The sequence below is a fragment of the Magnolia sinica genome, chromosome 6 (genome assembly GCF_029962835.1).
Source record: "Magnolia sinica isolate HGM2019 chromosome 6, MsV1, whole genome shotgun sequence".
In the NCBI taxonomy this organism is placed as follows: domain Eukaryota; kingdom Viridiplantae; phylum Streptophyta; class Magnoliopsida; order Magnoliales; family Magnoliaceae; genus Magnolia; species Magnolia sinica.
This window is the reverse complement of record NC_080578.1, coordinates 1,169,793-1,235,528: the sequence shown is the minus strand read 5'-3', so window position 1 is coordinate 1,235,528 and position 65,736 is coordinate 1,169,793. Positions and strand designations below refer to the sequence as shown.

Sequence of the window (65,736 nt, the reverse complement as noted above, 5' to 3'; positions counted from 1 at the left end):
GTATATCACCATTCGTACGTTATGGACTGTTTCATGCCCATATGGGATATGGGCGTATATAGTCAGTACTTTTATCACCCTCGCCGATTGGCTGGTGTACCACACACCACCGACCTGCTGGTGTGTTGGCGTAGCCAGGTTCAGTGGGTCCCATCATGAGGCGTGTGTTATATCCAAACCTTACTGATCAATCTGCGAGCTTGTCTTAAGGCTTAAGTCAAAAAATAAGACAGATTTAAAGATCATGTGGACCACACTGCAAAAAGCAGTGAGGAATTGAATGTCTACCATTGAAACCCTTTCAAGGGTCACCTAGGTTTTGGATTAATTTGATATTTGTTTTTCCTCTACATAGAGGCTTGTGTGACTTTATCAACAGATTAAATGGAAAATAAACATTATAGTAGGCCCTATGAATGTTTTAAGGGTGAGAATTATTGTCCCTCTCTTGTTGGTGGGAGGTTTACGTAGTGTTTGATATGGCTCATTTTTGAACTCATGGTCCAAAATGATATTGCCAAATGGTTGAACAGTGCCAGTATAATAAATACATCATCATGATGCCCATGTAACTTTGATGTCCTTTGAATCATTCACACAACTTAGAGCTCTTAGGAGCATTAGCGCTCATCTTCCACAATACATACCCACACCAGCCAGGTCGGTAGTGTATGGTACACCAGTCACTTCGCTTTCATCATGGTGTCCCAGTGACATGACATGAATTCAATTCATCAATTTTGCAAGCACATATTACCATGGGAATCCAAAAATAAGGTAGATCCAAAATTCAAATGACCCCTACCTTAACAAATAACGGGGATTGAACACCACCCCTTACTAAGGCTTTTTTTTGAGGCAGTAGAGTTTTGGACATGGACAATATTTATGTTTGCCCTTCATTCCTACTAGAATCATCTCATAGATAGATTTATTGGGCATATAAACATTTTTCTTTCCATAGAATTCTCACAATAATATTTAATCCAACCTGCGACATCAATATATTTTAGTGACAATTTGCTACTAAAGTAATTTAAAAATGTCACATTTACCATTTTACCATCAATAAACCAAACATGAGACTTAGTGGTCAATTGTGACTGTTGTTAAATGGTGGGTAAGTGCCTTTTTTTATTGAAAGTATTTATTGTAAATATGATATTTTTGAGAATTAATTACTTAACATTGAAATAACGCTGGAATGTACATGTTTTATTCATGCCATGCATATACTTTGCCAAATCATTTTAGGACATAAATCTAAAAATGAGATGAATCTAAAGCTCAAGTAAACCGCACCATAGGAAGCAGTAGGAATAATCATGCCCACAATTGACTCTTATGTAGGGCTCACTATGATGTTTATTTGAGATCCAATGTGTTCATGAGGCTGCATGGACATAGATGGAAAAAAAAATTGATACAAAACACCTATAGCCACCAAGAAGTTTTGGTTAGTAGGCGTTCAATCCCCATTATTTTTATGTGGTGTGGTCCACATGAGCTCTGAACGTGCCTCATTTATGGGTTCATGCCCTAAAATGGATGCTTTTATCGCAAATTGGCATTTTTTAGGGCCAATATGTGGCCCACTTATTGGACCATTTTTAATGATCTTTAGGTCCTATTTGCAGCCGTCAAACTGTCTTTCCAATGAATTGGGACCATTTTAATCTGAGCTTTCCGCATTTGATGGTAGGCCTTGCAGTCAAAGGATTTGAAGTTGTTTTCTGCAATAACTCCACAGTAATTATAGTGTTGCGATTGTAAAAAAGTGAAGGCAAAAAAATCACTCTTATTCAAAATCTGCACTCCTTTTGACCAAATGCCCGTTATTTATTAATATTGCCATCCTATCCATCTTTCCTGAGAAAGTCCCTCATCTAACCTTCAATGTGCATTCAAATAGGAAAATCTTCCACCACTGATTTTACCTCCAATTCTTCTTCAATTTACCATCAGTCTTCTAATCCAATGGATCTTCTTAAGCCTCATATGATTAACCTTAACCTTTTAAAATCCCCAGAAGCTTCGCGAAATTACCCATCTATCATTAGGGAATTCTGTAAATACCCTTCCGTTCTCAGATAAAAGGACGCTGCTTTTTGTGAATTTTCAAATACTCCTGCATTTTCTCAAAGAGCTTCTTCCTATCTCAACAAGTACTTGCCATGAGCACGCCTCAGTCTTTCCAATGCACAGGCAAGCATTGGTCACATGGCCAAGCTAGGAAATTGTACTGTAGTTGAGTTTTCAAGCTTAACCGAAGCTAATGAGCACGAATCAGTGTTTCAGCTTTGAGAAATGTCTCTTGTAACTTCACTACAGCAAGTCTATGTAAAGGTCCGTTTAGATATCACCCTGTAAGTAACTTTTTTAACTGATGTAAATTAATGAGGTTTTTTTATATTTTTTTTATTTTTTAAAGCTTAAGTTAATTTAATAAGAAGCCGTTGTAAAAGTAACTCATGTGATGAAAGTAACTCATAGTAAGTTATTCCTTTTGCTTTTCAACTTTTAAATATGGACGGTCCACATCAAAGTAGGCCCCATATCATGAATGACCCACATTAAAAGTAGGCCCCTAATGATGAATAACCCACATTCAAAGGGGGCCCCACCTGATGGACTACCCGCAGTAAAGGTGGAGCCCACACATCAAACAGTGCTCCATGTGATGGGCGGCGAATATCAAAGGTGGCTCCACATGATGGAAGATAACATTGATGGTGAGCCCTACATAATGGATAGTCCACACCAAAGGTCAGCCCCTGATGATAAATGGCCCACATCGAAGGTGGGCCCTGTATGAAGGACGGCATGCATCGAAGGTGGGGCCCACAACATGAACGGCCAAAATCAAAGATGGGCTCCACATGATGGGTGATGGACATTGAAGGTGGGCCCCACATGATAGACAATTTATTTTGATGATGAGCCCGATGGATGACCCACATTAAGGTGGGCCCCTACAATGGACGATCCGTGTCAAAGGTGCCAATAATGAAAGACCCGCATCCAAGGTGGGACATTAGTGATAGATGCTACACATCAAAGTTGGGCTCCACGTCATAGGTGATGAATATTAAAATTGGGCTCCAAATGACGAACAATAACATTGATGGTGGGCACCACGTGATAGATGAGCTGTGTTAAGGTAGACCCCACATGATGACAATTCACATTAAAGGTCAGCCTCTAATGATAAATGACCCACATCTAAGGTGGACCTGGTTAATGCACAACCCACTTCAAAGTTGATCCTTGCCTAATGGATAGTCCACATTAAAAGGGGACTCCAAAATTGATAGGCTACAACCAAGCTAGCCCCGCATAATGGATAGCCCACCTTCAAAGTAGGCTAGCATGGTAGATGGTTTACATTGAATATACACTCGACGTGATGAAAGATTCACACCAAATATAATAAACGGTCAATATCAAAGGTTGGGCTTATACTATGGCCGGTGAATATTAAAGGTGGACCGAAAAAGCTGAGGAATAAATAATTATGATACGTTTGGATATATATATGTGTGTGTGTGTGTGTGTGTGTGTGTGTGTGTGGCTGTGGCTGATAAATATGTCATTTGTCGGAATAAGTAAAAACTAAGAAAAGGGAGTTAAAGTACATGTAACTCAAATAAAGATTCTTTGATTTGAAGAAGCCAAGGATGAAAATGTCATTTAACCACTTTTGTATTGCATTAGGTGAAGGGTTGGATGTCAACCATACTTTGCATAAAAACCATTTGACGATCCTAGCCGTCCAGTCAATAGACTTTTCCCCATTGAACATCCATCAATCCGTTTTTGGCCCACAAGATGGACACTCTAAATCCATCCACCATATACCATGTGAAGGTTAGCAGGTTGAGGTTAACCAAGGATACGTTCATCGCAATGGAAGAGAGAAGTTGCTTTCATTTTAAAAAAGGAAAACGCAACATGGACGTGCATGGAAGGAAGATATTAAGTTGTCAATTCCTGGGAGATAGTTTCCTAATAATTATCAGGATCCGTTGATCAAGGGCTCTGAGTATAAGGTAGTGCCGTAGTTAGAAGCAAGGAATATCAGATGCACTGTAGAACATGCTTCTAGTTGGCTCTTTCCAGCCGTTCATCTGAAAGAGAATGAACAGAGGCTTGTCCCAAATGCTGCCATCGCTATCATCTGATCCTTGTGATTTTTGGGTCATGCTCCATCCATGATTGGGTTAGAGATTTGGATGGTCTTGATTATCGTGCATGAATGCCACGTGTAATGTGGAGAAGGCATTTCTAAACGGTGGTGAACTCTCCAACCCATGCTTCTACCCTGCTTCTATGGCGTAACGGGGCACATGGGAGAAGTGGGTGACGTATCATTTGGGGCCGTCCACATCTGCCGTGGGAGACAAGTGTTCAAACTAACATAGATTGGATGATCCCAGCCATCCGATCCGTGGCATTATGAATTTAATGGACATAAAACCAGGGTAGTTATTTAATTATTCTGCAGAGTATGACCCTTGATAACCAGACACCAAGTATTGTAGGTGTGGTGTCCATGCCCTACCATAAGAGCAGCGTGGAACCCACAGTGGCTTAATTACAGTCCTAAAGAGATTCTTCATTTGATGATTGACTATTAATGAGCCACGTAAATTTTGGATCAAGCTCATGTTTGTTTTTTCCCAGTGACCTTATTAATAGATTGGATGGAAAATAAACACTATGAAAACATTAATATCATTCCTAACAAGTTTTCGATGGTGGGATGTTCAATCATCGCTGTTTCGCATAGTAGGGTCCACCTGATAATTGAATCTGCTTAATTTTTGGGTTAATGCCCTAGGATAAGCTGGAAAAATGGATGAACGGCATGGATACAAAATATATACATCAATGTGGGCCCCACGGTGAGGGCTGCACCGTCTTGGGTGAGGTCGGGGTCTCACCTAATCTGTTCGCAGTTAAGAGTAGCGGTCCTTATTGAACAAATAAATATCAAAACGAATGGACGGTCGAAGTTGTCCAACCACTAAGACGTTTGGCTTACATCCCATCCAAACAATATCTCACCGGATCAACGGTCCCCGATGACCACATATTTTCGACGCGCAACTTTAAGGATGGAACTGTACAGAACTTTTTATGCATCGCGCTGCATGAAGGCATTTCTCTACGTGATAATATCACAACCCGCCTTTCTCCATGTGATAATATCACAGCTTTTGTTGGGGAGGTGATTGCTTGTGACCACTGTACGGGTTCCACAGAGATGTCAGTGACAAAGCCACTCGATCTATCTGTTTTGAAGGACCACGATCAGGAAGAAGGGATCTAAAACTCAGGTGGTCCACGCTAACAAAACAGTGGAAACAGTTATATCCACCAGTGAAACCTTCCTAGAGCTGACTATAATGTTTATATGCCATCCAAACCGTTTATAAAATTATTATCACTCAGAAAAAAACTGTAGGAACAAATATCATCCCGATACAATACTTATGTCACCGCGAGGCATTCAATCCCAGCCCTTTCGTGTGTTATGGTCCGCATAGTTTTGGATCCGTCTAATTTTTAGAATCCTATACATTTGTTGGTGGAAAATAAATATTTCAACTTTAACCATTTTTACAGCCACTTTTTCTTTGTCATGTGGCCCACTTTAATTTTGGATCGCCTCACTTTTGGGCTGCGTAAACTTTAGCCGTCCGCTCCTTTCGTCTTTATACGCAATCATGAAAATGAACTATTTACAGTAGTTTGAAATGAAACCGTGGATGTGGACTGCAGCGGTGGTGTTTTGGTGTCACTAAAGGCTTGTTTGAGAGTGTGGATTTGGAACCCCCTAGATTTAGGACCACTAGGATTAGAAACCCCATGGATCTATAATCCATCGAGCGTGTTTAGCACACTAAATTGTGAATCAACTTGAATTGTGAATCAACTTTAATCCAAAAGTACATATCCATGCTATATTGATAGGGGTTTGAATTTAATTACTAAATCAACTTTAATATATTTAATTAGTGAGATATGTAATTTTTGTCATAATGGTTGTGATAAGCCCGCTAAAATAAGTCTCAGATGGGCCACTAGCACAAGATCATGTCTAAGTGACTAATTAACGAATTTTAATTGTTGATTTACATGGATAATGTTTGGATGTTGCTGGACAATGTTTGGACAGTGCTGATTTACACGGACCATGTTTGGATGATGCTGATCATCATTAGTGGGTCATGTGCCTAATAGAATGATAGTGTATATTGAGACACATATTACACCTGCAACTATTGAAATGATTTTAAGTGTAATCCAAGCTCTCGCTGTGGATTATGAACCGGGATTGGAAACCCCTGTATTTGAAACCCGTTGTTACCTATGCTGCCAAACAACCGGGGGATTTGAAACCCCCCAAATCCCCTCCAATCCTTGTGCCAAATGACCCCTAAGTTTTATAATATATATTATATCCAAACCATTTGTTTTTTTGGTAAAATCTTTTTAGGGCTTGAGCTGAGACATAAGATATATCCAGAGTTCAAGTGGACCACGCCATATAAAGCATATTTAACATTGAAAACTTGGAGTTATTAAAATTTTGGATCAATCTGTAACTAATATTTTCCTTTTATCTAGGTTTGTGTAATTTTATAAACAAATTAGATAGCAAATAAATATCATAGTCGGCCCTATAAAGATTTTAATGGTGAAAATAGTTGTCTCCAATTCTTTATATGGTGTGGCCCACTTGAGGTTTTGATTTGTCTAATTTTTTAGATCAAATCTTAAAGCCATGTCTTGGGATGGATGGATGGCTGGTTTAGATATAAACATATGCATCATGATGAGATCTACAAAACCTTATTACATCATCACACCACTTAGATGAGTTCAGTGTGTGGCACCCCCACCCAATTCAGGTTTAGATGGTAACAAATTGCATGGTGTGACACACACCACCCACTTATGGTGGATCGACATCACCAAATTCTGTGGGCTTACCATGATTTCATTTTCCAAGATCATTTTAAGCCATGGGTTAAACAATGATCGAATATCAAGTGGACAACATATACCATTGAAAACTTATTATGACTCATATGAGTTTTATTTCAATCTGATATTTGTTTTTGCCCTCTATCTCCAATAGTGTGGTCCACTTAAAGCTTTGAATCTTTCTCATTTTTAAAAAAAAATTTTTGTGCTCATTATTTAAAATAATCTATTTTGGGTGTACATCGAGTCAAATTGAGTTGAGCTGGCCTCTACTTGACCACTGGATGACCTTTGCTCGAACTTGGCTCGGCTCGGTCCTCGAGCCTAATTGGCCAGCTCGGCTCGATTCAGTCAACAGCTCAAGTCGAGTTCGAGCCAAGATCGAGCCGAGTTCGCCATTAAGGCATTTCCACAAACACCTCCACCATACCTTCAAAACCTATCTATATGTGAAACATAAGTAATGGTTTTACAAGTATTATATCAAACACCTTCTAAGTAACATAAAAACCGATTAAAAAAAAAATATTTGTTTCATGTACATACCTTCATTGCCACCAGCCACACTTCATAGAGTCATTTTATCAAACACTTGGTCAATAACATCAATAACAAAGTAAGTAAATTATTGAACTGTTTTGATTTAAGCTGGATTCAATCCATGAGGCTTGCTTGAATTCGGCTCGAGCTCACAAAATCAGCTTGACTCGGCTCAAGCTCAGCTTCGATGGTCAAATCAAGCTTTTTCGAATTGAGTCGAGCGAGCTAACCGAGCTAGCTCGGTTCGTATACACCCCTGCACAGAATGTAAGGATATTGAAGATGCCTACGGAACTTGGTGACGTGACATCAAAGTTACGTTACCACAGTATCCTAGTTGCTCACGTGACATCAAAGTTAGATGACATCAGTGTTGTCCACGTGGCAACTGCACATTCCTCAGCCGCTCCACCCAATCTCACACGTCGTTATAACGTGAGTTTCTTCCGTACTCTCTCGTCTTCAAACTCTCGCAGTCATGGCGGGGTCTATAATGACCATTTTGCCCTTAGCAAGAGTACCTTTTCGCCCTTCCCTAACCCCAGCGACCCTTTCTCTACCCTTAAAACCCTCTCCCTTCCTATCTCCTCCTCCTACGAAAATCCCCTTTCTGCAAAACCCCAAATCCCTAAATATCCATTTCTCTCCCTGCCCTCGTCTTCTCCAACACCGATTTAACTCAGAAAGTCATGGTCTCGAGTCGGACGCTCCTTACCCTACTTACCAGGTAATGCCGATCTTATCGGCCATCGTTTCAATGTCGAAAGAGAACAAAACTAACATTTTTTTTTTTTTGCCAATACAGGGATTGGAGAAGGGCATTTCTGGAAATAAGGATTTCGATGAATGGGATTCCCTGACTGCCAGATTCGCCGGGGCAGCGAACGTGCCGTTTCTGCTACTGCAGCTCCCTCAGATCGTCCTCAACGCTCGGAATCTCCTGGCGGGAAACAAATCCGCGCTCTTTGCCGTCCCATGGCTCGTGCGTAATTTCAATTCCTTTCTTCTCTTCTCTGGGCGTGAATTTGGAATCCAAGGATTTCCATTCCAAATCCAAAAGACCTCACTTTTCACGTCTGGCAGCCTCTTTTTTGCCTGGATTTGAGCAATACTGATTTCAAGCTACTTTTGCTTCTACTCTTCCAAAAACGAAACATAAAAAAAGGAAGCAACTTTTGCTTCCTTTCTAAAAGCTGGGTTGCACAATCCGATGATTTCAAATCCAACTTAACTACTAAATCTTTTGAACCGTTCCCTTTGGTGTGGCCCGCCTGACTTTTGAAATGGAGTGATTTTTAAATTGTCCATGCATCCTGGTCAGAGGCATCTTTTGAATGGATTGGATTGCGTATGAAAAGAAGGTGGGCCCAATAGGTTATCTGGAAGACTTTTAATGATGGGCGTCCAAATTGTTTCCTCTGGTGTGGACCTCCTGAGTTTTTGATCAGCCTGACTGTATTAGATGTCATTTTCAGGTCACAGTGGGCCCCGGATTTTATTTTATTTTTTTGAATCCACAGATCCAGTTGGCCAAACACAAATTCTGAATTCTACGGGATTGAAAATCCAGGTTGGAAAACACAACTGACAGAATCCAAATGTCAAGGATTTCAAATCCTTGATTTGAATTCTAAACTAAGAATCCAAATTCAAGCTGGCTGTAGGCTGCATTTGGATGCACAAGTGAATTGAATTGTAAACATTCAGTTTAGGAATCATGAAAATAAATGCCGCTTTGCCGGTATTAGTTGTAAGGTAGTATCCTGCAATTTTCAGGTCCAGCTCAAAAGAAAATTGATAGTGATTTGGAGCCCAGATCCTCAACATGAATGCTAGGGAACAAAATTACAAATTTGTTGTTTCCACTTTATCAGATTGATAATCACAAATCAATTTGATGGTGCATCCAAATGCGCGCTCCTCTGAACTCATGAGCTTTGTCGTTACCATAGAGCATATACATCAAATATGTGTAAGGTTGTTGAGCCGATAGTTCTGATGGGCCATAGGTGGAAAATTGTAGTGATTGGACAACTCTGGCCAGTGGCCATTCATTTGCTGCGAGTTTTGCCCATTGAATATGGACCATTGCTCTCTCTCTCTCTCTCTCCCCCCCCCCCCATGGAACTGGTTGTACTAACATCCCCTCTCCTTTAACATCTTCTGATTGCTGGGAACACAGGGTATGCTGACTGGTTTGCTAGGGAATCTTTCACTGCTTTCATACTTCGCAAAGAAGAAGGAAACGGAAGCTGTTCTAGTTCAGACTCTGGGAGTTGTTTCCACTTATGTTGTTATAGCACAGCTTGCTATGGCAGAATCCATGCCTCTGCCTCACTTCACAGTGACCACAGTCGTTGTGGCATTTGGTCTCATTCTGAATTTTCTGAACTACTTTAATTTGCTTCACGCCGGGATCTGGCTGTTTTGGGAAGATTTTATTACGATTGGAGGCCTTGCTGTTCTTCCACAGGTGAAAATCACAATGAAATGGTGTTCATTTTTTCATCTGTAAGCTTTTTTTTTTTCCTTTCTTTCTTTCTTTTTAAATTTTTTATTTAATCCATTGCAGGTTATGTGGTCAACCTTTGTTCCCTTTGTTCCAAACAGCATTTTGCCTGGGGCAACTGCTTTCATGGTGGCAGTTGTGGCTGTTATTATGGTAAGTTTGATATTCATTTCAAATTTTTTTCTGATGATGTTTAGTTGAGTTGGCAATTTTCCACATTGCCTATGAGGTTTGCATTATGTGGAATTCTAGGATCCTCAATCCATGATAGGTGCAGTGTACTTGGGTTTTCAGTTCTGAGAAGTGGGGTGCATGATTTGGCGATCCAGATCATCAGCATCTTGGGCCCCACAGTGGATGCATGCCTGAAAGATCTCCTCAATAGGACAATACAAACCTTTCAATTTGTGGCCTGCAAATACTACTGAGACCAACACAGCAATTGTCCACTTTTGACTGATAAAAGGCCCAAGATTGGTGGGTAGGAGATCAGGATTCTCAAATCCATAAGATTACTGGGGCGCATTTCATCGACAGTGGTGCCCGACAACCCAATTGTCTTGGTACTAAACCATGGGCCCACCTGCTTAAATATCCTTGGATGGATGATCCTATAATTCCTTTTGCAGTCTTTGGAAGAACAGTATATTGTATGTTTTTGACAAGATGATAGAAAGTTGAATAAGTCTCGGGAGGATTCTCCAGGAGAATCCTAGAGTCTATGAGCTCAAACAACGCATTTGATTATGCATCTTCTATGATGGGGACATGAGAGACATGGATGGTTTCAGTTCTAAGTTTTTCGGATGACCTGCCCTTCTCGTTGGAGGTTATTGGGTAAAAATGCAATTATTGATGCCACAGGGAGAAGTTATAAATGCTTTATGATAAGATCTTGCAGAATATCATATGGAGAGTTTGTTTCTCATACGTCATCATCATCATGATCTAAGGCTTATCCCAATTTATTGGGTTCGGTTACACAAATCCTATTGTGCCATTCCACTATATTCAGGGCCAGATAGTTAGTTAGACCATAGGTCATCAAGTCTTTTATTACTACCTCTATCCATGTCTTTTTGGGCCTTCTCCTTGCCCTTTTAGAGCCTTCTACTTGTACCCACTCACTCCCTAGTGCGCTTCTTGGTCTTTGTTGCACATGACGAAACCATCTATTCCCTCATCTTATTACTTACGGTACCACTCCTAAGTTCCCTCAAATGCATTTATTTTTTATTCTATCCTTCCTCACCTTTCCACTCACCCATCCCTCAAATGCATTCATTGTCCTATGAACACGTTGTTCTTTGACTGCCCAACATTCGTCCCATAAAGCATGGCTGGTCTTATAACAATCCTAGAAAATTTCCCGTTCAGTTAGAGTGGTACATGACAATGGCATAAGACTCCAAAAACACATCTCCATTTCTTCAACTCAACTCATCATAGACGTGCCTTTGGAGTTCGAACTATGGTAGACAGTCCATTTATTATGTTATCTGACTATGTCAGCTCATACCTTGATCTTGGTTCTCTCATTAGCTGTAGTCCTCTTCTGAATGTTGCATGATGTTGACCTTTTGAGTCCCTGGGTTCTTAACTGTGCAGTCACTACAATTTGCAGGCACGGACAGGGAAACTTTCGGAAAAAGGTGTCAAATTTGTTCGGTCATTATCTGGATGGACTGCTACTCTCCTCTTCATGTGGATGCCTGTTACACAGATGGTATGTATACAATACACACACACACACACACACACACACTGGTTTACACAATATCAAACAATTGTACTTGGTCTGTCAATCTTATACCAAATTTTTTATTTCTGTTCAGTTGACAAATTATCTCAATCCTGACAACATCAAGGGCTTATCAGCTTTTTCAATGTTGCTTGCCATGATCGGAAATGGTCTTATGATCCCACGTGCACTGTTTACTCGTGATCTCATGTGGTATTTTCTCTTTCCCTTGAAGTCTTCTCTTACAATTGCAATTGCATATACCTTGAGGTTGAGCATTGTACTTGTATGCTACTACCTCTTTTTCTCCAAATCTCAAACTAGTCAGTCCTGCTGCAAGGCTAAAACTATCCTCAATTCCAAAAGTTTAACAATAAGAATGATGATAACAAGAATGATGATGATAAGAAACAAATTTAAAAAAGAAGAAGAAAAAACTGGAATTATTTTGAATTTGGGATAACCTAGGCTTCTTCTAGAACATAAGCCTCTCAGATAAAATTAAATTTTAGAAGCAGCAAAATGATCCATAGCGTAATTTCGTAAAAGGCAATCTGCAACTTTTTTGTTTGTTGTTTTGAACAGTTGTGAACATGCTTGTTTATGCTTGTTAAAGAATGGCTATGAGGAGATCACTAGCATCGCTTATGCATTCTTGGTGTTTCCTTGGGCAGTCCTTTGGCTTCCATATTTTGCTCCATAGTACTTCAAATATCTGCTCTGATATTTTGCAGATGGTAGCTTTTGGTGTTGACTTGGTCCATCCTTTGGCTTCTGGTTGCACCGGTGGCATATAAATTTCACTTTTTTTCAACTTTCAGAAGAGTTAAATTACTCTGCTTGGTTCAAATGCATAGTACATGAATCTAAGACTCTGGTATTGCACATGAAGGAGAGCAAATTCCTGTTTTGAACCACGTACCATATCAACCTGGGTTAATGGATGTGGTCTTCATCAGCTTGTTTGGTTTTATCTAGTTATTGACCGACAAGCTCTTCAATGCAATGGGAAAAAGAAGTAGAAATTTGAATAATGGCATCCATTAACCTTTCAAAATTCAAGCACATTGCCCTTGCAATTTACTTGTGGTGGCAAGTTCATTTGCAAATCTTATGCAGTTCTCAAAATCTTGTATAGATCTCATGAAATTTAAGTTCAATGGGATGATTGCAATTTTAATGACTCAGCTCCACTGTCCACTGTGAAATTCATCATTTAACTATAATATGGTTTCCAGGTTCACGGGTTCAGCCTGGGCATCGTTTCTGCATGGATGGGGGAACCTAATATGCATGTACTGGTAAGCTAAATGTGCAAAAAGATATTTCAAGGTCATTTGAGCTCTTCTATATTTATGAATTCTAAAAATTGCATTGTCATGTCAGTTTTAACAGTATCAGCAAGGAATTCTTTTTAGCAGCAACTGCCGGCTTCCTTCTTTGGCTAGGTTTGTATTCTATCATTGTTCTAAACTATCAGCTTTTTGGAAATTCCCTGATTATATTGCTCCTCTGTGAAATTTGCATTATTTGCATCGGCCATGATCATGTAAACTCAGTGAGGAGATCAAGAAATGCTTATCCCAGCCACTAGATTCGTGGCTGCAGAAATGTCTGTAGAAGCTGCATCCTTTGGGGGATGATTGTTAGTAATTTTATGTGTCATTATTTGGCGTTCTGATTCACATGATCAGGGCTCGTGGATGGTAGTGGTGCTGTGATTGGCTCTGTACAGCTGGGCCTACCCTCAAGGAACCAAAATAGCTGATATCAGCTGATCTCAAGTGGGTGGTCCCAGTTGTTACCTGCCAATCAGAAATGGGATTGGCCTTTCTTTGCAATGATATTTATTTTCCTGCCCCATTTCCTTTTAAAAAATTTTTATTTAGGGTGCATTTGGTTGCAACACACGTCATGAAATTTCATGATTAATCAGTCTAATTTTGTGTAAAATATCATGAAATTTCATGATATTTGGTGCAACCAAACACAACCTTAATGAAAAGGAATGCTTAAATTGTGTATGGGTAACTGAATGATTTACATCTCTGACAGGAACGACTTTGTGGAGGGACACCAAAGCATATGGATACAGTTCGCCAGTGAGATCTTTGAAAGAGTTGGTCTTTGGACGGTGATCTTACTGGAGTACTGTTTATTTATGCTGTATAGAGGTGGTCGACTGATGGAGCTTGCGATCAGACTGGGATAACTTTGTTATCTTCTGGTGCTTCTCAATGACAGGTTGCTTGTCAGATGGTAATCATAGTAACGCTTCCACATAAGGTGTACGATGCCAACCGACTACAGAGGTCCCATGTCGAATAAGATGCTTGCATTGCATGGGAATTGTTCTTGTTTTCCTTCTATAGTGAATTTTGAAGCAAGAAGCAATGTATTTGGGAATTGTCTTATGGGTGCATTTTAACAGACCCTGGTGTTAGGCATTGGGCCTTGTATTTGGGAGTCTCTTCCCCGTTTAGATAGGGTTCTGTATTGGCTTTTCATCTTTTCTTGTTCTAATAATAGTTTGTTCCTTGCTGGGAAAGAAGAAGAGGAAAAAGAGTTTGACACGCACAAGACACTTGGAAAAAATTTAATGGATTCCTTTTTTTGTTTCCCCAATAAAATGTGGCAAGAAATTGCGGCTGTGCCTTGGTTGTTCCTAGAACAAATTTTGAAACAGTGAATTGTTTTATGAAGAGGTTTTAGTTTGAAACCTTCAATTTCTGGAGAAGCTTAGGACACATCTGGACACACTTGTGCAAATGGGGGTGTCAAGCTTGCCTTTTCAGTTGATGAAAACCAATAGGATTGGTTGTCTTCGAGTTGGCACCTAAGTCCCTATTTTGTCAAGCAGGATGGTAAAATGGGGGTTTGCAAAGTGCATCCAAACACATAAAAACCTAGTTTGTCCTTTTTTGTGTGTGCATGTGCGCCTCAAACGCCCCTTTGGAGGGTGTGTCCAAATTTGCCCTTAAGCTGCTGAACAGTAATGAGTCTCTTTAAACGATTGAAGATGCATTGTTTTTTGTTGTTGCCAAATAATGATGGGTTTCTCTTTCAAGCACCCTGTTAGATGAAATCTTATAAGCAGAATTGCAAACTTAATTTTTTGCTTTCTGCATTTGGTAAAATGCCTCTATTTCGTTCTATTTTAGCTGTGTATCCTGTTGATCTGCAATGGTAGACGTGCCTTTGGAGTTCGAACCATGCTGCACATGTCATGACCTTTCTGATGAAAAGACCTTTAAAATCATGCATTTTATTTCTAATTAGATTTTCAATCAACTAAACACATTGATCAACACCATTTCTACAGCCTTTACCGGTACGCTCCTCTCTCTCTCTCTCTCTCTCTCTCTGTCTATATATATATATATATAGCACACACACATACCCACCCAGACCACATGGGCACTCGATCCCCTGATCTCAGTGTTGAAACAGAGTGTGTCTGCCACTGAGCCATTAAGCAGCATCACAATTTTCCGAGCTTGATCGAGTTGATAGTTTATGATGGGGTATGTGATTCATCAAAATTACAGAAGCTGATACCAAGAGGTTAGTTCCAATGCAGATCTGATGGGCTGTGAAGACATGCCGGCTTTCAATATCCCATCTTTTGTGGAAGAATTATAATCAAATCTATTCATTTTTCTTATTGATTGATTTGGATTCAATTACAAAAAGAATATTCAAAACATGGACACGAAATATCCCTATGGGATCCTCTTTAAATAGTAAAATGCAGAATCCAACATTAATTCAGTTGTTTGGTTAGGGGTGCAGTTTAGCATGGAAATGTTCAAAGCTCAAAGGATTGAATGGTGAGAGTCCAACAGTTTTTTGAAAGATGTGATTTAGAAAAAATAAAAAAAAAAAATCTCATGTTATCATACTATTTGCATATTCAGGTCCACTGGGTCTGACGGGTTCCAACATTGCTGAAGCAGCTGCCTTGATAAAAGGCATCGGGACTCTGTGCGGCCCAATCATTTTCAAAGGAGATTCCAGAAATGTAATTTTAGTGGATTCTGTCCAGGAAGAATCAGTGGCATCTAGCAGATATTCATAAGTAGGCGGTGGAATTGAATAGCTCATTTGAAGCGACTTTCAGTTATGTGCGTGGATATGCAAATTCAGAGACTGATAAGTGCGCAAAAGAAGGTGCATGAAAAGATTCCATTGTCATCTTAGAAAAGTGTTCTTGTAATGCGGCTGTTGCACCCCCACCCTGGTTTTCTTTCTCCCCTGTTTTCTTGATGTTGTAGCTGTGGGAGGCTTGTTCCATCTTTCCTGTTTTGTTCTTCTATTCTCTGTGATCTTGAATAAAAGCTGAAGTTATCCGCAAAAGAAAACAGTTTTTGAAAGAAATCATAATCTACATTTTTGAGTAAACGTTGGAAATGGAAATTGATTCATAATCTACATTTTTGAGTAAACGTTGGAAATGGAAATTGATCTCCATGCCTATTTTTTTCTCAAAAATACAAAAAGTAGATATCCATGGAAATCAATTTCTTTTCCAATACTGTCATTGTTAAAAATCAGTCTTCAGTGAACAGAATCTGGATATTGGAATATGATCAAAATGATCATCTCTACTCCATAATTCAGAAGCTTTTCTTTTTCCCTTTTCTTCTGGTGTTGTGTTTCATACTAGTTCTTCCCTCTAGACTCTCAAGCTGGAGGCAGGCTAGGCTGTCTCTTGAGCAGGGAATTCATGTTCTTTATTTGAGGTCTCAGTCTTTCCAATTCCTTCTGAAAAAGGGAAAAGGAAATCTGAAATAACACCATATATTAGGAATAGTGAAGAACAAGCAAAACACAAGCTATAAAATGCAAACATTTCTAAGTTCTTATGTATTTTGCTATAGATTGAATAGATCCGTCCTTACAGTATATTATATGCATATGGATCACACTGCAAAACCAAGTAACACTTTATAGAACATGCTTGTGGTAGTAGAATCACTATATATAACCTGAAAATTTCTTCATCAGGGAACCTTCCTACATGATAAGTGAAAAGAACCCATCTTCACTTGATTTTTTCATCATGGCGTAGCGAATCTTCAACAACAGAAACGTCCATCCTTGCAGATGCTTGCTTCACCCAGTTCACCACCTTCTCGGCCTCCTGGTTAACTTTCTCTTCCTCCTTCAACGCCTTCTTCAGCCTCTGCTGCTGTTCTTTCAGTGAGAAGGTGCTCAAATCTGATAAGATCTCATCATTCTTTCCCCAGCCTCCGCTTTCGAGTTCGAAGCCCATGATGCCATCTTCCTTGCCCTTCTTCCCAGGCACCCTCTTCGGAGAACACCAGAAGCAGCAGGTCTGTCGGGGAGGGGAAGAAGGTTCCATGGAGGAAGGGGATGAGATCAAAGGTGGCAAAGCAGACCTAGTTATCAATTTTGGAGTAGGAATTTAGAACACAAATCAGGTTTTGCAGATTCAATGGACAGAAACTGAGAGCAGAAACAGGTCTCTTTTTCAGGAGATGCATAGGGTGTTTTCCCACATTGATTTAAGCTTCTGGGTGTTCTTTTGGTTCATCGAATTGAGACATGGAGAAGGGATTTTGATCTTGGGATTTGCTGCTGGGAATGACTTGAGCTTGTGGAATCTGATTTCGAGATGAGTGGGGCAGAACAGAATCTGAGAAAGTGGGGGGAATTGAGAGATGAAACCTGTTCAAGAACAGAGTTCAATGGCCTGGGAGATGATGTTCTCAACAGCTGAATCTTTGCTTTTGGGAGAGGAAAGACATGAGAGGTGGACCATTTGGACCATTTCTTAGATAGAAAGAACAGAAGGAGAGGCAGGAAAAAGGGAGGGACTTTCATTTTATTTCTTTATTTTCCCACTTGCGGTTGGGTCCTACGTAACATCATTTATTTGGCATGCAGCGATTTTCTGACCATTGTGGTGGGATCCATTTTGACGTTATGCTTCTTGAGGAGCAGGTTGAAATTAGCTGGGGCCTTCGGAGCGGATTAGGTGCGGACCCCGGCCTCACCCAAGACGGTGCTGCCCTTGCCGTGGGGCCTACCTTGATGTATGTATTCAATATCATCCGTTTTGCCACCTTATTTTAGGGCATGAGCCCAAAAATTAAGCAGATCCAGAGTGGACTATACTATAGGAAACCGTGGTTATTGAACGCCTTACCATTAAAAACTTCCTGGGGCCCACCATAATGTTTATTTGCCATCCAACCTGTTGATAAGGTCAAATAAACCTGGATGAAGGGAGCAGACAAATATCAGATTGATCCATAACTTGAGGCTCATTAGTGGACAATTGCCACTATTTCCTATGATATGGTCCACCTGAGAATTGGATCCGCTTCATTTTTTGGGTTCATGCTTTAGAATAATCTGAAACAACGGATGGACAGCGTGGATATAGTATACATACATCAAGGTGGGCCCCATGGTGACGGGCGCACTGTCTCGGGTGAGTTCAGGGACGCACCTAATCTGCTCCCTGGGCCTTCTATCAGCCTGCCTTTCGAAGTCGGCAAAAAAAAGAAAAAACAGAAAAAACAAAAAGCAAAAAACAAAAAAAGAAGAAAGAGCTAATATGCAGGTACTGCAGAGAAGTTCTGTGCAGTCCGTTGTCATGGCACATATGGGAAGTATTTATGGTGATCTGGACTGTTGATTTTATGTGTCACCATGTGGATGGGACTAGAGGCCAGAAATCCCAGGGATTGGACGACTCTGAGCATCCAGATGCTTCCAAGTTTTTCTGGTTGAAGGTGGAGAGCAACTGTAACGTTTAACTCTGCAGGCTGCCGATCGGATGGCTACAACCGTCCAACCCACTTGATTTATGGGGTATGGTCACCCAGTTGGTGGCCCACTCGGAAGAAGTTCAAATCATCAGATATACTTGCCACATGCACTGAGGTTTCAATGGGTGCCACATCCCGTGGATCATTCAGATTTTGTGCCTAAGACACGTGCAAAGGTGCTCAGGTGAGTGTGTGTGTGTGTGTGTGTATATATGGCATGAGCTCTCACGAGAACTTTTTGAGAACTTATGGTCTTAATGAACCACGTGATGCAGCACTACATGCAACTCCTGGAGCCCAATTTTTACTTTGATCCAAAACTTGGATGGGTTATAGAAAAAGAAAACAGTTTACTTGATTTGCATCTCTCTTTTCTATGGTCCAACATGCTTTTAGAAAAGGGTGAAAATTTGTCCGTGAGGATTTCACGGGATGCCGCATCAAATGGACCGTTCGGATTAGAGGCCTATGGCACGTGTGCAAAGGTGCACAGACGAGCATGCCCATATATAAATTCTTTATTGCTACTGTGGGGCCCTGAAGCACAACGTGATTTTACTTGTCGGTGTCAATTAGGCGGTCGGAGGACTTTTGTTGCTCTTCACGATGCTTACAGGCTAATAGGTTTCATGTTACGTCAATTCGAACTTGCTCGATCTGTTCAAGTGCCGCCTTATAATGCAATCGTATTCTCTGCTCCCATTGCTGTTTTTGTTTCTGTAATCCTGATTTATCCACTAGGTTAGTTTGGTTGGTTCTTTGGGCCCAATTTTAGGGTAGACTCATGAGAGCTTCTTGTGAGGTCGAGCTCTGTGGGCCCCACTGTGATGTGATAGAAATCCACACTGTGCATTTGCTAAGTTCCCTCAAGGTGGTAGATGTGTAAAAAATCAGCCATATCCAAAACTTAGGTAGGCCATTTTTTAAATGGCCTAAAATTTAATGCGACCCCTCATCTAAGTGGGAAACCTATTGTATGGGCTGGATGTCAAAACCACGTTTCAAGGAGCCCTAAGTACAATCAAGAATGTTTTAACAGGTAAGCATTCACTTTCAATTTGTTATCTATGGTGTGGCCCACTTAAGTTATAGATTAGCCTGATTTTTTGTCCCATGACTGATCATGGAAGGTTACATTTGATTATTGGGAAAATAAAAATAAAAGCCTTTATTATTATTATTTTTCTTAAAATAGAATTCACGTCCAAAACTTAGTTTGTAAATGTAAGGCTTCTAGTGTTGGATATGGGCATGTGGGGCCGAGTTGTGAGTAACCATGGGTGAATGTTTCCACACGTTTTCCTTGAAAAATCTCTAGGCAAGTATTCCTCTATCATGGCCTATCGAAGCTCAAATTTGACTTTAAATTCAAATGAGAGAGGTTTGAAATAAAAGAGTCTCCTTCCAGTGCTTTGGATCCCTCGTGAAGGGGAAACGTTTCCTTAGTAAAGGCACTCATTTGATAGAATATGCAAGAATTATTATTATTAATTTTTTAAAAGGGTAAATAGTTGATATTTATTATCCTTGAGGTTGCTTCTAAATGATTTCAAGGGTTGATCCTGTCCGCTGACCATCCTAACCATAAGAATAGAGACTCGAGCCTTTTGCACGGCGAGTGTATCCAAGCTAATGATATATGGCCCTAACAGTAGTTGGACGATTTCCAGAATAAGTCTTAATTGGTCAACTCTAATATTCCTGTTGTTTCCATGCAAATAAATACACGGTTAAAAAGAATTGATGAGCAAACCATATCCAATTGAGGAAAAATCAAAGATTTGATGGATAGGATCTTCCAATTTAGGAGATTTGTTGGAATAACCACTCCATTATTGGAGCCATGAAATCAATGAATTAACCAGCACGTCTACAAATTAAGTTCCAAACACTATTAAAACGAATAGAGCAATCAGTCCCCATAGTGGCTCAAGAGTGGGTTATCAATTGGGTTGCATTTTAGATGATGATATAAACCATTCATGGTTCATGCTCGATTGATGATGATCCTAAACTTTTTGACTCTTGAATTTAAATATTTTTTTAAAAAAATAAACTTCACTTTTCAACGTTCGAAATTTATTTTCATATACAACCAACATTTTAACAAATATTTCTTAGGATAGCTCCCGTAAGCATAAAATTCAAAATAAGCATCGCCCGTTTGATTTTTTTATGATACACGATAAATCTTTGTAAAAAAATAAATGTTACGTTTTTACTTTATTTGAAAATGTCAGAGTAATTCCACATCGGGAATTAATATAAAAGTGTTAGCTTAAATGTGGACCCCACCATAATGTATATGATATATCCGCATCGTCCATCTATTTTATTAGAATATTTTAGGGCATGATCTGCAAAATGAGGCAAATCCAACTCTCAAATGGCCTACAATAAAAGAAATAGTGGCCTTAATTTGTCTACCGTTGAAAGTTGTTTCCTTCATTGGATTCATATTGAGGGTTTTTCATCATCTAACCCGTTCGTAGGGTCATACATACATGGATAAGGGAAAAACATAAATGTTAGCTTGATTCTAAACTTCTAAGGGTCTTAAAAAGTTCTTAACCGCAGGCGTTCAATTACCACTATTTCTTGTGGTGTTGTCCACCTGAGCTTTGGATTGACTCATTTTTTTGCTGCTAAATTTAGTTGGCTAAATAAATGACCGGTGTAGATAAGTCACAGACATCATGATGGGCCCTATGTTGATTTTGTAAAGTAGTGTTAAAAAAGTAAATTTTTACGTGGAAAGATGTGGTAATTATTCTGGTAAATAAGTTTACATGGTAATTACAATTGATCTGAAAGATGAGGTTTTTTTATTTTTTGGTTTAATTTTATTTTACACACGCACACAAACCCCACACACTCATGCTGGTGGAATTTCACCACCTATGGGTACTCGAACCCCTGACTGGGAGTTGAAACTCCTCAGAGTCTACCATCCGAAAGATGTGGTTAGATCATCATTTAGGATGTAATCGGGGTGAACCCATATGGGTAGGGTAGCTGTTGCACAATGGCATCCTATCCCGCCAAAACCCAAAAGTCACACCAGCCACGACAACTGTTACATTCCATCAAAGCCGCAAAAAGAATGGATGGACTGGATCAAAGAAGGTCCAATAATGAAACCCACTTTAGATGAGAGGTTTGCTGGAGTACATCCCACGTATTATAATATAATTGTATTGTCGTAGCTTTATCCATTGAAATTGTGTTCTTTTCAATGACCAAAACTAAAAGACCCAAACTGTTCATGTGTGAGGATTCTCGTAGACCTCTGTAAATAAAAAATCTGCTCAAATGGACCACACCACATAATTCACTGGAGATTTAACACTTACCATTGAAAACTTCCTGGGGCCCACTTGTGTTTTTCCTACATCCAGGAGTATATGACATTATGAACAGGTTGGATGGTAAATAAACATCATGGAAGGTTGCAACAGTGAGAGTAATTGTTACCACTTCTTTTTGTGGTGTGGTTCAATTGAGCTTTGGATCTGCCTTATTTTCGGATTCATGCCCTAAAGCGATCTTAGAAAATGAATGGACGGTGTGGATATAACACATCATAATGGTGGCCTCACAGAACTTTGCCACGTCAACACACCACTGAGGTCCATGATGTGCACCGCACCACCCGATCCACGTTCGTCGGGAATGTATTGGAGCAAACCGGTTAGATAATGGGACGCGGATTTCCTGCGAAAGTCTTTCGCGGAAAGTTCCTGCGCCGGGAACCCAGGTGGAGCCCATTGTGATGTTTGTGAGAAATCCTATCCGCCCATCTATTTTATGAGTTCATTTTAGGGCATGATGCCAAAAATGAACCCTTCCATAGCTCCAGTGGGCCGAAAATTCAACGTTCACAGTTGAAATGTTTGTGGGCCACAGAAGTTTTGATTCATGTTAATATTTGTGATTTCAGTTCATCCTAATAAGGATGAAGTTATTAATGGTATGGATGGCAGGTAAACATCACTGTAGAACGCAGGTAGGTTTCAACAGTAGGAATTTACCCAACCACATTTTCCTTCAGTACAACCCACTTGAGCTTTGGATACGGCTCATTTTTGGCTTCATGTCCTGAAATGAACTCAAAAAACGGACGGAAGGAGAGGATTTCTCACAAAAATCACAGTGGGGACTTCCTGCGAAAGCCTTTCGCAGGAAATCCGCGTCCTTAGATAATATGCAACTCTAAGGAGCCACTTTGATCAAATGATCGTAACCGTACCATCCGTGGCTTCAAAAACCAACGGTTAGAAAAAGATGCCAACGATTGGACGGTAAGCATCTTCTCATTACCGTGAGTTTTTTTTTTAAAGCAGGACGAACCCAATGGGTGTTCCAGATCAGCGATTAGACCGTCTCCACGAGTGGACCAATAGCTTCAGTGTCCCACAGGTCACAAGATCTTTTCCTTTAGGCTGCGTTTGGTTGCACCAAATATAGTCAAAATTTGAAATTTCACCATATTTAGTGCAACCAAACGCTGGCGTATTTTGTACTAAAATAAATCAAACTTGTAAAATCGTGGATTTCCATTTCTAATAGAAATTATTTTAAAGTATTAGGAGATATTATTTATCCCAGAAGACGATTTACATCATACTTCTATCCTAATATCCATCAATCAGCGATAATGATCATATGACTAGCCTAGATTTACGGCTATGGTTTATCTACATTGTGTCCCGCTATTTGGACCGTCCTTATCCAATTTTCCGAAGACGAAAGATAATGCACGTGTACGATGGTCGAGTGCATGCGCATCTTTCTATCATTCCGTCGGCATTGCAATCGACGCAGATTCGATCGGCGGATCCGTGATTGTGGGGCCCACTTTGATGAATATGTTTTTATATCTACGCCGTCCATCCGTTTTTCAAAATGATTTTAGAACATGAAACTAACAATCAAGCAGATCTACATCTCAGGTGCACCGCACCACAGAAAACAACAGTGATTGAAAGCTTCCTGGGGCCACAAAAGTATTGGATCAAGTTGATATTTGTATTTTCCGTTCATCCAGGTCTACATGACCTTATCAGATTGCAAACTAACATTATGTTGAGTACTAGAAGGTTTTTAATGGTGACCGTTCAATCACCACGTTTCCTGTGATGAGGTCCACCTGAGATTTGGATCTGCTTAATTTGGTATCATGCACTAAAATGAGCTGTAACATCCTCGGATGGACGTAATTGATATCAAACATATACATCACGGTGGGCCCCATAGTTTCGGATCTACCACCTCGGTTGTTCCCGGATCCACCGAATCCGCGTCCTACATACGTTTGTACTTTAGCCTTTCGATAAGGGGCCATCTATCGTTGATCCAAACCGTTTATCTGATGAGTCTCACGTTCGACACTGGACATCCAAAAATTGAAACCTATAAATTAGGAACATTTGAACCCTTTGCTCACTTAACTGTATTTCTTTTGAATATGGACCGTCTCCTTACCATGTGAGTAATCAAAGGTTTAAAACCTTTCATCAGAAAATTCTTTTGGACATCTCTCATCTATCAGTAGGCCCACCATATAAACGATTTGGGTCATTTAAAAAAGAAACTATGATCCTACGGCCAAAATCTACGTACGGATGTATTTTAGCAAACCTTCCTCTAATAAAAATATTTTCTGTAACCTGAAAAATAGGAGATTGCAAAACGTTTTGAAATGCTCTAATTATAACTCTCTACAGCTCGATTCCGAACACTTCCTATACAAAGAACAGAACAGAATCCTCCAAAAATTCTCGGACGCGATGTGGCTAGTGACCCTAACACCAGCCAGTTAGCTAGTGTCAAAGCTCGGTGGGCCCCACCATGGTGTGTGTGTTTCATCTACACCGTCCATCCATTTTCCATCTTATTCTAAGGCACTATCCTAAAAACGAGGCAGGTCCAAATCACAGGTGGACCACATCACATGAAAACAATATTGATTGAACGTCCACGATTAAAAACTTACTAAGGCTCAATATAATGTTTATTTGACATCTAACCAGTTGATAAGGTCACACGTACCTGGACGAAGGGAAAACACAAATATCAGCTTGATTCCCAAAAAGTTTTTAACGGTAAGTGTTCAATCCCCCATGTTTCCTGTAGTGTGGCCCATCTGAGATTTGGATCTGACACATTTTTGGGCTCATGCCTTAAAATGAGCTGGCAAAATGGATGGATGGTGTGATAAAACACAGACATCATGTTTGGTCTACAGAGCTTTGACACCAGCTAGCTGGCTAGTGTTAGGGTCACTAGCCAAATCGCGTCCAAAGGTACCTAATTATAGATACACAGGTACCTAATTATAGATAGATGGATGGATAGAGAAACGCTCCTGTGCTCTAAGAGCACTGTAAGTTATAGTGCTTTTATTTTAATATAATTACATAGATGGTCTAATTGATCAATCGGAACCGTCTATTAAGTTCAGAACACGTTTTGTAAACTTCCATAAGAAAAATTGCACTGATCGGATGATCTAAACCATCCATGATTTGGAATCATTTCCTATAGTGATCCTTTTTGCCAGACATGCATGGGATGGTTACGATTGCTTTTAAAAAATGATTCTTAGAAACATAAGTAACCCATGATGGTCCCTCACATATAGATGGATCAAATTGTTGATTGGAATTATTTTTGTGTAATGATCTTGACCGTCTATATTGGAGGCCACTGATCTAATGGTTAATATTTTTTAAAATCAGTGTAATGTTTTCATGATAACCATGAAATCTGTATTGGAGCTGGTGAACAGTCTAGATCAATGGACTGGATCATTGTCTAAATTTCTCAATGCAACCACGAGCAGTACTGTAACTTATAGTGCTACGAAACCTTAAAATCATGCATGCATGTTTTTAAGCCTAAGAAGAATCTCCCAGCCGATGGAAACAATGGATTTAGAAGGATTCATGTATCTAGTCATACAACCCTCTACCTTCTGTCATTCTCTTCAGCTTCTTCTCTTCTCTATAAATATCAAATATCCATTCCAACCCTCCATCACACCTCTCTCTTTAACTCTCTATCCATGGCTCTCACCATCCTTTCTTTCTCTGCTTTCATCTTCTCTGTGGTCTTATTCTTTTATCTTCCCAATAAGCTTTTCGTCGAAGCCGGCAATGGTGGCTTCACCGTTGAACTCATCCATCGTGATTCCCCACGATCACCGTTTTATAACCCTTCCGACTCCTTATCCGATCGTGTAATTCAAGCCGTCCATCGCTCAAATTCTCGGATCGACTACTTCCGTATTTCTTCCAAACCTTCTTCTGTTTCACCCACATCCGTCCGATCTGAGGTTGTTCCCAATGGCGGTTCATATCTAATGTCGCTCTCCATCGGAACACCTCCCGTAGAAATGCTTGCAATTGCTGACACCGGAAGCGATCTCATTTGGACCCAGTGCAATCCATGCGATGGATGCTACCAACAGGAAGCCCCTCTCTTCGATCCTGTCGAATCTTCTACTTACCGAAATATATCATGCCAGTCGAATTCCTGCCAATCGCTGCCGCAGTCTTCATGCAGTGTCAGTCGCAGCTGCGATTATTCATACAGCTATGGAGACCAATCTTTCACCAATGGAGTTCTTGCATCAGAGACACTCACCTTCGATTCCACCGAAAGATCAACCGTCAAAATTCCAAAGATAGCATTCGGATGCGGCCATAACAATGCCGGAACCTTCGATTCCCATGGAGCTGGGCTAGTGGGCCTTGGAGGCGGCCCGCTTTCTCTCATTTCCCAATTGGGTTCTTCAATCGAAGGGAAGTTCTCCTACTGCTTGGTTCCACTCCAGGAAAACACGACGAGCAGTCAACTGAATTTCGGAGACACTGCTGTAGTCTCCGGAAGCAATGTCGTTTCAACCCCTTTGATTTCCAAAGATCCCAATACATTCTACTATCTCACATTGGAAGTAATCGAATTTGGTGAGAAAAATGTAAAGCTACCAGGCGGAAATGGAAACATCATCATCGACTCCGGCACGACTCTTACGTATTTAGAGACAAGTGTGTATGATGAGTTTTCATCGGCATTGAAGGAATCGATCAATCTAAAGCCGGCCCAAGATCCATCTCAGACGTTCGATACGTGTTATGAGGCCGGGCAGGAAGCCAGCCTCCCCGACATGACATTCCGCTTCACCGGAGCCAATCTGATCTTGAAACCATTGAATACATTTATCCAAGTTTCGGAGGGTGTTGTCTGTCTTGCACTGATGCCCATGCAGGATTTCTCTATCTTTGGAAATATAGCTCAGCAGAACTTCAAAGTAGGGTATGATCTTGTTGGGAAGAAGGTCTCCTTTGCTCCAACTGATTGCACCAAGAACTAGGGTTTTGGAAATACCTATATATTTATATATGTGTATGAAGTTTGATATTGTTGGTTCAGAACTTCGAAGGTCATTTTGGTCATTATATTTTGGACATATCAATATATATTAATAAACATATTCTCATAAATGCAATCAAGATTAGCGTATGTTTCATTGTTGGTAAAAGCTAGTAAGGAAGCTGACTTTGACTTGTGACACGTTGTGAGTGGGGCCCATTTCTAGTATCCAAACCATTGATATTCTAGCCCCATTTTGGATGGCCAATGAAATAAGAATCAACAAGATTATTGAAAAAAGAAAAGAAATTAAAGAAAAAGAAGACAGTGGTTTCATGGAATAACTATTGAAACCGTTTATGTTATAGAGCTCCTCTTTCATTGGGGATGCCAAACACTCCTAGACTGATTGTATCTATCCTTTGATTATATATATATATATATATATATGGGAAAAGGTACTATACGTTTGACCGTATTATACCTTCCATAAGGTCGAGTGCCGGCGGCATATTATTCTTCGGATGGTAAATATTTTATCTCTAGTATGTTTTTTGCAAAAGTCTTGCACCCGCTATTGAAACCTTTCCAAGGCCCCAACATGTTCATAAGTTGAAACAAGCATACATAAAAGAAGGGCAAACACAAATTTCAGCTTTATCGAAAACTATCCACTATTTTCTATGGTGGGTACATTCTAGCTTTGGATTTAGCTCATTCTTTGTCTCATGCCTTAAATTGATATCTCGAACTGAATGGACAGTATGGATATAACACGTACATTTATGGTGGGTCTAGATAACTTGGTGACGTAACATATCCATAGAATCCGTGTCTAACAAGTCCATTACGGCTTTTAATAGCAAGCGTATTGTGTCTTACCCCCGCACAGACAGTAATCCATCCGGGTAGGGCTTTGTGGGGCTCACCATGATGTAAGTGTTTTATCCAAGCTGTTAAAAGATTTTCTCAGATCTTTTAAAGTTATTATCCTAAAAATGAGGTAAGTCCACAGCTCTAGTAGACCACGACAAAGGAGGCTGCACTGATAATGACACTCACCATTAAAACCTTTCTGAGTGCCAGCGTTATGTTTCTTTACCATCCAACATATTCATAAGGTCATGTAAATGTGAGTGAAGTGAAAACACAAATATCAACTTGATCCAAAACTTCTCCAGCTTACAAGAAGTTTTTAATGGTAGAAGTTCAATCCCCACCTTGTGGTCCACTTAAGCCTTGAACCTGCCTCATTTTTTGGTTCATATATTAAAATGATCTGAGAAAATCATTGAACGGCGTGGATAAAACACTTTTTTTGATTCTCAACTAGAGAAATTGACTGGGCTAGTGACAAGTCCTCAGTCATGCCTAGTTTTCATATGAGATTTTGACCATACTAGCATTGTGGTATAGTTATATTCTTGAAATTGAAGGGAAGTTTTAAATATTTTGAAGGTAGTTATATAACAAGTTTTGAAAAGTTTTTCGGACCAAATTGCCATTGTCCTTGTATATATGATTAGTTGTATGGTTTTTGAGTGAAGAAGAAGTTACAATGTATTTAATCATGAGATAATGGCGTAGACAGAAGTTGTTATTGGGCTTATTGTATTCTAGATCCAATCCATTCTATTTATATGGAAAGATAGTAATTTCTTACTGACATGATATCTTTTTGGCCTACAAAACTTGATAAATCATAATAGTGTTTGTTCGATACGACTATTTTCTTATGACATGGTTAATGGGGTTAGCGGATGTTGATCATACTTCCAACCATGACCTTCCATGAAATTCTTAAGTTAATGGATGGAATGGATTCCGCACATATGTGATAATAAACCTCATAGACAGTGTATGAACGCCTTTAAAAGTTTTCTTATAGTATAGTACATCACGATATTCCATAACAACCAATAACAGTGTCAGGTGGCCGTTCACTCCTAACTATTTTCTTGTGGTGGGGTTATGTGTTAAGGGTTGACCAAGTTATGTACATGTTGAGGGTTGATGTTATTATGTATTATAAGAGTCAATGTTTCTTCCTGTCATTAATAACTTGATTATTTTTAGATAATAATAGATAAAAACAACGCTTAGAGTCGAGATTGTAAAGGCCGACGTTGGTATGTGTTAATGGTTGAGGTTGTCATGTATTAGAGGTGGGGGTTGTCATGTGTTAAGAGTGGAGGTTATTATGGGTTGAGGGTTGAGGTTGTTAAAGTTGAGTTTGTTATATGTTAAGAGTTGAGGTTATCATGTGTTAAGGATTGAGATTTGGTAATCTTATCATTAATAACTTGATTATTTTTAGATAATAGTAGATACAAATAGCGTTCAGGGTTGAGGTTGTTATGTATTAAGGGTTGAGATTGTCAAGGTTATTTTAAATGTTGAGGTTGTCAGGGTCAAAGTTGCTACGGTTGAGGTGGTCATGTATTAAGAGTTGAGGTTTTTAGGGTCAAGGGTTGATGTTGTCATGTGTTAAGGGTCGAGAAAAGGGAAGGTGTTCACTCCCCAAGTACTATAGGGTTGTGATGTAGTAATAAACTTGGTAAGACCGAGGTCGAATCCCAAGGAAGTAAAACCTGTACGTAAGATGAAATTAAATAGAACTAGAACTAGACTAAGATGAAATCTAAATTGAATGTAATTGAGGGAATAATGATGAAATATTTATCTAAAACTTAAAGAATTCAGGGGTAACAAACTCGGGATTCAGAGGATCCACTTGTAGAGATTAGGGAGATCTTATACCTGCTTCAAGAACTAAACTAGACTTAGAGTCCCATTTTCATCCAATTGAAGGGTGTAACTATAAAAATCAAACTGAACTTCCTTTGATATAGTTTTCAAGAGATGAAAGGTATATGAATTAGAATGGATTTCATCACCAAACCATGCCTAGGAGACAAAGTAAACAACAGAATTAAACTAATTAACAACCAATCAGAGGATTATGAAGGTTAGGAAGGGTACCGTCATCTAACCATGCCCAGGAGACGATGATAAATAACAGGGCTTCCTGACGTCATAATCATAATAAGAAAATGAACATGCTCAAAGCTATCGCAGACCCATTGTAATTTCAATCACAACAGACCATTAAAAACTAAAAACATTACATTAATTAAACCAAAATCAACATTAGTTCAGTTTAAATAAAAGACACAAGCAAAAAGGTCTCCCGTCATGCTACAAGCCTCACCTCTTAGCCCTAGCTAAGATGTTTAGCCCACCATGATTGGGCTAATTTTCAAACAATAAATAAGATAAAATAAAAAACTAATAAAAACCAGTAACTGCAAATCTCTCCCCTTTACTGCCGTCCAAACGTCTCAGCCGTCGAGATCCCTCACGTTCTCTCTCTCTCTTTCTTATAGGATTAGGAAGACTGTGGAATGCTGGAGGTCGATGAAAATTTACGCACGAGGAGGCGGTGCGCAAGAGAAGGTCGGTGGAAATCCTTTTTCGCAGCTCCTTCCGCACGTGCAGCCAAGAAACAACGTCCCAACTCCCCTCTTTCCTTGATTTCTTTCCAAAAGATCAACGTCCCTTGGGACGTTTTTGACCGAAATAGAGTATGGATGGCCTGGATCATCCATCTGATCAGCGATGGTGGCCCACCTGGATCGGCGTCAGCCTCTGCTGTGGAACAGGGCTTGCACAGATGCTCCGCTGTGACGTTGGTGGGGTCCATAATTGGACTTATCAAAGAAATCCATGCCGTCCATTCGTTTCCCCTCGAAAAACCAGTGGTACCTGATCAGTTTTGTATCAAATTCGTGGTGGCCCACGAATTATTTTAATTTACCATCAGTCGTCCTTTTGGACGATCGAAAACCGATCTCCCATGTATCTTGAAATTTTACACATAGGCTGTGATAAAAGGGACCTTGGGACTCTAATGGACGGTTCTGATTAGATCATTGAGGTGGAATGGTGGCCCACAAGCCAAAACCGCCAGGCGCAGGTGCGTACGCTAGTTGTCCGCGCTGGAGAAGGAGAAGGAGACGGGTCCAAGGCCTTTGACTAGTCTTGACAGTCTGGTGCGATGCAAGAGTAACGCATGCTGTACACGTTCAATGCACGGGTGGGTCCCTTTGTGATGTATATGATTAACCCACTCCGTTCATTCCTTTCCTCTTGTATATTAAATGCTTGAGACCAAAATTTAATAATATAAAGATATCATGTGGGCCCCATATCACTGTTTTAGTATCTTATCTGTCCGTTGGGATACTTTCACAGAGATCCAGGAGCTAAAATCTAAAATGTATGGTTAATTTATGGTCCTCAGGCTATTTATGAAGTTTCGAGCTGAACAGATGATGAAAACCTTGTGATCTCGCATTCTAGATCCTTTTTAAGCCACTTGAGCTTTAGTTTCTCAATTTTCTCGGATCTCTGGCATGTAAATCCATGGATCATGGTTCCCTAGGGTCCGTACTTTGCCTTGGTGACTCATGAGTATTAAATTCATGCTTTTAGCATCATATTTCAATCCAAGCTCATAAATACATCCTACATCACAAACACGATTAAATCGGGCCGTTAAACAGTACCATGTTCGCAAATCCTGGCAATAACTGGGGTTTAATATGCAATATTTGACCCTTAACAGAAGGGTCAAAGAAGGAAGACGTCCCGGACACTAGTAGTTCATAGCATACATGGGAGGAAGTGGATTGTGTAGTGATTAACTCTATGAGGTCCATCATGATTTATATATTTTATCCACTCCTTCCATTCATTTTACCAGGTAATTTCAGGGCTTGAGCCCAAAAATGAAACATATCCAAAGCTCAAATGGACTACACTACCGGAAATAGTGTGAATTGAATGTCTACCGTTGAAAAATTCTCAAGGGGTCACAAAAGTTTTGGATCAAGCTTATATTTGTTTTTTCCCTTCATCCATGTTTTTTTGATCTTATGAACAGGTTCGATGACAAATAAACATTACTGTGGTGCCTAGCAAGGTTTCAATGGTGGGAATCATTAATCCCACTGTTTCTTGTGGTATATAGTCCATTTGAGCTTTATATATACTTCAATTTTGGTCTCAACCCCTTAAATGATCTAGAAAAATGGATAGACGATGTGGGAAAACCACATACATTCACATCGGGCCCAATAGAGTTTTTGTTCACCCGAGATTTGAATTTGCTTCATTTTCGACCATGCCCTAAAATGAACTGACAAAATTGATGGATGGCATTGATATACAACACATATATGAAAGTTGCCTCATAATAAGGGTCTCACAAAAAAAAAAAAAAGGAAAAAAAGAGTCTAATTAAACATGCTCTATGTGCTCCAACTGCCATGATCTGGTCCAACTGCCATCCATCCATAACACCTGCATAAGGGAAGCTGATCGCCCGTATAGACAAAAGAATGCCCGATCGGAGGCGGAAATGATTTGGACCGTCATAGCCTTTAATTAATCATATCTCACAAACTAAGATGTGTTTTTCAACATATTATATATGATTTTAGGGTAGTAGAAGCTACTTAAGCCAACCAACCTTGCTACGCTGGGTTACCCATGCTAGATTTGCGAAATTCTGGTCAAAAGTCGGTCAAAAGTCCCATATATTTATATTTACGATAAATAGTAAGCTTTATTTCAATAACTTTTGATCCTTTGAGTTGCAGAAGTCATGTCCAACATGACAAGAGCTTAGGAAAGTTAGGAGAATAACATGGCTGAGTCAAATTAGACACTAAATATTTTTTTTGCCAAAAACCCTAAAGTCTTGTAGGAATAGATACTGTTTATAAATAATATTGTTTATAGTAAGTCACGTTTTTAGGGTGTCTAAGTTAGAGTCTAAGTTTAAAACTCCATCCTAGGTTTGAGCTCATTATTTAAAGGGTTGTAAATTCTTTTTTATTTTTTATTTTTTATCATCAATCAAATTATTTTGAATTTATTAGGAATTATTAATGCTTTTATCCCTCGTAGATTCGAGAAAGTTCTGTTAGGAGTCCACAGAGCTCCATGGATTCAGAGTAGATATCCTCGAGATAGATCGTGATCGACCTCATCATGTCCCTCTCTATGCCAAATCGCCTCCTAGTTCTATCACTGCTTGATTGAGGAGAACTAGGAGGTTACTATCTTCTCGAGCCATTGAGAACCTTTTTTGAAATCTAGAAAATAAGTCAAAGAAGAAACAATGCACCACTAAATCGGACAAGAAACTTGACTAAAAAGGTAGGCAGAATGTGTAGTGAGTAACTCACCAAGTTATTGCATAGTGAGTAAACTTTGTGAGAACCATCCTTTTATCCACATCGTCCATCTACTTTTATGCACGTTTCAAGGTATGAGCCCAAAATTGAAGTGTATCCAAAGCTCAAGTGAACCACACCATAGGAAACTTTCAATTCCTACTATTTTCTATAGTGGGGTCCACTTTAGCTTTGGATTTACTACAAATTTGGGATCATGACATAAAATGAGTTAGAAAAATGGATGACCAACATGGATAATAACATATATCACAATGAGACCTAAAGAATTTACTCACCACACAATAGCCTGGTCAGATACTCACTACAAAATCCAAGAGATTTCTGACCTTGAGGGCAGTTGATGCAGATTTTTGCCAAGGAATAACTCACCATTATTATACCTTGGTGAGTAAATTTGTGGCGCCCATTATGACATATTTTTTTATCCATATTGTCTATATATTTCTTGTCACACCCCGAAATTCAGCAATTGACTATGGAGACTTTGGTATGAATTCTTGGGTATGAGCTTAAGAGAAATGTGCAAATATTCCCATTTACGTTCACATTCAGCCATGCACAAATAATCAAAATAACACATTTCAACTTAGTGGATCCAAAGCGATATAGAGATAATAAAACCCAAAAATATATGGATAATATGCAAAGATACAATTCCAAACTTGATGTCTGCCCATATGAGAATTATACAAACCATAATAAATGCAATATTTATGAAAAATACAACTACCCAAAGTGATGGAGTTGTGAGTCTACTGGGTCGCCTCGAGCACACCATCATCTGGTCTTATTCCTGAATCACATGTATATGTAAAAAAGAATGCTTCAAATGCCAACGTAGTGAAGAAATATCCCCAAAAATTTACCCGGGACATTTTAGTTATAAGTAAGTTCATGACAAATACATGCAATACTCTTAAACATGTTACCTCGAATGCATAAATAATAAGAAAGTTATACAAGTTATCGACATAATCAAGTATAGACAATGATGGTAATACAAAACAAGCAATTCTTAAGTCGGTTATTTAATGTATGATGCGATGTTATGTGCAATGGTTGACCCGCAACCCAACCCAACAATAATTTCCATAATGATATGCACAATAGTTGACCCGCAGTATAACCCAACAATATTGTCATGATAATACGCAGATTAGCCAAGTTATTATTATTCCCGGTTTAAATAGCAGGTTGACAAAGCTAGGATATTGTCATTATATCACAAATCGTTATATCACATACATAATGGTGAGCCCTGAAGAGTTTACTCACCATGCAATTGCAGCGTGAGTTATGCACTGTACAACTTGGTCATTGCACAAAGTGGCAGGTTTTCTGCCGTAGATACCGACTGAGGTGGATTGTGTAATGAAAAACTCCCCACGCCCACAATGTAACGTGGTGAGAGAAGTTTGTGGGGCTATTATGATGTATTTATTTGTATCCACACCATCTATCCCAAAATTGAAGCATATCCAAAGCTAAAGTGGACCATATCATAGAAAACTTTCAATTGCCACTTTTTCCTATGTTGCAGTCCATTTACGCATTGGATATGCTTTAATTTTGGGTTTATGCCATAAAATGTGTTGGAAAAATGGATGGACAGTGTGGATGATGAACGTACATCATGGGGGCACCAAAGAGTTTACTGCCCGGCAGTCAACCAACCTACCGGGCCATGGCCCGTGATTTTGAAATGTTCGGGCCATGCTTGTATCTCTAGGCCCAGGCCCTTGACTACCCTATGCACGATGAATCGTTTGTGGTTCATCGCGGCCTAACACCATACATTTGGCTGTGGATGGATGAGTCCAAGTTCTATATCTCATCATACCATGGATGGTCCACTGTAGAAAGACATCGACTGATGATCGCAGTTCCGTGTGGCAATGGGCTGGGTTTGGATGGCATGGCCCGTCCAGCCCCACAGTATAATGTCCAAGGCCTGAACCCAACATAGCTGATCAGAGCACGGACCTGGCCCCAATCCCTATTTTCCACGCGAACACTTTTAATTCATCTGTTGATTCGGTTGGCTACATATGCAAAAATACGTTTTGGAAAATTCAACTAAGGTTCTGTATGCCAGTTGAATGTGTTGGATGACGGAGGATTCAAATGCCATATTTTTTAGGATGGAACATCAAGTTGGAAGAGGCCTGCTAAAACGATTTTTGATAGGCCCACCATGATGTGCATATGAACTCACTCTGACCATTTGATATGTAATTCCACCTTAGGACTAGAGCCAAAAAATTAAGTTGACTCATGATTCAGACGGGCCACATCAAATGAAGCAGTTGGGAAAGATGTATACCTTTAATTTTTACATGGCTTGTCCTGATGATTATATGAAATTAACTCCAACCATTAAATGTCACAGGGCCTAAAAAATAGTCCCATCCATAATTCATGTGAGCCATACCATGAAAAACAGTTTGGAGGGTGAGCGTTGTCCTGTGCAATGTTTTCAATACGTAGTCTACCTGAATCCGAATGGAGCTGAGTAATTTAAGCCCTGTGACCAATAAGGTTATGCAACTTGTCACTGGGGTTGATTTTGCATAAACATCCAGTGGGGCCCACCCGAGCAGCCCCTTATGTATGTGAACCAATCCCTACTTAGATCAATGAGGTAACGAAACTTTTTGAAAAAGGTATTAGAATGTAAATTCTATATTAATTTGGTAGGTTTTTTTTTTTTTTTTTTTTTTTTTTTTTAAAATTTTAAATTCTTAATGCATTACATCATCATAAAGGCAATGTATTGATTGTTGATTAGGATGGTGTCAACCCAAGCCTGACTCATTTGCTTAGCAGGCTAAGAATTCCAGCCAAAACCGACCTGGGACCAATTATCTTGTGATCAGACATGATACACTTCAAATTCACTGAGACTGTCCCCAAGCCTCGTCCCAATCAATTTAATTATAATCTCATCAGGCTTGATCAACCCGACCTGACCTATCCCAACCGCAGCTTGAGTTTAAGAATGGAATATGAAATAAAGCTATGCCCAATCCATCCCAATTAGTGAATGCATGCAAACATACATACGTCATGTGGCTGTATTTGTACCTATCATCTATGAATTTCAGTTCCGGTTGGAATTTGAAATTTTTTTTTTTTTTTTTTAAAAGGTCGGGTAGGATTGGGTCTTTGGTCCAGTCTCTGCGATAGCTTGGTAGGGTTCAACCTGAGCCAGATCTCTCTGTGATAGCTGTATAAATGGCCCACATTTCTAACCCCAAGCGCCTTTATATACAAACCATATGGTGTTTTGGGAACCACATGGTCTATGAAATCGTACGGTTGGTTATACAGTCACCCCATATAATTGGTACACTAAGAATTTTAGAGTGATACATGAAATTCAAGAGAAAAGAAAGAAAATAGTAATAATTATTCAACCATGATTTCCATAGCTACCATTGAAGCATGGATTTTAACTTTAGGGTTTTTGGACAGCAAATGAAATATGTATGCTCGGTATTGTTAGTAGAAATAATCCTTTTGAGTTTTGCTTATATGTCATATGTGGCAGGATAATTCTAAAACTTGGTGACTCGACTCAAAACTCGGCCGAGTTAACTCAACTTTGCCAGAAATTGAGCTGAGTCACCATGAAACTTGCTCGTGAGCTTGACTTAATTGGTTCAGACTCGACACGATCATCGACTCATCTACCCGGTCAACTCGGCATGACTCGGCATGATCATCAGCTCATCTACTCGGTCAACTCGACATGACACGGCATGACTCCAAGTCAATGCGTACCTTTAAATAAAAATAAATAATTTCCAGTTTGTAAGATTCAAATTCATGACCCTAAGCACTTGGGCAGCATCTTCTGATATTGGTGGATATTTTCACTGGAGAAATTATCTAGTGGACCATGTGTTTGGAAACCTTAAAACACACATAGTTGCATTTGAACTTGTCATCATTCACTTCTCCAATCTGGTCCGTTCTTTAGATGCAGTCTAATCTTCTGTTGTTATTGTGCTAAGGTAGCAGCAATCAAATCTTTAACGAACAATCTTGTCAATCAATTTCTTCAAACCACCGAATGGATGGGTTGGATCATTCAATAGTTCGATTTTTTCAACGCTAGCTTGACCTAATGGATGGTGCATGCAGATAGCTGAAATGGATCAAGACCCTTGATTTAAAGGGCCACTGCATTAGTAGTAACACTGTACTTGTGCAAACTACTTTTCCAAAACCAGTAAGCTTGTGTTTTTTATGTAGGCATGTTGAGTATTTAAAACCACCCTTACTGCTAAGACAATGACACAAAGTTCTACTGTTGTTTTGAAAAAACAGATAGAAAGAAGCGGATCAAGTCATGCTGAGTTGTATCGAGTTAACTGAATCAGCTGCTAGAGTACAACTCCACGAGTCTGGCCAGTCAAGCTTACCAAGCGAGTGTTGGAGTGTCTCAACTCGAAACTCACTAAGTCCAGTCGAGTCGAGTTTTAGAACCATGACTAAATGCAGAGTAGGATTTATTTATTTTGGTAATTTGCTATATATATAGACTTTCTAGAAAACCCCAATTAGTTGGTATATAAGATGCGAATGATGATAACGAACTCTCCTATTAGCCTGGACTAATAAGGTAGCTTAACTGAAACTTTTGTATCTCCGAAAATTTTTTAACAGAGGGAATTCAATCCTGAGATTTGTATCTACTTCATTTTTGGGACCATGCCCTAAAATGAGGTGGTAAAACTGATGAATGGTGTGGATATACAGCACATACATTGAGGTAAGAACCATGGTCGGGGTCTCACCCACAAAAAATCAGGTCTGAAAACGGTGTAATTCTTATTCAACATTTATCCATGTTCTCCATACTAATAGCTCGTATTAATGCAAAGAAGGATAAAGGATAAAACATACCTTTGGCTGCTACACGGTGAACAGAAAGTGAACTTCATTGTAGCCGTTATCTGGTCCAAACTGCCATCCATCTTTAACACCTCCATATGGAAATCCCCATATACTGACCTGATCATCCATCTTCCAATCGTTTTGACTTACCATACGGTTCCATTGCCCGATTAGTACGTAAGTGATGCCACCATTACTCGCCTGCTTGCATTTCGTAAATTTCAAGTTCCATATCCCTCCGTTTGGATCGTGGCCCACCAACGGGACCGTTTCTCCATTAGAAACGCTGATTCTTTGATCGAGGGTGAGACAGCGGAAAATGGTTTCCTCTGCCCAATGCTTTCCTATAACGAAACGATTGTGGTGACGGTTCACATCCGTTCTGGTCAGCTTCTTCTCATAAATTAAGCGCAGAGGCGTCCTCGAGCTCACTCGATCGCCTAATCCTGTCAGGATACGTTGGTGCTGTTGATTTTCGCGGTTCCATTCAAAACATGGGCCCAATTCTGTGGGATCGCCTCCGAGATCGATCAATGATTGGTTGAGGAGAATGTTGAAGTTTCCATCCCCTCGAGCCATTTTCCAAGGCTTTCTCTAATCAAGAAGGAGGAGCTCCAAAGGAAGAGAGAAGGGAAATCTTAAGTTTAGACAAGCATGGCTAAACAAAAAAGGATAGAACTTTCGATGGAGTGGTACAATCGTAATTTGGCATCATCGTAATTTTCGAATCTTCATATGGGCATTTCCATCTCACGTGTAATTACTTTGCCTTCGTTGTTGACTTTTGTCTGAAACTAACAGGTTCTGTAGGGAGACTCGCACGTCACCAATTTCTACGGGCCCTACCATGATGTTTTCGTGTCCACACCTTATATTTTGAGAGATCATTTTAGGCCATGATACAAAGAATGAGGCAGATCCAAGGCTGGAGTGGACCACACTATAGAAAACAATGGAGAGAGTGACGCCCACCATTGAAGCCTTCCGAAGGTCCAACATGATGTTTATTTGAGATCCAACTTGTGAAAGAGGGGAAAACACGAATATCAACTTTATCAAAAACTTTTATAACCCTTGGAGCTTTTTAATGGTGGGCATTACTCTTCCTACTGTTTTCTATGGTGGGGTCCACTCCAGCCTTGGATCTGACTCATTTTTTGAATGATGCCCTAATATGATTTCTCTAAATGGATGGACGGTGTGGATATAAAACATACACCACAGTGGGGCCTACAAAAGTTGGTGACGTTACTTTAATAGCACGTCTCACTACTTAACATTAGAAACTAACAGGCTGATTAGATGGTGTAAACGTAGAATCTTACTTGGCTGGTTGATTAGATAACCTTGATACAGAAGCGCAAGACGAGGCACAAACGAGGCGCCTACGAGGCACAAAATAGACCACAAATGATGTTTGCAAAAGTCATTTGTGACCTATTTGGTGCCTCGCAAGACGAGGCACAAATGAGGCACCAACGAGGCACCAAATAGGTCTCAAAGATGCCTGCATCAAGGTTATCTAATCAACCTGTCGCTATCTAATCCGTGACGTATATTTTGGAAGTGAGACCGGAATGTATGGTACCGACCATGGTTCAAAAAAGAACGTTGGTTTCACTTACGGAGTGATTTGCACTGACACAGATTGCATCCTTGTAGCCTAAGATATGTGGGGGTCTGATGTGATCTACAAGTTATACTCACTCCTTTCATAAATTTCTACGGAATAGTGTATGTCATGGAACCAAAATACAAGATATACCTAAAGTTTAATTGAACCACACTACTGAAAACAGTGGTTATTAAACGCTTGGTGTTAAAAACTACCCATACCAATCATAAGATACATATATAATTTTTATTTTCCATCCAATTCATTGATAAGGTCAAAAGGAAGTGGATGAAAATAAAATACAAAGATCAGCTTGATTCAAACCTTTTATGCTCTACAATAAGTTTTTAATCATCATTTACCACCTTTTCCACTGGTATGATCCATCAATGATTTTGATTTTCATAAAATTTGGGATAATATCCTAAAATGAGCTTCGAAAACCGATGTACAGTGGGGATATACAAAAATTTCTTCAAGGTTGGCACATTAGGTAAAGATAAACACCCATTAATTTACCTCCAAATGCACATGCAACTAAATCACATCTTCACTTGACGGACAACACTACCCAAGGAAGTTTTTATACTGGGAATTCGATAAGAAATTTATGACTGTAAACCCCACCTCCCAAGCTAAACCATTCTGTATAGACAATCATTTGCATACGAAATACCCATGACGGTTATAACCTAGGCATAGGAAAACATGGATTTCAACGAACAAGGTATGAAAATCGTCGAGCGAAACTAATAGCTACGGATTACAACCGTAGCTATTGGAAATATATGCCCCACTTGCAAAGGTATTTTCGTTTGCAAATAGTATGTCCGTACAGAATGGTAAATTTGGGAAAGTAAAGTTTGGGATGTGTAGAAATGACGGAGAATAAAAGGTAGGGTTCACAGTCGTAAAAACTTTATAAAGGTCAACACGTCGGGATGCGAATTGAGTATACAGAGCAGTGATCTGTGGGGCCCATCATGATGTAAGTGTTTTATCGACGCCGTTAATATCTTTTCTCATATCATTTTAAGGTATTACCCAAAAAATGAGGCAGGTCCACAGCTCCAGTGGACCAAACCAAAGGAAGCTGCAGTGATAATGACACCACTGTTGAAATATTTCTAAGGGCCACCGTGATGGTTTTTTACCATCCAACCTATTCATAAGGTCATTTAGACGTGGATGAAGTGAAAACACAAATATCAGCTTGATCCGAAACTTCTCCAGCTATCAAGAAGTTTTTAATGGTGGACGTTCAATCCCCACTTTGTGGTGCACTTAAGCCTTACAACTGCCTAAATTTTTGCATAATATTTTAAAATGATCATAGAAAAGAGATTAACAGCGTGGATAAAACACTTACATCACGGTGGTCCCCATAGAACCCTGCCTGGACGGATTATCGTCCGGGTAGGGGTAGGACGCAATCCGCGTCCCAACACGTCGGGGTTGGATCCTCTTCGTTTCTTTTTTTTGGAATGCATATGCAACACGTGCAACGAGGTGGCCTACGTTCAGGGTCTCACCAAGCTGTTAGAATGCGGATTGGGTCCTAACTCTGCCGGTCTACGGAGATGGGTAGGAGTTTTGAGTGGCTACTGTAATGTATGGGTTTTTTCCGCACCGTCCTTCTATTTTTCCATATTAATTCGGGATAAAGGGCAAAAAATGAGGCAGATCCATAACACAGGAGGACCACACAATGGGGGGATTAAACTCTTACTGTTAAAAACTTCTTGGGGCCACGGAAGTTTTTGACTGAGCTGAATTTAAACTTGTGCATATAGTTGTCCATACATTGATAAGGAATGTTAGTATTCTCATAAAGCAAGGAATTGTGGACCACCAAGCATGAAAACACACAAAAACTCAAAGTTGAAAAGAGATGTAACTCCAATTCTTTCTTAAATAGTAAGATCTTTGGCGTTGAGGAGTTGATCCATATATATATCATCTTAACTTGATTATGCTTCCTCTCATTTTTTAGAGGCGGATAGATTTAGCAGTAATCCACCGCCCTACAACGTGGTGAGTAAACACTGTTAACCTAGTGTAATGTATTTATTTTATCCACGGTCCATTTCCAACTCATTTAAGATATGAGCACAAAATTCTAGCATTTCCAAAGGTCAAGTGGACCACACCACAGTAAACTACCAATTCCTACTGTTTTTTGTGGTGTGATCCGCTTGAGCTTTGGATATGCTTCAATTTTGAGATCACAGCATAAAATGATCTGGAAAAACAAATGGACGGTGTGGATAATGACACATACATCATGGTGGCCCAATTGAGTTTGCTCACCACACCACGCTATAGCATGGTGTTACTCCATACACAGTCCACGCCTGATTTCTTTCTATGGAGTTATTAATCACAGATGCATGTATCAAGTGGCCCACCTACGCATTAACATGTTGCTGGCCGCTAGTGTACCAACCCCTCCATTGGTAGATCCTGCCATGTCGCCACTATAGAATTCAGGCCCTAACCAGTACAGTTTATGAAATAAAAAGAAATGGAAGGCCACATACATGCAGGGAACACTCACCCTTTATTATTGGCAGGGCCTACGTGAGATCCACACTCTGACCATTAACCCATGTTAATCTCGGAGCTAAAAAATCAGGATGATAAACGGCTCAGGTGGACAGTTTGATTTTATGTGATGATTATTTGAAATCCACTCAAACTATCACCTTATTGCAGGCTGTAGTCTTAAGCATATCCTCAACATTCTCCGAGAAATCTTACACATGCACACAACGGCCTAGATTGCACTTGCACGTTACCTTGGAAACATAAGTCAACCAAACACATGTCAATCAGTGAAGCAGGGGATGTTGACCTATGGCTCGTGGTAGACAGAGCGTGTTTAACATCGAGGTCATGATTCCAAGGAGAGTGGATTAAGTAGACCATGAACTCATTGAAGACACAATGGCCCTTTCCATGGGGCCCACTTTGATGTATTAATTATGTATCTACACCATTCATCCGTTTTGACATCATTTGAGGACATTATCTAAAAAATAAAAGCAGATCCAATTATCAGGTGGACCGTATCACAGAAAACAGTGGTAATTGACCATGAATGGGCCACAAAAGTTTTGAATCAATTTAGCCCGTATTTGTCTTTTCCCTTCATCTAGGTTTATGTGACCTTATCAACAGATTGAATGGGAAATAAACACTACAAAAACATTAATGTGTGCCCTAATAAGTTTTTAATGATAAAGCCTTCAATCACCACTGTTCCCTATGGTATGGTTGATTGGCTTAAGAAAGAATAGTGATTAGATGTAAATACTCCGTAGCTTTTAAGGCTTCCTTCTCTCTTTGTTAGTCAAGCAACTTTTGGGCACACATGACGGATAGTCCAAGTCCACATGGGCCACAGCTTTAATCCAAAATTAGTATTTGTCAGTGACTGTTACAACTAAGCTGATATTAAAAATATAGAGCTTCATCAGACCAATTTCAAAGCCTAATGGTCCAATTAAAACGATATTAAAGATAAATTATCAGATTAGATCTATACCAAAGACAATCAGTCTAATCAATTCAAAATTGAAGATCAACAGCTAGATTGCACTGGTAATAAAGATGAACAGTCTAATAGTGCTAAAACCGGAGATGAATGGTCTATCTGGGCTAATATTTAGATTGGACCAAGGAAAATGGTCTGATTCAAGTGATACTTTAGGTGAACGATCCGATTGGACCAATGTCAAAGATGAACGGTTCAATTAGGCAGATATTAACGATGAGCAATTTGGTAGTGCTGAAATTGAAGATGACCATCCACCTGATCAAACGGCCCTAGTTCTTATGAATATCAGCCATATTTAAATTTTCAACATATGGATTTTAACCTGCTACATGCTTGTTAAATGACAAGACTGATGTTTTCCACCTAAAGCACCAACAAGATGTCCCACACACTTGCAGCATGGCACGTGCTGCGTTCCAAGGCGGGCCTAAAGATCTCATCTTTAGTAGACTCAGCTCATTGAAAATGAACGGTTAGACATATTCTACTCCTACCAGTGGGTTTGCAAGCCATGGTGTGAACCACTGCATTGTCCAATTGGTAGGATTCATCTATGCCAACCACCCATCCAAGGTGGGACCCGCCAGATGGATGCTTCCAGCCACCAAGCACAAAAACACAATATCAAACAGCAGGCAGGAAATTTAGCATGCATTTCAAAATTGGATTTTGAAAGATTCAGATTAGGAGATGGTCTCAAGATTCCTACTACACCCCTTTAAATGGTTCGACCCTTTCTTCTCTTTATGGCCCTTAAAATTAGCAATGATAAGACCACAATTCAAAAATTCAAAAACTCAACCCGATGTCCATCCAATCGGGTTAACTCAAAGACTCGACCGAGTCTTTAATCAATTCAACTCAATATTTAATGTATTTAAAATTATTAGGAATGGATAAACTAATTCAAACACGTAAACACATCTGTGCAATGTAGTCCGGTAGTAGCATGAGGTTGCCCCTTTGAATCTTAGCTCAAGCTTCTTCTTTTTTTCCTTCTTCTTTTTCTTTTTCTTTTTTCTTTTTTTTTTTTTTTTTTGGTTTTACATCACATAGCAGCGACTGGGCCAGTGACTCAGTTGAGTCATGCAGAGTTTTCAAGCCGACTCAAGGCATCCTGTCTAGACCCGACCAAGTCACCTGTAAGAGAGTTTCCATGAGAGTCAGGCTCAAAATCTCATAGAGTTGAGTTGACTCAGCAAAGTACGAGTCTAACTCACCTATTTTTTAGAACCATGGATAAGATTAAATCACACATTTGAGATTTTCTAGATTTGCACAGCTTATGCCTTAACAATGTAATATGATATCTAGATATAGAAAATGAATAAAATCCATGAATGAATCACCACTCCATAGTGAAGTAAGAACAGCACTTATGAGCTATAAGTTGTAACCAAATGCCTTAAGAAGTTATTTTATCTTATGGTTACACATCAAAAAATTTTCTTAAATCTATTCTTAAATGAGAGCCAACAATAGCTCAAGAGAAAATGGAAGGCAAAAGAGGGCGGTGTGAGTGAAATACAATACGTTTGTTTTTATAACTGAACAAATTAATGCAAAAATTTGATGGGGACATCAATGGTGCACCCTTTATAATATATCAGAGGAGGAGGCGTCGCCAACAGAATACCGGAGCGGAAGAGTTGATGTGGATAGATGTTGGGTCCATCAAACCCATTTTCTGACGAGCTACGAGTGCAGGAGCGGCTTGACCGCACCTTGACTATAGATCCATGGGTCAAATTTCACACTCTACTATACGTGTATTTTAGTTTTAGACATTTTTGTTCTTTTCCTTATTTTAGGAGCTTTATTGAACCTTCTTTACTTTTCGTCTTTTTTTATTATTTTTCTTGTTTTTAGGGGGCTTTAGTGCACTTTTACTTTTTCCATAGCTTATATACACGTTGTGAGAAACCCTATTTTCATTATTATTGAATGAATAGAAATTCTTCTCTTTTTATTCTCTTTATTCAAGATATTAGGGTTTCAGGATTGGACATTGGGTGTTGAGGATTCCACCCCGATTTCAGGTTTCCTTCTTTCTAAATCTTCTAAGTGCAGGAAAATGTAAGAATCATCCTCATACCTTTCTTTTAACGACAAAAAGACCCGTATTTTCTTCATCTTGAACCCTTCATTCTTCACCCCTTTCGTTCCTCTCTGGATATTCCCTTTCTAGTTTGAATAGAAAAGATGGATGGTTAGTCAGTAGAATTAGATCCAAACTTGACTATGCACTGACTTATGCTAGATATAAGATATCCTCATGTCTTTAAGTCCTACCTTTTTACTGTTTACGTGATTTTATTCTAAGGGACATGATCCTGACGGAATGACCTCATCTTTCTTTTGAAATTTACATAATTCCTTTGACTGAAAAAGGTTAGTTAATTGGTGTATTTATTTGAATATTCTTTAACCTGATTATACATGCATCTACGATTAGGTCATCACATATCCCTGCATTAAATTTGGTATTAGAGCTTAGTTTTAGCGTATATCAGTTTATTGTTAATCCGTCTTTGTGGTGAAATTTTTCTAAAGAAACCCTTTACCTAATATATATATATATATATATATATATATATATATATATATATATATATATATATATATATATAAAATAATCGTTTAGGTTTCAAGTGGTATACAAGCTAGATGTTTATAATTGATATCAATGAATCCTATAAACAATCATGAAGATTTCAATAAGTGAGTATCGATCCTCAATTGGTGATTTCAATCTGTTTAATCTCAAGATATTTAGTCATTAATACTATTAAAAAAAAAAACAACAACAACAACAAGATTTTAAGCTGCAATTTATACATGTTCAGTTTCTTTCAGCTCGACTTGCGTGACCAACTCTGCGAATAAGACATATTTTGTTGAATTTAGTCAACCATTTTTCCTAGATTTTGTTGAGTCCCTATATAAATTTAGGCCATATAGGGTAGTTGTATTGCATTGGTATAATTGTTTTTACCCTTTCTTACACATAAATTTAGGACCATTCACTCGTCATTCCTATTTTATGCCCACGCGCACTGGTCGTAGGTTTAGTCTCCATTACACCATGAACTCCGATCAATTTACCAAGGCTATGAAGGGCCTAACTAAGAGAATGGATCAACAGTTTCGAACATTGAGGGATAATATTGTGCAGTAGTTTGCGCATCGGGATGGTAGGCTCACGCGTCTAGAGGAGAGAGTTGTGTGTCTAGAGGCTGATATTTTAACTGCCATTGTAGGTGGAACCCGGGAGACCCCCAACATTGGGGTTGTCGATCAGTCCTAAGCTGTGGGCCCTAATACACCTAGAGATGGTTTGGGCTCAGACCAGGCCCTCGGGCCTGGCAACAGACATGATGGGGTGTATCCATTATCACCCACACACAATCGTGATTCTGTTCTTCCCGCCCAATGGGAGTACCATGATGGGGTGCGTCGTCAGCACCCCTAGAGATATTATGAGCACGAGGACCCTGTTTCTAGGGTAATAAAGGGCATTAAGGTTGACGCCTCCAGTTTTGATGGAAAATTGGACCCTAAAGTTTTTTCTAACTAGTTAGCAGACATGCGCTACTTCTTTGAGTAGCATAGTCTGCCAGACCCATAACGAGTGAGGTTCACCAAGATGAAATTGGTGGGCCAAGTAAAACTATATTAGGGGAATGTGGAGCGTCGCCGTGAGTGATCTAGAGAGGGGCCAATTCTCTTTTAATTGAGATGAAAGAGTTGTTGCGAGAGAAGTATGTTCCCCTTTCTTATAAGCAGAGACTGTTAGATCAATGACACTTTTTGTACCAAAGATCTATGATGGTGACGGAATTCGCTAAGTTCGATGAATATATGATGAGTTGCGATGTCAATGAGGACCCTGCTGTGGTTCTCCCCCGTTTCCGTATGGGCCTTAGGCCTGAACTTCAGTGGGAGCTTACGCTTCACATGGGCACCAGTCTGGAACATACTTACCATGTGATGCGGCAACTGGAGCACTATGTGCGCCAGTCCAATGTGAGAGTGATTGATTTTCGACCTACCGTGCTTAAAGTAGCTCCACAGGGAGCGAGACCCCAGGTTGAAATTCAACCCAGAGCTCAACTTGGTACCCAGCTAGTCAACAGAAATCAAAGTAATGATATGATTGGCCCAAGTACTAGGCCCACGATGCTAGGGCAGTGCTACCGCTGTGGTGGCATGGGTCACATCGCTGCCGAGTGTTCAAATAAGGGTGGGCGCATTGCCTTTGTTTCCAAATACCCCAGAGAAGAAGTGGAAGATAAAGCTGATGGTGACCAGGGTGATGAGGAGATCATTATTTCCTCCCTTAACCTAGTTAGTGATGTCGAGGATGATACTGTGGAGACTATCCCACTTGTAGTGGTGATGTGCCCCTTGACCCGGATGAAGGAGAGCAAAGATTGGCGTAGAACCACCATTTTCCACACTTATGCTAAGTGTGGAGAAAAGAGCTGCAAATTGATCATAGACAGTGGGAGCTGTGAGAATGTTGTTTTCCTAGTTACTTTGAGTCACCTGAAGTTAAAGCTAGTCCTTCACCTCAGCACATACATTGTTTCTTGGGTGGATGCGACATCCTTCCCTGTGAGCCAACGATGCCATGTTCTAATTGAGTTTGGACCATATAAGGACAAGTCGCGAAGTGATGTGGTCACGATGGATGTTGGCCATATAATCTTGGGAAGGCCATGACTCTATGACAAAGATGTCATAATATTCGAGCGTACGAATAATTGTGTATTTGAGCATGAAGGAAAAAAGGTTTTTTTGAGCCTTCTCCCTTCTAAATCACCAATAGGAATGAGAGATGTTGTGTCCCTAAGCGGTCTTAAGTGTCAAAGGGCGCCTCAGTCAAAATCTCTACACATGATAGATGCTAAGAAGTTTGAGAGAGAGACAAAGGTGGGAACTATGGTATACAACCTACTTGCTAGGGAGAATACACCTGAGGTTACTATGGGGATACCCCAGTGTTCACTCCCCAAGTATAGGGTTGTGATATGTCTTCCTTGAGGACCTTTCAGACGAGCTTCTACCAATGCGAGACATTCAACATGCTATAAATCTTTGATACCAGACCTTCCTCACTAAAGAATGAACCCCACCGAGCATGCTGAGTTGAAGAGGCGGGTGGATGAATTGCTTAAAAAGGGATTCATTCATGAGAGTCTAAGCCCATGCACCGTGCCTGCGCTTCTTACACCTAAGAAAGAAGGCACGTGGTACATGTGTGTTGATAGTAGAGTCATAAACAAGATGACTGTCAAGTATCGATTTCCCATCCTGAGGCTTGATGACATGCTTGACATGATGACCACCTTTACTATTTTTTTAAAAATTGAGCTCAAGAGTAGTTATCACCAAATTCATGTTCACCTGGGAGATGAATGGAAAACTGCCTTCAAGACAAAGGATGGGCTGTATGAGTGGTTAGTTATGCCCTTCGGGACTAATGCTCCAAGTACGTTTATGAGGGTGATGATCTAGGTGCTGCGACCCTTTATGAAAAAGTTTTTAGTCGTGTACTTTGATGATATCCTCATCTATATTACGTCCCCTACCCAGCACATCGAGCACTTGAGGCATGTCTACAACGCCTTGCACGCAGAAAAGCTCTATGCAAACCTTAAAAAGTGTTCCTTCTTGACTTCCTAGGGTTCGTTGTATCATCAAAGGGTATTTCTGCAAACCCTGAGAAAGTCAAGGCCATTATCAATTGGCCTGAGCAACGTACCATATACGACCTGTGAAGCTTTCACGACCTAGCTACGTTTTATCAGCGGTTCATAGATTACATACGAAAATGGAAGTTTCAATGGACTAAAGCCACGGCACAAGCTTTTTTGAAAATTAAAAAGAAGATGATGGAAGCGCCGGTCATGCATCTACCCGACTTTGCCAAAGCCTTCGAGATAATAGAAAAATGCAAATTGGGTAATAGCAAATCATTCAGGGTGGTTTTGGATATTATTTCCTTTACTACCCGGAGCTGTTGGAAAGGGTCCAGAAACTAATTCCATGTGTACCGATTGTAGTTGCCTGGGAGCAAATGACTGGATCCCGGAGGCTAAGTAGTAAGCAATTAGAAGTTCCATTGAGTATCTTGGGTGGTTTGACAGCCCAGATTAATTTGAACATTATTGCTGGCCATTAAACTGGGCCTGTCCTTTTTTATTTTCCCATTTATTAGTTGGTAAGTTGGCACAGCAAATGCTTCTTTTAATTATTCATTTGTTGTTGGTTTGATATCAATCTGTCAAGGTCTGTGAGAGATCACAAAGTGGTGCTGGTACTGCACTGAGTAGGTCCACTGCTTCCCAATCTGTAAGAGCTGAGATGTGGACTTATTCCTGTCCCATTCTTAAATTATTATTTTTTTAAGCACTTATTCCTACTTGCCTATATGTAATTCTCGAAAGCCCTTCAATCAGTAGCTAGGATTACTCAACTGATATGATTTTTGGGGTACCCCTGGTCCATGGTAGGGGACAACATATAAACAGTCCACATTGTGTGCACGTGTGTCCCGCCTGTGGAGACAAGGTTGCTTGATAACTAGAACAATATTATGACTGCGCCTGACCCTTTCTCCCATTACTATATAATGACGCTCTGATATTTAAACATTGTGATAGTTAGTACTGGAAACTGACACTGGTGTATGGCCTATAAATTTTGATTCTCCAATTTCAAATATCTTGTGAGTGCATAGCGTACTATTTTATATATTATTACTTTATTTCTTGTTATCTGGTTGCTTTTTTCTGTCTTATACTATGCAAGCTGACATCTTGTGATGAGTGGATGTTAAAAAAAAGCATCCAATTCATGCAAATTGATATAGTTGCCTCTGGCTTGAGAGTCGGACTGTTTTGTGTGTGGCCCTGCCAGAGGGAAGACCTAGGATTAAAACCCACTGTGATTATGGTGTATAAATCACCTTTGTCCCATCTGTATGAATGCCCATCTATTTTTAGTTTCAACTGACTGGCCAATTTGATGCTCCCAATAATCATATGAATAACTTGGTTTTGGACAAAATCATGGGGAAAATCCATTAAAAGGCTGATTAATTTGATGCCCTTTTTTTCTGTTTGTATTGTGTTTGCTCCTGATCTAAAGAAATGGGAGCGGAATCTTAGTAGATGAATTTCTTTTGCTTTTGTTTGGCAATCACCATCGATTTTCACCTTTGCCAATCAAGCAGGCCTGGACATGCTGGAGACAACACTGTTGGCTTTACAGGACATAGCACTGGATAAGATATTTGATGAGTCTGGACAGAAAGCTCTATGCTCCGAATTTGCCAAAATAATGCAACAGGTAATGTGAAGCTCCCCTTTTCCTCTGGAATTCCCCCCCAAATCTGCATCTTCATTCCTCTGTTAGATGAGCTTAGGGAGCTTTTCGGATGCTTAACTGAACTGAATTGTTCATTATGGAGGATGCATACGTTAGGATATGGTGTCCAGTGCCACAGCACCAACTGCATTCTGCTCGAAAAATCAGTAAGAAATATCTGGTTTCAGATTGGATTCTGTGTGGCCCACAGGATATTGTATTCCACTGTCCATCCTGAGTTTGATCAAGACTTTCCCGTGTGTGCGCGCATGGGAGCAGATAGTCAACATGGCGTCGACCTTTTCGAGCTCCTTTACAAGATGGATGGCTTAGATCGACCCCTTGGGCCATGATGGTGGCCCACCAGCTTCCGCAGTCTGCTCGTCTGCGTAACAGAGGAGACGACACTTGCCGTTTTTGAAGAAGCCCGAGTCCAGGACGGTTTGACTGTCCTGGAGTTGCTGTGCACGCCTGGTGCATATGTGCATAGTGCACACCCAACTCAGGTGGGGTCCACGATGATGTATATATGAAATCTTCTCCGTCCATCTTCTTCCCCCTTTTATTTAAGACGTTGAGTCCAAAACTAAAGCGTATCCAGAGATCAGGTGGGCCCCATATCACTGTTTTTGTGACTGATCTGTCAGCTGGGCCACTTTCACAGTGATCCAGGAGCTGAAATTCGACGTGTATGGTTCATTTATGGTCCTCAGGCCACGTATGGAGTTTCAAACTGATCAGATGGTGGGAACCCTATGATCTTGCATTCTGAATGTCTTTTAGGCCTGTTTAAGATGAGTAGCTGGAATTTCTTTGATCTCTGACATGTAAATCCTCAATCGTGGTCCCATGGGGCCCCGTCCAATGCCTTGGTGATGCTTGAGCTTTAAATCCATGCTTTTAGCATCCTTTCCAGTCCATGCTCATAAATATACTCTGCATCACAAATACGATTAAATCGGGTCATTAAACGATATCATGCTTGTAAATCTAGGAAATAATTAGGGTCTAATATGCAATATTTGACCCTCAACACCCGGGAGGCTCATCCGGTCATAGAGGAGTTTCGATATGTCTTCCTTGAGGACCTTTCAGACGAGCTTCTACCAATGCGAGACATTCAACATGCTATAAATCTTTGATACCAGACCTTCCTCACTAAAGAATGAACCCCACCGAGCATGCTGAGTTGAAGAGGCGGGTGGATGAATTGCTTAAAAAGGGATTCATTCATGAGAGTCTAAGCCCATGCACCGTGCCTGCGCTTCTTACACCTAAGAAAGAAGGCACGTGGTACATGTGTGTTGATAGTAGAGTCATAAACAAGATGACTGTCAAGTATCGATTTCCCATCCTGAGGCTTGATGACATGCTTGACATGATGACCACCTTTACTATTTTTTTAAAAATTGAGCTCAAGAGTAGTTATCACCAAATTCATGTTCACCTGGGAGATGAATGGAAAACTGCCTTCAAGACAAAGGATGGGCTGTATGAGTGGTTAGTTATGCCCTTCGGGACTAATGCTCCAAGTACGTTTATGAGGGTGATGATCTAGGTGCTGCGACCCTTTATGAAAAAGTTTTTAGTCGTGTACTTTGATGATATCCTCATCTATATTACGTCCCCTACCCAGCACATCGAGCACTTGAGGCATGTCTACAACGCCTTGCACGCAGAAAAGCTCTATGCAAACCTTAAAAAGTGTTCCTTCTTGACTTCCTAGGGTTCGTTGTATCATCAAAGGGTATTTCTGCAAACCCTGAGAAAGTCAAGGCCATTATCAATTGGCCTGAGCAACGTACCATATACGACCTGTGAAGCTTTCACGACCTAGCTACGTTTTATCAGCGGTTCATAGATTACATACGAAAATGGAAGTTTCAATGGACTAAAGCCACGGCACAAGCTTTTTTGAAAATTAAAAAGAAGATGATGGAAGCGCCGGTCATGCATCTACCCGACTTTGCCAAAGCCTTCGAGATAATAGAAAAATGCAAATTGGGTAATAGCAAATCATTCAGGGTGGTTTTGGATATTATTTCCTTTACTACCCGGAGCTGTTGGAAAGGGTCCAGAAACTAATTCCATGTGTACCGATTGTAGTTGCCTGGGAGCAAATGACTGGATCCCGGAGGCTAAGTAGTAAGCAATTAGAAGTTCCATTGAGTATCTTGGGTGGTTTGACAGCCCAGATTAATTTGAACATTATTGCTGGCCATTAAACTGGGCCTGTCCTTTTTTATTTTCCCATTTATTAGTTGGTAAGTTGGCACAGCAAATGCTTCTTTTAATTATTCATTTGTTGTTGGTTTGATATCAATCTGTCAAGGTCTGTGAGAGATCACAAAGTGGTGCTGGTACTGCACTGAGTAGGTCCACTGCTTCCCAATCTGTAAGAGCTGAGATGTGGACTTATTCCTGTCCCATTCTTAAATTATTATTTTTTTAAGCACTTATTCCTACTTGCCTATATGTAATTCTCGAAAGCCCTTCAATCAGTAGCTAGGATTACTCAACTGATATGATTTTTGGGGTACCCCTGGTCCATGGTAGGGGACAACATATAAACAGTCCACATTGTGTGCACGTGTGTCCCGCCTGTGGAGACAAGGTTGCTTGATAACTAGAACAGTATTATGACTGCGCCTGACCCTTTCTCCCATTACTATATAATTGTTGGATACGGTGTTTTCTATAAATCCAAAACCGTGTGCATATCTTATGAGCAAGCTGTTAGATTAGATTTTTTTTTTTCTAAGATCAGATTGCTAGCTGTGTAGATTTCTTTCTAGATTTTTCTGGATTATTGTTTCTTTCTTTAGCTACCCATAGGATGAATCTAGACAGGGATAGTTTAGTAATTTCACAGAATAAGAAGGCCTATAAATAGGCAGCAGTGTAATATGATTTTTAATTCAATTCCAATCTAAAGCAGCAATTCTCTTTTCTTCTTTAAAATTTCTATTTTTCTCTCCGATGGCTGCAGCCACACAACAGCAAGAAGCCGGGTTGTAGACCCAACAAGTGGTATTAGAGCCGCTGATCCTTGGGCCTCATCAGCCGTGAGGAGGTCTCGCACTCCCTATTTTGGGTTTGCCAGATTTGTTTGAAACGTCAGTTATGGTGGGCCCATAACCCACAGGTCCAGTTTTTTTGTTCAGAAACAGTTTCTAGCAAAAAATTTGCTTTTAAAAAATCCGATTGAAAAAATCTGTTTTCAAAAATCAGATTACAGCAACAATCTGTTATAAAAAAAAAAAAAATAGATTGCAAAGAAATCTGTTTGCCAAAAAAAATAAAAAGATTGCAGCAAAAAAAAAAATCTGTTTTTAAAGATGGCTAGCACAATCCAGCCGCGGGTTCCTAAGTTGTCAAAGGACAACTATGAAAAATGGTGCATCCAAATGAAGGCATTGTTCGGGTCGCAGGAATTATGGGAGATCGTCATGAATGGGTATGAAGAACCCACTATGGAAGAAGAAGCCGCCTTCACCAATGAAGAAAAAATCGCTCTAAAAAATCAGAGGAAGAGAGACAATAAAGCTTTGTTTCTCTTCTATCAAGGGTAGGATGAATCCATCTTCGAAAAGATTGCCGAAGCAATATCAAGCAAGCAAGCATGGGATACTCTTGGCACCATCTTCAAGGGTGTAGATCGAGTGAAGCGGGTTCGCCTTCAAACATTAAGAGCCGAGTTCGAAGCGACTCACATGAAGGAAGGTGAGAATATTAATGATTATTTTTCACATTTGCTTGTAACTGTCAAAAATTTGAAAAGAAATGGTGAAAAGATTGAAGATGTCTGAGTTATTGAAAAGATACTTCGATCCCTCACAACCAAGTTTGAGCACGTGATTGTGACGATCGAAGAATCAAAAGATATTGAGAAACTCTCCATTGAGGAGTTGATGGGATCATTGCAAGTTTATGAGCATCGAATGCAGAAGAATACCAGTTTCACGTCAATGGAACAAGCTTTAGAGTCAAGATTGACTCTAAATGATAACAACGGTGGATATAGAAGTTCACAACATGGTGGACGTCTTGCTAACAATCGTGTAAGGGGCAAAGGGCGCAGATACCAACAAAGCCATGGCCAAAACCAATAAAAAAATACCAATTTTCGTGGAAGAGGAAATGGTAGAGGTAGATCTATGCGTGGATGAGGGAGTACAAAGAACGTCCAATGCTATAATTGCAACAAGCTTGGCCACTATGCATCCGATTGCTGGAGCAAACCAGTGACTCAAGACGAGCTATCCAACTATGTCTAAGCATCAGGCCATGAACAAGAAGCTCCACACTTCTCCTTGCACAAGAGAAAGGTAGTGATTAGCAGGATGTATGGTATCTCGACACGGGTGCAAGTAATCACATGTGCGATGACAAGCAAGTCTTTGTGGAACTCACAGAAGGAGTTCATGGCGATGTAACGTTTGGAGACTCATCAAAAACGCCAGTGAAAGGTAAAGGTAAAATCCAAATCTTTCAGAAGAATGGTGTTCCAAACTATATTTCTAATGTGTACTACGTACCCAACATGAAAAGTAACATACTGAGTCTCGGACAACTCCTCGAAAAAGGGTATGTCATACACATGGAAAACTCTTCTCTTTCCATAAGAGATATGCATGGACGGTTGATTGTAAAAGTCCAGATGGCGAAGAATTGTATGTTTCCTCTCCATATGAACACAATGCTTGAGAAGTGTTTTTATGGAAAAGCAAAGAATGATTCAAGGATGTGGCATCTTCGCTTTGGCCATCTAAATTTCAGTGGCCTGAAACTTCTGTCTTCATCAAGCATGGTGCATGGCTTGCCTGCTGTTGAAGCACCAAAACATGTATGTGAGACGTGCACACTTGGAAAACAACAAAGAAATTCCTTTCCGAGTGGAGTATCCCGAAGAGTAAGAGAATCGTTGCAGTTGGTTCACACTGACATCTGTGGACCATTAGAGCCAATCTCTCTTGGAGGTAATAAATACTTTATTACCTTCATTGACGATTTCAGTAGAAAATTGTGGGTGTATGTAATCAAAGAGAAGTCTGCTGCTTTTACTATTTTTAAAAATTTTAAGGCCCTTGTTGAAAAAGAAAGTGGTCTTAAAATCAAAACCCTCCGATCTAACAGAGGTGGGGAGTACACCTCAAATGTTTTTCGAGAATATTGCAGGAAACATGGCATTAAGCAACAACACACTGCAGCGTACACGCCACAACAAAATGGAATTGCGGAATGGAAGAACCGCACCATCCTCGATATGACGAGGACCATGCTGAAGGAGAAAAGTCTGCCGAAGAATTTCTAGGCAGAGGCAGTTACATGTACTGCCTACCGCTCAATAGGTGTCCGACCAAGAGTGTCAGATTCCAGACAACGCAGGAAGCATGGAGTGGATACAAGCCAAGCGTGGCGCACCTTAAGATCTTTGGGTGTGTCGCCTACGCTCAAGTTCCAGAAGTGAGAAGAAAAAAGTTTGATAATCATGGCGAGAAGTGCATCTTCATTAGTTACAGCGAAGAGTTAAAGGCATACAAGCTCTACAACGCACTAACCAATAAGCTGGTGGTAAGTAGAGATGTAGTATTTTGTGAGGAAGAAGCATGGAAATGGAACGAGGGAAACTTGGCCAAAGAAAAGCAAGTCGAGGTCGAAGAATACGAAGAAGAGAGAGATGAGAAGCCAGATCAAACACCCACATCACCCCCTTCAGATTGCAGAAGTCCAGGAGTACGCTCCATATCTCCTAGAAGTACTTCATTAAATCAGAATTCATCCAGCACATCTTCATCCGATTCTCCTTCATCCTTGGTTCCTATTAAAATCAGAAGCCTCAACGACGTCTATGCAGAAACTGAGGAAGTGAACTTACTTTGCCTATATGCGGACCACGAGCCTCTCACATTCGAGGAGGCTGTGAATGAAGAATGTTGGAGAAAGGCAATGGAAGAAGAGATTCATGCCATCGAGAAGAATTGAACATGAGAATTGACCTCACTTCTTAAAAGCAAGAAGACGATTGGTTCAAATGGGTGTACAAAATCAAGCGGAATGTCGATGGTAAAATCGAACGATATAAAGTAAGGCTCGTAGCAAAAGATTACAAACAAAAATATGGGGGAGACTATGAAGAAGTTTTCACCGCAGTTGCTCGCCTTGACACTGTAAGAATGATTATCTCCCTTACAGCTCATCACAGTTGGATGATTTACCAACTGGATGTGAAATCTGCATTCCTAAATGGGGTACTCAAAAAAGAAGTATACGTTGACCAACCTAAAGGCTTTGTCATGCAAGGGGAGGAACACAAGGTGTATCGGATAAAGAAAGCCCTATATGGGTTGAAGCAAGCTCCTCATGCTTGGAATGCACGGATCGACGGTTATCTTCAAGAGAATGGTTTTGTCAAATGTCTGTTTGAGCATGCCGTCTACACAAAGAAGAATGCCCGTGGTGATATGCTTATAACTTGTTTATATGTTATTGATCTGTTGTTCACTGAGAACAACCAGGCGATGTTTGAAGAATTCAAGCAAGCTATGTTCAAAGAATTCGAGATGACTGATGGTGGATTGGTGTCTTTCTTTTTGGGCATTGAAGTGAAGCAACAAGTCGGCGGCATTTACATATCCCAGAAGAAGTACACAAAGGAACTTCTTGAGAAGTTTCAAATGGTCAACTGTAAAGCTGTAAATCTACCTGTTACAATAGGCCTGAAGCTCACAAAAGATGGAGAAGGAAGAAATGTCAACTCAACCCTATTCAAAAGCCTAATCGGAAGCTTAAGGTACCTCACAATCACAAGGCCAGATATCATGTACAGTATTGGGCTTTTAAGTAGGTACATGGAAGCACCAAAAGAATCACACTGGCTAGCTGCAACAAGAATCCTCAGGTACCTCAAAGGAACAATGGAATTCAGTCTTTTCTATCTATACGATGATGAAGCAATGCTGTATGGATACTCAAACAATGATTGGGGAGGTGACCAAGATGAAAGAAAGAGCACCACTGGCTACGTATTTTATCTCGGAACGACTGCTTTCAGATGGAATTCAAAGAAGCAGAGTGTGGTTGCCCTGTCCACATGTGAAACAAAGTACATGGCAGCATCGTCCCCCGCCTATGAGGGAATTTGGTTAAGGAATCTACTGAAGGAGCTGAAGTATCCACAGGAGGAATCTACAGTCATATATGTGGATAACAAGTTGGCAATCGAGCTAGCTAAAAATCTGGTGCGGCATGGAAGAAGCAAACACATTGATACCCGATATCATTTTCTGAGAGATCATGTGAAGCAGAAAACGATGAAATTAGAGTATTGTCATACTACGGAACAGGTGGCGGATATTTTTACAAAAGCATTGCCGATTGACACATTCAAACGACTAAGAACAATGCTCGGAATGAAGCCGGTTTTGGTTTGAAGGGGAGTGTTGGATACGGTGATTTCTGCAAATCCAAAACCGTGCGCATATCTTATGAGCAAGCTATTAGATTAGATTTTTTTTCTAAGATCAGATTGCTAGCTGTGTAGATTTCTTTCTAGATTTTTCTGGATTATTTTTTCTTTCTTTAGCTACCCTAGGATGAATTTAAACAGGGATAGTTTAGTAATTTCATAGAATAAGAAAGCCTATAAATAGGCAGCAGTGTAATACGATTTTTAATTCAATTCCAATCTAAAGCAGTAGTTCTCTTTTCTTCTTTAAAATTTCTATGTTTCTCTTCGGTGGCTGCAGCCACACAACAGCAAGAAGCCGGGTTGTAGACCCAACAATAATGACGCTCTGATATTTAAACATTGTGATAGTTAGTACTGGAAACTGACACTGGTGTATGGCCTATAAATTTTGATTCTCCAATTTCAAATATCTTGTGAGTGCATAGCGTACTATTTTATATATTATTACTTTATTTCTTGTTATCTGGTTGCTTTTTTCTGTCTTATACTATGCAAGCTGACATCTTGTGATGAGTGGACGTAAAAGAAAAAAGCATCCAATTAATGCAAATTGATATAGTTGCCTCTGGCTTGAGAGTCGGACTGTTTTGTGTGTGGCCCTGCCAGAGGGAAGACCTAGGATTAAAACCCACTGTGATTATGGTGTATAAATCACCTTTGTCCCATCTGTATGAATGCCCATCTATTTTTAGTTTCAACTGACTGGCCAATTTGATGCTCCCAATAATCATATGAATAACTTGGTTTTGGACAAAATCATAGGGAAAATCCATTAAAAGGCTGATTAATTTGATGCCCTTTTTTTCTGTTTGTATTGTGTTTGCTCCTGATCTAAAGAAATGGGAGCGGAATCTTAGTAGATGAATTTCTTTTGCTTTTGTTTGGCAGTCGCCACCGGTCTTCAGCTTTGCCAATCAAGCAGGCCTGGACATGCTGGAGACAACACTGTTGGCTTTACAGGACATAGCACTGGATAAGATATTTGATGAGTCTGGACAGAAAGCTCTATGCTCCGAATTTGCCAAAAGAATGCAACAGGTAATGTGAAGCTCCCCTTTTCCTCTGGAATTCCCCCCCAAATCTGCATCTTCATTCCTCTGTTAGATGAGCTTAGGGAGCTTTTCGGATGCTTAACTGAACTGAATTGTTCATTATGGAGGATGCATACGTTAGGATATGGTGTCCAGTGCCACAGCACCATGCACGTTAGTTTCTTGCACCAATTCTTCTTCTTCTTCTTCTTCTTCTTTTAGAAAAAAAAAAAAAATCTTTGTGCCATTTTATCCATACAGAAAAGAAGTGCAAGTTGCCTGCATTTCGAAGCATCGAGCTGCCCTATCAAGAGCAAAGACTTGCGGTGAACAAGCTTCTATCTGCAAAGGGCATTCCACTAAATTGATAATAAATTTCACTGATCTAGATACATTTTTTTTTCATCTGCACTCACCATTTTCCAAGCATATGGTTTCTTTTGTGATATATAAACCTATCCTTAGATACTTCATGCTCTGCTTCTCACATTCTGTGAAAAGATGGGACATTGAGGAATATCCAGAAAGGCATTGGAGATATTAGTTCCACCTTTAAGATTTTGCACAAGCGACTGCCAAGTTTCAATGACCCAAAACTTCAACATGATGGGAAACCAAAAGTCTTCCAGTTTGGAGGACCTAGCTCTAGATTATTTGGCCAGTTATTAATTGAATGGTAACGTTTGCTGCATTTTCCTTCTTAATTGTTTCTTGTTAGTGACCTATTGGAAGTCCTAGGATTTTTCTAATTGGGGAGATTTTTGGTGCATGAACAACTCAGAGTAGGCCCGTAATATCAGCAATTTGGCTCAGTGAACAACAGGCTCCACTTGTACGAAGTGAAAACGAGAATGGTGGTGTAGAATCTGATGAACTAGGCATTGTGTAATACCACTAGGTAGATCTAGCCAGTGTTTTAAATATTGTTATTGCACCGACAGGAATGGGAAATATTTTTATTTATTTTTTGTAGTTCATTTAACAGTGATGAGAGGGTCCCCAGCACGTTAGTCTTAGGTTGACAGTTTCTTGTAGTTTCTCTCTCTACTGGTAGTCTGGTAGTGGTGGCTACTCTACTGGCAGCAATGCCGTTCTACTTTGCGATTTTGATTATTATTGTTGTTATTTTCTTAAAGCAAGATTCTCACTTGAAATTCATTCCACCAACAAATCCATTGTAATTAAATAGGGAATTATAGTAGAGAAATCCCCCATTCCAAGACCTCTTTAATTTTTCTTGAATGCTGTTGATTTCCTGTGTAATTGGACCTAATAACTCTTTGGAATGACGCCATAAAGCATTTGAAATATGTGACAAAGTTGAATTTTATTTTATTTTATTTTATGAAGCTTCTAGATGTTTGATCTTGAAACAAAAACATAAAAACTGGATATGACTCTGTTGTATTTAGAACTCCATGCATCAAAACAGCCTTTATCTTGTTAACAAGCTTAGAATAAAGAAAATGGGAAAAAAGAAAGAAAATGACAATTCCTAAGTGACTATATGTGTGATGTTCGTTTGGTAGGCTTCTTCTCTAAAACTTAACTCGGATCTGTTGTGAAATAATCTGAACTCAGGTGATCATACGAACACGGCAACTAGTGATTAGTTTGCAATAAATTATCAATTTGTTCTAGTCACGAGGTTATGGTTCTAGTTTCGATTATCTTTTGCCAATAATAAATGCTCAGCCACCCATTTGAAATGGTAAAGACTTAGAACTTATCTTTTCCTTTTCTTTTTCTTTCTTTAAAGGTAAGAGCAGCATATTTGTTTGGTGTAGATGCTTGTTATCCAAACCCAAAGGCTTCTGAATGCCACATTAATGTGAAGGTACCTGACACCTCTGTAGGGCAGAATTGGAAGTTTTCTTTGCAAGTAGCTATCTTTTGACAGCTGGTATTTACCATTGCCACCAATTTTCCTTGCATACTAAAAGGAGGGGCCTATATTTTCCCCAGATGGAAAGTTATGACATAGTGGTTCTTGATTCAAGATTGTCTATAGAGGACTTCAGAACACAGAGCAATCAGGTAAATCCAGTATTAATGGACTACACTTGAAGTAAACTAAGAAAAAGGAAAGTTAACCAAACTCAATTGGCATTGTTCATCTACAATTCCTCATTAGATTGCATCTTTAATGAGTTCACTGTGAAACTACCTGTCAGTCCGTGATTCAGATTCTTGACAGCTTTACTGCAAACAGTTATGATGCTGAAAATTCAGAAGGGGTAGAGTATTTGGAGGCCAATGACATCTTATCTGTTGCAGATCAGATAGGTTTGTTTCCAAGGATTGCTTCTTTGTTTCTGTTTGATCGTGGTCGGACATTGATGGTCTATCCAATCATTTCAACTAAAGGTGGATTCCTTAACAGAAACAGGTTGTACACCATTTCCATTGGCCACCTGTTCTCAGCCCCTTGTTCTTGTTGGAGATAGCAGCTGTACATTGACTTCATCAATGGAGCTGAACACATTAACCAAGGAACAGGAAATTGTTAGATCATTAACTACACTATCAGATTATTATTATTTTTTCTTTCAAGTTATTCATTGCTTTCAAATCTGCATTTTATGTTTTGTGTAACATTCTGTAGCATTTGAAGTAAGAAACTGATTGATTATATATGTTTCTATAACCTGCATCCTTGGATCTCCAGACAGAAAAGTACAAGTGAATGGCCCACAGAGCACTGTCTAGTAGCGACTTGCTACTAACAATGCCAGTATGCAATTTGTGTCCGAACAGCAAGCTGTTTCATGTTTCTGGTGTACCATTGGCTACTCATCTAGATTTGGATCCACATTTTCAAAGAATTGCAGATGGAGACTTGTCACCTATACTTACTGGGGGACCCATAACAACCATGTCATTAAGGTCTTGTTTCTGATTCTGCTTTTGCTTCCTGTACTTACTTTGAACATATGATCAATGAACTGAGGCAAAATATTTGTTTCTTGCAGTTCTGGTACTACACAGGGAAAGCCCATTTTTATTCCATTCAATGAGGAATTGATGAAATCGACGTTGTAGATATTTCATATGCTTTCAGAAACAAGTGTTCTTTGGCTGTTTCATCAATCAAAGATATGTTATCTCAAAAAAGATTTCCACTACAGAATTTAACACTTACTGTAATTTCTGTTTGGGTTCCTCATAAAATAGAGCTTTTCCAGTATCATGGGGATTTTCTCAATTTCTGTTTGATATATTTGGGTTTCCTCATAAAATGCATGCCAGCACTGAAACCATAGTATCATAAACTAGTCATAACAGGCCATGTGCATAGTGGACGGTTATGAATGAGGATAATGAAGGGGCAATTGTTATTGCCCACAGATGTATATTCTCAGATCTTTTGGGCTAGTTCAGGTCATCTGGCTCAACCCATTGATGAGGTATATGGGTGGCTCAAGTTAGGTAGAGTTCAACCCAAGTCCAACCCATTTACTTAAATGAGCCATTTCTAACCCGAGCCTGACCCACTATCTGTTTGGATGCCTATAACTTTTTTGAGTTGTAAACGCATCACCTGAAAGTGAGTTTCATGTGTAAGTTGTTTATGGGTAAGTGAAATTGCTGAAAAGCTGTGACTTACAGCTGCACTTATAGCTAACTCACTTGTGACTTATAACTTTGCTTCTCAATCACTCACTGGTGAGATTTACCTTCAGTGTATATATATATATATATATCTTATTTTTTCTTCTTTTTTAAGTTTTGCCCCAAATTTGCCCTTGTGTTATCAACATAAACTACTGAAAATAGAAAATACGCTTATGATATTGACACCTTAGCTTGATTGGCAAGTATTTCAGGTGTGACATAGAAGATGTTAGATCAATATATGGGAGCATGATATTTGAAAATCTTTGTTGGTCTGCAAGTCTTGGGCTATAGCAGTTTCAGGGCCTTACTGCTGGCAAGATATAGACATTGAGGAATGGAGCCTCCAGCGTAAGCCAGAGCAACTGAATCAAATGCTTCAGATGCTTGTCATCAGAAGCTGCAGTTTCGTTCATCGACTCTCCGTCTCCGGCCTCCCCAACGACGTTGTCTTCTCTTTCATCACTGACCGGTAAGTGAAAACACTCCCATCAGGATCACATTTCCTCAATTCGAGATTTCTATGGTTCCTTTCAGTTAAACTACGATAGGGTTCTTAGATTCATAGATTGTTGTTTTGGGTGTTTGTTTCATTGTACTACTGTTGTTTTGTATTGTTTCATGAAATGCAAAGTACAGGGATCTTTTTTGAATTACATCTTGCTTTATTCTCTTCATGTGCCTTTAAAATTTTTGTGATGACAAATGGCAATGATAATCAAGAGTTGGAATTTAGGCATAGGAAAAAAAAAAGTATTTACTTGATGTATGTATGCACTAGCATGAGTTTTGTCCCATGTCACACTGACTGAGGTGCAACATTCTTTATATGTGTGTAATTCTGGTCAGTCATCCAAGCGATCAGTATGTGCATGCTTAAAGTTTGATTGAGGATGCTTCAAAGATCCCCAAGATTGAAAGATCTGATCATCCAAACAATGGTTAATGAGAAGAGGAAAGAAAAACCAAATCATATTTTTTTGTGCATGCACTGGTTTCTTTTATTGTTAAATTTGGAATTTTGATATGAATTAATCTATCAGGGCATGTACTAGCAATGGTAAGATACGCCATTATTGTTTCCCTTTATAAAAAAATATAAAATGCTACGGCTATTATCCGTAACCCTAGGTTAAAAACCGTAGCTATTGCTAAGTTCGGCATATAGCTGCAGATCTAGATCTACTTTTAGCTACAAATATTATCCATAGCTGTATGTGCCCTTTGCTACAGAAAGTATCGCTACGGATTATATTTGTAGCTAGTTATATCTATGACTGCGGATTAAATTCGTAGCCATATCTTTTGGAAGTATTGTATGGTACCTAGGACTACAGTCATGCTACGGACGATAACCGTAGCCATGGTTTTTATCCATAGCCTTTTTCTCTTTTCTGTTAGTGCAATATGAAGAATAGTCCTCTTCAACAGGCACCCAGCAAGTTGAAAAACTCTATTAAGAATATCTTATTTGAGCCTGACCAAAAATTTTGTTGAGAATATTAGGCTTAAACAAGACATTCTCAACAAAGTTTTTCAGCTCGCTACGTGCCTGTTGAAGAGAACTGTTCTTCATATTATATTGTAATATTATATGGGTTGTGGTTGTTACGTTATATGGGTAGTGGTGGTCATGTTATTTGGGTCGTGGTTGTTACGTTTTATGGGTTGTGGTTTCCCATGGAGCCGTGGTTATTATGTTATATGGGTTGTAGTTTTCATGGTTATTAACATGGGTCATGGTTCGCAAGTGAAATAAGTCGTGGTTGTCATGTTACATGGGTTGCGATTTTCATGAATCGTGGTTATTATGTCATGAAATTGTCGAGTTGCCGGAGTTCGGAAATTATCTTTAAAATTTTCTGTGGAGGCCGTTAATGATCTACAGGAAGATCGTTAACATCCCTGAAGAAATGGAAGAAATCACCCATTAAGGAAGAACGGGAGAAGGACTCAATGGCTCCTTCGAATATCTCCTCCATTATTTTATTAGAAATAGCAAAGAAATCCATGAATGCTTAAGGTATTGCAATAAGGATTTTGGTTCGGATTGGCTTATGAAAGTAATTTGAAACCCAAGTACTACTTTTATAGGCTGGTCAACTAATGATTATGGCGTTGATTCCGAAGGGATTACGGGGAAGTAACGATATTAATGCGATTTTCTAAAAAAGAATGTGGCGCTGATTCCAATGGAAACTTATAACAGTGGAATAATAAAGAAAATGATAGCCAAATTAAATAACAATGCAAGAAAGAAAAACAACCTCAAAATTCAGATCTTGAGAGGTTGATACAAACGTTGTTCTAAGGACAACCTTACACCAAAAACCGAGTTTATGGTACGACAACCTTATTTCTAGAAAGGTCTTTGTATCAAGTCTCAAATCGAAGAGGAATACAAAAATAAATATAAATTGAATTGAAATGACTTGTAATTAAAAATGTATTGTTCTAGGGACAGCCATACACCATAAAAATGGCAGGGCAACCTTGCTGGAACAACTTTCAAATGAAATTGAAAATCAAGCTTATAAAGGAATAGCAGAAAGTAAATTCTAAGCTTTACAATATTCTCACAAAGCTTGAAATAATTACAACATTCACCACCATACATACATCCCACAAAAATTAATTAAAAGATTAAAAGAATAAATCAATCAACCACAACTCAAGGGATTATAGTGGTTTGCCTATGTGTTCACCAACTGTTATACAACAGCCACACAAAATGCTACTCCACTCCTAATATCCTCACACATGGGATATTAGCGTTCACTAAAAATAGGTTTTCCGAGGTTCACCCAAAACCCTTACAATTGTGTCTTTGTATGTGGGCTTACACAATTAAAAACCCCACTTCTGAGTTTTCCTGGCTTTCCTCCAGATAACCAATATAACAAGATTTTTCTGCAAATCTTGAAAGAAACCAAAATAATAGAAA

At 39.6% G+C, this 65,736-nt stretch overlaps 3 protein-coding genes across 3 annotated transcripts; 2 read left to right on the top strand and 1 right to left on the bottom strand.

Annotated features, from left to right (window-relative positions):
• The first annotated feature begins 7,978 nt into the window (after positions 1–7,978).
• On the top strand, positions 7,979–14,290 carry LOC131247883 (maltose excess protein 1-like, chloroplastic). The gene is made up of 9 exons (XM_058247809.1): positions 7,979–8,260; positions 8,339–8,515; positions 9,716–10,006; positions 10,106–10,195; positions 11,667–11,768; positions 11,878–11,996; positions 13,022–13,084; positions 13,170–13,231; positions 13,839–14,290. The coding sequence occupies exons 1-9, from the start codon at positions 8,012–8,014 to the stop codon at positions 13,919–13,921; spliced, it is 1,236 nt and encodes a 411-aa protein (XP_058103792.1). The 5' UTR covers positions 7,979–8,011; the 3' UTR covers positions 13,922–14,290.
• A 2,352-nt stretch (positions 14,291–16,642) lies between these two features.
• Positions 16,643–17,665, bottom strand: LOC131247882 (uncharacterized). Its single transcript, XM_058247808.1, has one exon. The coding sequence runs from the start codon at positions 17,146–17,148 to the stop codon at positions 16,828–16,830; it is 321 nt and encodes a 106-aa protein (XP_058103791.1). The 5' UTR covers positions 17,149–17,665; the 3' UTR covers positions 16,643–16,827.
• A 7,984-nt stretch (positions 17,666–25,649) lies between these two features.
• LOC131249449 (aspartic proteinase CDR1-like) lies at positions 25,650–26,960 on the top strand. The gene has a single exon (XM_058250259.1). The coding sequence runs from the start codon at positions 25,650–25,652 to the stop codon at positions 26,958–26,960; it is 1,311 nt and encodes a 436-aa protein (XP_058106242.1).
• The last annotated feature ends 38,776 nt before the right edge of the window (positions 26,961–65,736 follow it).

Bases quoted from the DNA above. Each gene is read 5' to 3' on its own strand.
- LOC131249449 (XM_058250259.1), top strand. From the start codon at position 25,650: ATGGCTCTCACCATCCTTTCTTTCTCTGCTTTCATCTTCTCTGTGGTC.
- LOC131247882 (XM_058247808.1), bottom strand. From the start codon at position 17,148: ATGGAACCTTCTTCCCCTCCCCGACAGACCTGCTGCTTCTGGTGTTCT.
- LOC131247883 (XM_058247809.1), top strand. From the start codon at position 8,012: ATGGCGGGGTCTATAATGACCATTTTGCCCTTAGCAAGAGTACCTTTT. The intron at 8,516-9,715 runs GTGCGTAATTTC...CTGGGAACACAG, and splicing joins TCTTTGCCGTCCCATGGCTC to GGTATGCTGACTGGTTTGCT. The intron at 13,085-13,169 runs GTAAGCTAAATG...TTGTCATGTCAG, and splicing joins AACCTAATATGCATGTACTG to TTTTAACAGTATCAGCAAGG.